General features: G+C 42.7%; 1 long non-coding RNA gene across 3 annotated transcripts; it reads right to left on the bottom strand.

Moving 5' to 3' along the window:
• Window positions 1–31531: 31531 nt before the first annotated feature.
• LOC123579770 lies at window positions 31532–62162 on the bottom strand. Of its 3 annotated transcripts, none has more exons than XR_006702938.1 (3): window positions 62065–62162; window positions 58146–58249; window positions 31532–32013 (listed from the first exon to the last, which is right to left on the bottom strand). It is a non-coding gene; the product is annotated as an uncharacterized LOC123579770 (long non-coding RNA). The 3 variants fall into 3 exon arrangements; XR_006702939.1 differs by lacking the exon at window positions 31532–32013 and adding an exon at window positions 35061–35253; XR_006702940.1 differs by lacking the exon at window positions 31532–32013 and adding an exon at window positions 55959–56045.
• Window positions 62163–72089: the final 9927 nt, after the last annotated feature.

Below are 72089 nucleotides of genomic sequence, written 5' to 3'. Positions count from 1 at the left end.
TGGTTAGAGTTTGTGGGGTATATTATTTTCCATCTTTATACTCTTAGCTATGTCTCTATTTAAAGTGGATTTCTTATAAAGAGTGGATAGATTTATCTTGCTTTTTTATCCAATCATTGGTAATCACTGCTTCGCACCCCCCTCAGATTTATTGAGATATAATTTGCATGTAACATTGTGTAAGTTTAGAGTGTACAGTGTGAGGACTCGCTATACATATATATTTAATTACTGCTTTTCAACTGCAATGTTTAGACCAGTTACGTTTGATCTAATTATTGATATGGTAGGACAGAAATCATCTTGCTAGCTGTTTGCTAATTTGTCTCTTCTCTTCTTGACAGCTTTCTCCCCTCTTTTCATGCCTTCTTTTTGATTATTTTTGTGCTCATTTTATCTGCACTATTGACTCATTAGTTATACCTCTGCTTTAGTGTTACTTTTTAGTGGTTGTTGTATGGTTTATGACATCTCTAACTTGTAAATGTATGTTCTTTTTCTAGCTGCCTTTGAGATATTCTCTTCACCTTTGGGCTGCAGCAATGTGAAGATGATGTGCTTAGGTGTGCTGGAAAGGGTAATTAATCTGCTCAGGGATCCACTGGGCTTTGGGGATCTTCGGTTTATTACAGTTCATTAATTTCGGAAAACCCTTGGCCATGAAATTTTCAAATATTTCATCTGCTTTGTTCATTTCTTCTCCATCTGGGACTCCAATTTCACATCTGTCAGACTTTTGATATTACCCCACGATTCATGGGTGTCCTGTTCTCCTCCTTCTCATGCCCCTGCTCAGTTTTCCTCATTGTCTTTCAGTTTGGTTGATTTCTATTGTCTTAACTTTGAGTTCATTCATTTTTTTTTTCTTCAGCTGTATCCAATCTGCTTATAAACTCTCTTTTTATGTATAGTTTTCAGGACTTCACTCAAAGTCTCAATCTATGCTTACATGTTGTCTACATTCTCCAGTGGCTAATATAATTAATAAATATTAACCACAACTATTTCAAACTGCAAGTTTGATGGTTCCAACATCTGTATCATCTCTATTTTTTATCACTTCATGGTGGTTTTTTTTCCCCCTGCTTTTTCATGTTTTCCTAAATTTTATTGTTCAGAAGAGCAATACAGATGAAGTTTACAAGTCTATACACGCAAGAACATGCATGACTCTTCAGACAGGCCATTAGTGTGGGGAGTTGATTCAGTCTAATGGATCTATCTGGGTTTGGGCTTTTTAAGGCTATAGTGAGCTTCAGCGCACCATGGACTCAAATCCATCCAGGAGTGGGCTGCTGCCACCTTGTCCTCTGTGTGGGTAGGGAAGGCTGAGTGGTTTTCCTCAATGCCCTTGCTCTTGGCTTTCAACTGTCCCTGGAACTCTGCACCACAAGGGCTCTGCCTCCACACTCCTGACCATCTCCAGCCAAAGACAGCTAGTGCATGTTACTCAGGGCTGGACTCATAGTAGGGGTTCTTGGTTCTCCAACCCAGACTTAGTCTTAGGCAGGTCCGGTCTGCCAGGGCCTTGGGGATTGAGGGTTTTTTTGTGTGTTCCTGCCCTTTTCCTCCCCATGCTCACTAGATTCTGCCTTGGTGTCCCTGTGGTGGTGTGGAGAGACAAGGTGTTGGTGGCAGAGAATTTCTCATTGCCCCTCAGTGACAGAAGACATCTGCTTCATATCCGGGCAGAATCCTGGATCCAACCAGGTTTAAGGCCTTTGCTCAGCATCCTAAGGCCTTTCCTTAGGTGTGAGGGGGGATCTCAGGAAGTTAGCTGTGCTTTATTTCCATGTACCAGCAGCAACCCATCGCTACACATCTGTACCACCAGCAGTCTCCTGCCCTGTCCCTAATCTTTCTTTTGAGGACCCACTGGAGACCAGCAGAAAAGAGCTTATGACTGAGTGCACATTCTCTCATGTCTGTAGTTCCCAGCTATTCTAAGCTGTCACATGCGTCCACACTCAGCCTGTAAGAACTCATTACAACGTTGTCTTCCTCTTCCCCTTTTCACGGTCGCCTCTTCTTTATCTCATGTTCTGACAAATGTGAAATTGCTCACACGTTTCATCTCTTCTTGGAGAAACCTGTCACTTCTGGAATTCAGCTTACCTGAATTGTTTTGTGACCTCAACTCTATTATGGATTTAAGAAAGTTATTACAGTCTTTTCTCATTTATAGGGAAAGAACAAACTTATCTTGGGGCTTTCTGCATCCTAAGCAGACCCAGAATCCTACTCTATTCTGTACTATTTCATTCTCTTCAATTTCAATGATGTTGCAATAAGGCTGGAAAAAGTACTATATCCAATCTCTTGCATTTCAATCATAGGTAGTGACCACCAAATTTAAAAATTTCACAACCCACAAATTAGTCCCGACCTGTTCAAGGTCATAAAGAATGGATATAATGGATTGCTAGAATCAAGAATTCAAAGTTTTCCTCTAGCAAAGGATTTATTTCAATAATGTTATCTACGTATCATTCATCTCAATATTAGCAACTCTTCTGCAGTTCTGAGAACAAAGGAGCCATTCAATTATACAAAGGAATAAAATGCATAAGAAAATAGATTTTCGCTCTTTTTAAAAAAAAAAAAGACTCCAATGTCAAAGGACAGATTTACCAAATATATTTTGAGAAATACATGCAATAAATGAGTATTTCTCCAAAGTTTCTGTTTTGATTGGAATGACATTCAATGGAAATTGTTTTATGAAACAACTGTCTCTCTATTTTGCAACCAGGTCTTACAACACAAGATTTTAAGCTAAAGACTAAACCTGAAGGTAAGTGTAAGCGTAAAGGAAAGCGCCTGGACACAAGGCAAAGAGGATAAGAGTTAGCGTAGGGCCTAGAGACCTGGAAATCACCTGAACACACAGGTGGCTTACACAGCGGAGCTCCCTTAGAAAATGGCTGTGGAGGTAGGCAAGCAGAGGATTCAGTGAAAAGCTTAAGGGAAATCCCACACTACTCTGCTTGGATATGGAATTAAAACCAACAAAGAAGCCAGAGGAAAATGGAAAGATAACAGAAAGACCAGAGAGACAAAGAGGAAAGGAAATACATGATATCTGAGGGAAAGGTCCAAATAAACCAGTGCAAGTTCTTGCAAAGTGCTCTGATAATTTTATATATTATCTGTGGCCTTATATTTTAAACATTTTCTGGCTCTACTAAAGTCACAGTCCATGGAGTGAGGCTGACAAATATACCACGTATCAGGGGTTATGGAAACAATCTCTGGTGCGCTCTGTAGCCTAATTTACTGTCATAAACATTGTGGGAAGCAGAAATCTCTATGGCAGCTTGGTGTGGATATTCTCACTGTCAGCAGGGAAGATTCATTGCCTCCTCACAATACAGAGACCCCAACAGCATTTACCAAGACAGATGACTTGGTGACAGACACTTCAGGCTGAAAGTTAATAGTTAGCCCAGGAAGATGAAACACGAGAACATCAGAACTGTGCCCCTGGGCCAGCGCCTCGGTTCCTGCAGCCCAGGAGACGGTCTGAAATGAGGGCTCCACGAGTGAGTGCTCCCGGGCAGGGATGTCACGCTGATAGCACCTCGGAGGCCAGAGAAGCACCCAGCCACCCTGGCCGCCCTGAAGAATCTGTTCTATACCCTGCATCCATGAACGAATTGAACCTCTGCAGTCCACCTGTATCCTGGCCAGTACCACCTCTTTGGCTAATGTTATTATCCTGAGTTCCTGTTATCCTAATATCCCTGTTATTTATCCTGAGTTCACCACTCTTAAGCATCTAGTATTTATGGGTGCTAAACAAGCCTCAGCTTATCCTCTCCACCTCATCGTGACTTGATAAACTGATATTATCCAAACATAGCCTCATCTTTCCAATGAGACATCCTTTTGTCTGAGACTACATTCCTCCAGCTATCTCTTCTCCCACCACTTCCTCAATTTGTTGGGCTCTCGGTCCAGATTAAAAAGGAAAAAACAAGCCAGATCTTAATGATACAAGCTAATATTCTCCTGTCAGCCCCAGCTACCCTATCCTCCTCTATTTTTCTCCAGAACTGAAGTTGCACAACATTTGAACAGAAGGTGTCTCATAACAAGGATGATTTTCTCCCAAACCAAGAGGGAGCGAAACTGTTATTTCCTTATCAAATTTCATTCTCCTTTATCTCTGATAACATTTCAGATTTAACCAATGCCTTCAGTGTGACTTAGTGCTTTAAGAAGGTGGTATTGGGGCGCCTGGGTGGCGCAGTCGGTTAGGCGTCCGACTTCAGCCAGGTCACGATCTCGCGGTCCGGGAGTTCGAGCCGCGCGTCGGGCTCTGGGCTGACGGCTCAGAGCCTGGAGCCTGTTTCCGATTCTGTGTCTCCCTCTCTCTCTGCCCCTCCCCCGTTCATGCTCTGTCTCTCTCTGTCCCAAAAATAAATAAACTTTAAAAAAAAAAAAAAAAAAGAAGGTGGTATTACCTAAGGAAACTTAGGCAACAAAACCAGCAGAATAGTTCCTCTAAAAAAGGTTATATGCACAGGCCATGGACCTCACCACAGCACAGAACATGTCTGTACTCTGGAGATTTCTTTAGAACAATTGGATAAATTTAGCCAGCAGGAAATCTCATTGCTTTATCATTGTACTTCACTTTTGACCAAGACATAAAAAGCACTTAGATTTCAGAACTTACTTTTCAGTCTGGTTTCAAATGAATTGGCCATTAAAAAAAAAAAAAAACACCATTTTCCACGTGGGTCACCATTAAGGACTAGTCCTTCTTAGCAATCTCACCATGACCATGTCTATCAGCAACACAGACTCCATGCTTCAAGGGACCCATAAGATATGGTCTCTTCCCTTAAAGAGCTTGTAGTCCAAGTGGAAGAAAATGCCAGTATAATATGAAAAGCTGCTGGGTGAAGAACAAAATATGTGAGAGGTGAGAAAAGTCTGGACTAAAGCAGTCTGAGAAGCCCCAACAGGGGGACAGGGACTTGTCCTCCTCAGCCCGGAGGGGTGGTGGAGCTCGAAGTATGTGCATTCACAGGCTGAGGGTTCACACCAACTACAAGGACAAGTTTGGACAAAAAAGAAAAAAAAAAGGAGTCAAACACAAGTTTCACTACTGCCTTATGTTGCTTGCAAAAAGTCATTTATCCTCTTGAATTCTCTGTTTTCTCATAATATGTTCTGGTTCAAAATGGCAGCCTGAACACATGTGGGACTTCCTTCTTCCCCCTAGCTCACTGATGAGTATTGACACCTGGGATGGATCAATTTTTTCTTTCTTTCTTTCTTTCTTTCTTTCTTTCTTTCTTTCTTTCTTTCTGTCTTTTTCTTTCTTTTTGGGAGAGAGAGAGAGAGAAAATGAACGGGGAAGGGGCAGAGAGAGAGAGAGGGAGACACAGGATCCGAAGCAGGCTTCAGGCTCTGAGCTGTCAGCACACAGCCCCAGAGCCCCGTGTGGGGCTCGAACCCACAAACTGTGAGATCATGACCTGAGCTGAAGTCAGATGCTCAACCAACTGAGACACCCAGGTGCCCCTGGGATGGATCAATTTTTAACACTGCCTTCTTTAGGACAAAATTACTTTCAGTAACAGTCATGATATCCTCGGTTTGTTCCATAATTTACAATAAAAAATTAATTTATAAATAAGAAATTTCCATGTGCAGATATTGTTATAATTTAATACAAGATTTCATGCATGAGCTACAATTTATACTTACCATAAAAATATTACATCTCACACTTTGCCCTGTATATCTCGGTTTTAAATTTAAACACAAACAAAAAACTCAGAATGATCACATAGAGACAGTTAAAGTAACTCAGCTCTGTTTGTCCTTACAATACTGCACTGTCACTGCTTATTTCTTATCTACCGTGTAAATGCAGGAATATGTAGTACCACAGGGACTGGAGACAGAAATGGCACCAAAAAGCAAGTCTGAATGATTCCAAAACTTTACGAACTTACTCTTGAAACAAACATGCAGAGCCGAGTCCCTTTGTGTTGAGATCAGTGTATAACTGGGAGGTTTTCAAATTAACTTCCCTGTAGAATCCAACGTTTGTTACAGAACAAGTAGTAAAAAATGTGCTTATTTGAAACATACATATACATTATTAAAATTCTACAGTAACCAAAGCAATTGTTTGGAAGTTATATTTTTTGAAAATATATTTTTGGAGGGTAGGGAAAGCATTTTATCATTGACTTTGGTGATAATAAAAACCAGACTTCTTTCAGTTTGTTCTATTATTGCTTATAAATTCCCTCCTGGCAATGCACTCCTGTTGCTTGTGTCCTAAACGGAGTTTCCCAAACTGCCCCATCTCTAGTATGCCACTGCAGTAAAATAAAAAAAGTAAAAACATTACAAAAAGCACTGAGAATGGGAGTATAGTCATTTAAAATAATCCTAGATGGCTCATCCTGCCCGTTAAACCAGGCTATAAGAGGTCACACCTCAGAGCATGTATAGGAGGAAGACTGTCCTGGAAGGAATGCTTTGCAGCAGAGCTTTTTAGAAGGAGCATGGGTGGAAGGGATGGGAGAGGAAGCAGAAGTTGTGGTGGATGAAGAAGTCCCTGTGAAATTCTGCTGGGTCGGCCTGATGGCACCCCCTCCCCAGTCACCCTGTCTCCTGACAGCAGCAATGCCAACCCCCATGGAGACCTGAGAAATGCTCCTGAAGGAATTAAGCAATCTGCTGGGAGGAGTCTGTGCCCCTACCCTGAGAGTCGGTACCCCAAAGTTGACTCTCTTCACTTAGGCCTAGCAGAGGTGGACACAGGAAGCCCAGCAGACAACGCTCCTGGAATCTGAATCACCATCTCCTTCTGGAGGCGGGGGGGGGGGGGGGGGGGGGGGTGTCTGAAGCAACAGAGGAAATCGCAGATCTGCTTGTATTAATCAACCTAGCTATTCCTTCTTAAACACGAATATCAGTCAAGGCTTCTGGGAAAGGCGCGGTGAACCAGCTGTTCAAAAGAAAGAATAAAATGGAAACAGAAACAGAAGATAATCTAGAACAGAGAAACAAACGTCAAAAGAATTCTAATTAATAGCCTCAGAGAGGTTTAATGGGAGTGGGCATCCATAAAATGAGAAGAGGTTACTATTTTTAATGTGATCAAAGAACAAGAAAGAGCTCATGGAAATAGACATATTATTTAATCCAAGGGCTGAAAGAAGGAGCTCAGGAAAACTTTCAGAATATAAATTCAAAATTTTTTTAACATTTATTTTTGAGAGACAGAGTAAGACAGAGCACAAGTGGGGAAGGGGCAAAGAGGGGACACAGAATCTGAAGCAGGCTCCAGGCTCCAAGCTGTCAGCACAGAGCCTGATGCGGGTCTTGAACCCATGGACCGCGAGATCATGACCTGAGCCGAAGTCAGACACTTAACCGACTGAGCCACCCAGGTGCCCTCAGAACACAAGTTTTAAAAAAGACAAAGAAAAAAGTGAAAATCGTACATTTAATGCATAAATGTTTCACTTTTCTCAAAATGTTATTGAATCAGTTAATATTAATATTGATGAATAACTACATTAAAACTTAAGAAATAAAGCAGTACAATCTGATTCTCTAGATGTCTGTACCTTATCACAGAGTCACAGAAGATTCATGCTAAAAAAAAAGTGGAAATCATCTAGGTCAGTAGTTTTCAAACAGTATTCCATTGAGTACGAGGATTTGACAAAATTTTCTCAATAGGTTTAAAGGGAAGCTAACTGAACAAAGTCCCATGTTCTCACATCTCATTTAAACAGGGCTTTTTTTTTTAAATCTGTTTTTTTTTTTTTTTTTGTACTGGGGCTCTACATAAATTTCATTTGTGACTGAGTTATTTGCTACAGAACTAGGCAGAAGCCTGCAGTGCGAATACTTATATGTCCTATTCAGACTATATTTTTAAACTATTTATTCATTTATGTAAAAATACTGAGCACTGACTGCATGAAGGGGGCAGAAAAACAGGACAGCTAGTGTTGAAGTTCAGCCTTTCTTCTTGTCCCAAGCATCTTGGACGGGGCCCAAGCTTGCAGTTTAACAGAACAAAAGCTCCATGGTAAACCAGATTTTCTTTCTTTAGAAGGGTTTATCCTCCATGTGTTGTTTCTTAAGCATGCTCCTTGGGAATCTCACCCAATATCCCAAATGGCTAACTGTAAGATCACATATGGTACTCTTCCCCACAGGAGTTCTGATAAATTCGGTTTTCTCCATCTTACCCTATTTCCAATGCTGTTTTAGCACCTCATATAGATGGATATACTGGGCAGCCAATCAGCTGGCCAGCCCCATTATCTGGCTTAGTGTTTTTAACATAAATGTTTGATAACCACAAGTTGAAATCAAGCCTCTCATTTGCAACTGAGGACATTGGGATCTAGAAGACAAAGTGACTTCGCGAAGGTCACACACTTCCCCATTGTATTCAACAATGCTATCATGTTCTCTGACAGCTTCATTTGGGTATGTTTTTCTTCTCAAATAGATGTCAGTGACCTTGGTTAAGGATCATTGCTTAGATTCTTTTTCCAACTCCTTCAGAGTAATGTTAAAATTAAAACAGGTGACCAATAAGTACTTGTTGGCCTGTCTTTTTAAAATAGTTTTAAAAACAAAAATAGATTTCCATTTTCAAGTTGTATGTAACAGGATGCAATAGCCCAACATTTCTGCTGCAACAATGAGGGGGAAAATAAGAAAATATTTTAAAATACCGGTCTTTTGAAGATTTCAGATAACTATAGAAGCAAAAATGGCTGAATCATCTAAATTCCTGGAGGAGAAAATGTTCTTTTTAGAGGGAGCTGACAAACACTGGCTGCTTTCTGTGCTGGTGACATTTGACAAACACGGCTGCTGGACGAGGTAGAGGTAATTTATTAATGGGAAATACAAACCAGTAGAGTGTGATAGTCACACAGACTAAGCTGAAGGATTGAAATCTAGTCAAACCTGAAATTTACCATAATTTTTTCCAATAGGACATCTGATGAGGTTTGGAAAAGCACACCATGCTGCTAACAGAAATTAAAAAGTGGTGGCTTCTGCTGGCAGGTATTGAGGAGGGGACCGGTTGGAAAGGGATATAAGGGACCTTTTGGTGATGAAGAATATATTCTATAAGTCATCTTGAGGAGTGTGTCTGGGTAGTTCTTTCTTCTTCCTATGAGTGTTTGACCTCTGTGTCTCCTTCACCGCTCACCATGAGCACAGAACACTTCCCTTCTGACACTACAGAGCAACAGGGGGTAGAGCGGCCTGGAGAGGTTACTCTGGGCATGTGGTGTTTGAGTTGAGTTATGAAAGCTAAGAATGGACAATGACATTGACATTTGGTTAAAGAAAGGAGGAAGGAAGAATTTTGTTGTTTCTTAGGAGCAGAATGGAGGCCATTGGAAGCCAAAGGAAGGAGTAGCATGAGGTGGTATGGAGACACCAGCGGGTTTCTGTAGGCCATGATAAAGTTAGGATTTCTTTTCTATTTATAGGAGGAAGTGATTGAAGGTTCATAAGCAGAGAAGTGACATGAAAAATATATGTATATGTTTTTTTATCTTAGAGAGAGAGCACAAGGTGGGAAGAGAAACAGAAGGAGAGAGAGGGACTCTCAGGCAGGCTCCACCATCAGTGCCTCAGAGCCCAATTCAGGACTAGATCCCACAACCCTGGGGTCGCAACCTGAGCCAAAATCAAGAGTTGGATGTTCAACCAGCTGAGCCAATGAGGCACCCTGAAATTAAATGTTTTAAATCAAGGACTCTGGCTAAAATTTATGATTAGAATGGAGGCAAGAGAATACCGAAGAGGCCATAACAGTAGAGCTGATGGCAGCATGGGCCTGGGGGGCAGTGACAACAGTGGAGAACAGTGGGGATCTGAGCTCAGAGGTGTCATCATCAGGGCTGGCTAATGGATAGATGCATGGGATGGAAGGAGGACCTTCATCCTCATTCATCAAGTGCCTCAGGTCCTTAGGCTTCCAGTTCAGGAGCTTCTCCTGCTTTCCTTATGTTTTGCAGATTTCTTCTTCTCTTGCTCTCATTCTTCTGTTATACCCTAAATACCTTCCTTTACCTCTTCCTTCCCTAGAATTCCCTTGTATTCTCCAGAGTGCTTGGTCCTTTTTTCTCTTCCTTCTACATATTCCCCCAAGCACTTCTTCCTCTGCCACAATTCCCAGAGTTGTATTCCCAGTTCAGACCACTGTCCAGATAACAGATCTCATTGCCTATCAGGTATTGGCTCCAAAAACTCAAAATGTCTACTCAACCTTCTCCTAAATTTGATTGTTTAAAAACAAGACTTTTCACCCGGTCATCCAAGCCAGAAGCCTGAGGGCTGTCCTAAATTTTTTTTTTTCTCACCTCCCAATATCTAATCAGTCACAACATAGTATCTATTTTATCCTCTAATACTTGCCAAATCTTTCCCAGCATCCATCCCCACTGTTTCTTCCTTAATTCACATACTTGACTTCTCTTACGTAGATTGTTTCAAATATCCCCAGACTTCCCACTCTCAGTTCTCTTCAAATCCAACCTCTCCCCTGCCTGGGGAATGGTCCATATATTGTACAATGCATTCTTGTGTTTCCTCTGCTTAGAAGTCCCATCAGCTCCATTGCTTCTGGGATAAAATACAAGTGGCTTGCATGGCATACCAGACTGTCTATACCCCACTTGTAGCATGCACCTCACCTCCCGCTACTTCGCAATTCATGGTGTATGCTACAGTTATGCTGAATTATTTACATTCTCCAAATTCTCCATATTGCGTTGTGCCTAAAGAGCTGGCATGAGTATTTCCTCATCTGGGAAGTCTTCTCCCACCCTCACAGATTCCATCAACTTCTTCCTCATTTCAAAATTTTCTTTTGGACATTTCTCCTACCTACCACTAGTTTTAGACTGTGCAACCATGAATCGTTTGATTGTTGTCTTTATTCTCTCTTATTCCTCTTTATTCTTTTTATTTGTCTTTATACAGCTCCTTGGATTTCCCCCCATGGGCAACCAGGTGTTAACTCCGTGTCTTTACAATGCATCCACGCTGCTATGTTACAGGTAGTATATTGCTTCTAACAGATTACTCATAATATTCCAAGGTGAACACACCCACCACATTTTATCCATACATTCTCCAAGTAATGCACAATCAGAATGCTTTCAGCTTGTCACTACCATACTAAGGTGGCAATGATAGATGTTCTCTCTTCTGCAAGTTGACTGTTCTTTGGCCTGCTAAGAATACATACACACTAGTAACTGAACAAAAAAATAAGTCTCATTTTTCAAATCAGACATGCCATTTTTCTCTTCGTTCTCATTAGTAAATCATTTATTTGCTTGATACAGCCATCTTTTTTAGGTTAGATAGCAGGTTGAGTCTCCCAGGCTGATTAATTGGTTAAACTCAGGTTTTTGCACCTGCAAAGCAATGACCCCTGCAAGATATCTGTTCTCTGACATCCCTTTAATTTTATTAGTGGCTTATGGACAAAATCACTTGACTGAAACTTTTTCAAGTTTAAGTTATTTGGATTCACAAGAGCATTTTTCTCCCGGTTATAAATCAATGAACCCAGTCAAGATTAACTGCCTACACATGAGCTTCAAAAGATCCTCTATGGCCAGACAGAGTTGAAAGAAACACATAATTCCATAACACACTAAATACAAGCTGATCAAAGTTATTGGAGCTGGTTACCTAATACTGTACTTCCTCACTGTCATATAATCTGATTTCAAGTAGTTGGAATCTAAACACATATTGCTAGATCCAAAACCTCTTCCTTTGGAAATAAAATCACCATTTCTGTATCCTGACTGGTCAAAATGTGTATTTAGACAGGTCTAAACTAAACCCCAGGTTAAACATTTCTGAACTTAAATTTGTGAAATTCCATATGTTTTAGGAACTAAAGCAAAAAGAAAAGAAACATAGCTAATGAACCATTTCAAATAAGAACAGTTCCCATACAGAATCATCATGGAATCCTGGATGCAAAAGGAATCATAAATCCTTAGGTATTATGTAGCAAAGAGGGGGGTTGTTCGAGCCCTCAGAATTCCGAGGAGGTGCCAAGGGGCAGTCATGTGAGAGTTGAGACCCACAGGGTGGGTCTCCCTAAAGCAGCCTTCTTTAATCTGTTATACATATTTTAAAATTTTGTGCTTTCATGTAAGAGATGATTTGGAAAAAAGTTCCACTCCTTAAAAATAAATTGAAAGTCACTGATCTAGCCCAGACTTTTACACAAATCAGTTCCTCCTATGACATCCTTGACAGGCAGTAATCCAGTATCTGCTTAAACACTGCTGTCATTGTGAGTTCACGATCTCAAAGCAGCTCATTTCCATATTGGATATCTGGAGCTCTCAGAAAGTTTCTCCCTTCTAGAGTGCCAAGTTTACCTCCCCATAAGCTCTAGCCCCATATGTCCTCTGGAATAACATAGAATTTCTATTTGTGACCTCCCTTCTCCATGTCCCTTCAGAACTAGAAATATTCCACTTCTTTTCCACAATACACATTTTATTCACATTTAAGACTAACTTTAATCTCAAATCACATATCCATACATCTACATCCTTTTTGCTGATTTTACTTAAACTTGAACGCCTGCTTTGTTAAACAAAGACTGTAAACAAATACATACCATGTCTGTTACATGTGTCTGTTACACAGGAACAGCTTTTGACCAAATTTATCAATCCTTCCCCACCCCTGACATTTCTTTATCATAAATGCAGGTATCAAAACAATCCTGAATACACTTTGGATACTATTAGTAGTCAGCATCCACACTGTTCAAATAATTAACACAATCTCTGACAACATATATTGTACCTGCTACTTTGAACAATTTGAACTGTAGCTCTTCCACTAAGCAAGATGGATAGAGCATGTCATTTCTGCTTTTCCTTCTTGAGATTGTTACTTTTCAAAGACATGTGCCTCCCCAGCCATCTACATTTCTTGCCACGCTTTCATTACGTAAACCTGAATTGCATTTCAGATACTCCAGGTTTATGCCTAAATGACAGCGCCTTAAGAAGAGGGAAAACATGGGGCACCTGGGTGGCTCAGTTGGTTAAGCATCTGACTCTGGATTTCTGCTCAGATCTCATGATTTCTGCTCATGGCCATGAGATCAAGCCCCACATGGGGCTCTGTGCTGGGTGTGGAGCTTGCTTAGGATTCTCTCCCTCTTGGGTGCCTGGGTGGCTCAGTTGGTCAAGCATCTGATGTTGGCTCAGGTCATGATCTTGTGGTCTATGAGTTCAAGCCCCACCTTGGGCTCTGTGCTGACAGCTCAGAGCCTGGAGCCTGCTTTGATTCTGTGTCCCCCTCTCTCTCTGCCTCTCACCTGCTCATGCTCTGTCTCCCAAAAATAAATAAACATTAAAATTTTTTTTAAAAAAGAAGGAAAAAGTAGTGCGTTTTCCTCCTGTTATCTGAAAACATAATGGGTGTATATAATATATACATATATGCATAATATATATATTCTTTTTTTAAAGCATTTTATTATTTGAGAGAGAAAGAGAGAGAGAGGGACAGAGAGAGAGAGACTGAGCAGGGGAGGGGCAGAGAGAAAAACAGAGAGAGAATCCCAAGTAGGCCCTGCACTGTCATCACAGAGCCTGATGCAGGGCTCTAACTCATGAACTGTGAGATCATGACCTGAGCCAAAATCAAGAGTCAGATGGTTAACCAACTGAGCCACCCAGGTGCCCCTAAAATATATTCTTACAAATACCCAGGTCATGTTCACCAGCTAGAAATCTTTTACTTCGTGCATGGATATATTTCATTGTGATATTTAAACAAGGCATTAACATGAATAGAAGGCTATTAATTTCAGACAAGTTTGAGATCCACTAAAATTAACTGTTGTATGTTTGTCTTTCTGGGGCTTATGGATGCCTCATGTTTTCCATAGACATTGATCATTAGACATCTTAGCCCTTGAAATGTAATTTTAATACTATACAAATGTTTCCATTTTGCTAATACTGGTAGATTCTGTGCATCTACTATTCCACTAGAATTATTTATTCCATTAATATTAATTTTTGCTACAAATCTAATAGGGGAGCTTCTGAGCATTTAGGTCCACATTCTACTTTCAGGCTCTATATTCTGTTTTCATAATTTGTCTGTGGAGACTTCCATCTTATCCTGTGATGTGAAATACTAATATGTCTGTTTTGTGCAGGCTACCCAGGACTGGTTCCTTTAAACACATAGTTTTAAAAATCACCAGTGGAATATTCTCTTCATGTTAGCTGCTCCCTTACCCATGCCATCATGGCAACTTAGAATTGATCATTCTCTCTCCATCTCCTCCAAATACACATCTCAAGGCCTTGGATTTTCTTCCTTATTTGGGTATGCCCAGAGCATGAGCCCAGGAAATTATAATAGGCACTCACACTAGATTAGTTGGTAATTAAATTTAAAGTGAAATATCTGTTTTTGCATACTAGAATGAAAGAACGATAGGCAATAAAAATAGACCCCAAAGCCTTGCCTTGGATAAGCCTAACTATCAGCCACGAGCAGAAAACCTCACTTTCCTAAATCCACATTCCGACCCCTTCAAAACTCTACCTTTTCCTTAAGATGTGTAGAAAAGTCAGGGGCACCTGGGTGGCTCAGTCAGTTGAGCGTCTGACTTTGGCTCCGGTCATGATCTCGCGGTCTGTGGGTTCGAGGCCCACGTCGGGCTTTGTGCTGACAGCTCGGAGCCTGGAGCCTGCTTCGGGTTCTGTGTCTCCCTGTCTCTCTCTGCCCCTCCCCTATTCATGCTCTGTCTCTCTGTCTCAAAAATAAATAAACATTAAAAAAAAAAAAAAAAGATGTGTAGAAAAGTCAGAAAGGCCACCTGAGATTTTCAAGTGTGTTCCCCAAGGAAGTAAAAGTCAATGAAAATCCAGCCATACAATTCCACTGGAAAGATCGAGGCTTCTGATAGCACCCTCTCAAAGGAACAGAATGTTTGGGCACCTGTGGGGACAGAGTGCCAGCAGCACGTAGTGCTGTAACCAGTAGACTCATTTTAGGAATCGGAATCATATGCCAAGGCAGGTGGGAAAATAAAGAATAGGTGTTCAACTCCTAGTAAACCTTGCTGGAAGAAGAAAAAGTACAGCTATCCAGTTGACTGTGGGTGGTGAATTTATGAGAAAATTAGAAACAAAATCAGACTATTTAAAGTCTTAAGCAGTAGGGAACCTTGGAGAAAGAAGGTGTGAGGTTTGTAAAAAGCTAAGAGTAAAGGAAACAAGTTATGCCCCAGGAAAAACCACTCTATTCCCTCCATTTTGAAAACTTTGGCAGACTAGAGCATTAGAAAATGAAATCCAAGCTCAGCCCATGGTGACTTTCCAACCCTGGATCTACAGAACAAACACACATACACCTACACTCACACACGCACACACACGTGCACGCGCGTGCACACACACGCACACACACTCCTGTTTAATTAAAAAAGAAGGCTGCCAAGACTGAATGAAAAACATCCTCAATGGCCTGAGGGGGCAGCCCTCTATGTGACTGAGAACCGAGGGCCTGGTAGCAGATGTCAAGTGAGACTCTCAGCAGGAATATCTATCTCCCTTCACTTCACTGAATTTCACTCATGTCCATGTCTTTAGTTACCACCTATGTGGTAGCAATGACTAGCAAGTTTTTGTGATCAGCCATGACCTCTTTTCTGAGCTGCAGTCTCGTGTATCCATGCACCTACTCCACATCTACACAGAGATGGCAAGAGAACACCTCAATATCAACATGTGAAAAATGAGCTTGTGATCTTTCCTCATGCCTGGTGCTCTTCCAGGTTTCCTTACCTCAGGAAATAGCACCCTCACCTATCCAGCTGTACCATCCAAAATCTAGGAGTCACTGTTGGAGCCATCACATAAGTGTCTAATCTAGGGCCAAGTTGTATCAGTCTTTACCAAGTTCTCCATTCTTCCCATTCATCTTCACTTTTTTCTATCATCACCTTCATTTTTCTTAGCTGCCATCTTGTTTCATCTTGACTACTGTTCTAGCCTCTTAACAGATGTCCAACATTCACTCCCTTCTTCTAACAGTCCCTCATAACAAGCTTTTCTAATTCTTTCATGTTTTCCCATTTTTCTTAGGCTAAAGATCAGAATTCTTATCTTGGTCACAAAGCCTCTAATGGCCTGGTCCCTGCCTACCCTCCCAACATCAACATCAGCAGGTATCACTACTTCTTATTCTAATGTCACACCACACAATTTCTTCCAACTCTCCAGTATACCTTGCTTCCTCCTATATCAGTTTTTCCTGGAGTATCTACTTTTTCTTGGGTCTCTTCTGAGCTGACCCACTGTCATTCTTCTGATCTCACCTGAAATGTCATTTCCTTAGGGAAGACTTTCTGACACTCAAACTGGATTGGATCACACATTCTTATGCCATTATAGCTCTTGGTACCTTTCTTTCCTAGACCTTTTCACAGTAGTGGTTTTATATTTGAATATGTGTCCTTTTGAGTCAAGTCTGTCTCTCCTTATAGACTATAATTGCATGAACCATTGCTGGTCTTGTCAGCACTGTGTGCCCAAGACCCTGCTGCTGCCTGAGCCACAGGCATTCAACCAACATTTTCTACTGTGTTAATGAGTGAATGAGAACTGACACTCAAAGTCTCAGTGTAATAACCCACCTTCCTTCTTACAAGTCCAGCTGGGTCCAATGTGGTGAAGCCCAGACTAAGACAGAGCCCTAGCTGACTTGGCTGTTCATGCCTAAGCTTGGGGAGGCCTTAGCCTGGAGGGAAAAAAGGGGAACCCAGGAATACTCCTCTTAGCGCCAACCTCACACCTGCCTCAACAACGATCCCACTTGAGCCTGGGAGTGTCCAAGCTTGCAAAACAAAAGTGAGGTAGAAATCTGGTCATGTGGTTCAGAAGTCAGGCGTGAGAGGGCACAAGCTCTCGTGGCACCAATAAGGGCAGGACTCATGACCTCTCACTGGGCAGCACACGTGAGGAGCCATCTCCTACATGGGTTCTCCCTGCTACACCATGATAGGAAGTTACCTGAACAACTTTGGCCACCATTTTTCTACTGTAAAGGAGTTTGGGCTGGTACCGTCTGAACAAACTTCTTCATTAAGTGGAATATAAAATAGGTTCACCTAATAACAACATCATCTTGTACATGAGGAATATTTAAAGACTGGAGTGTCTTGGCTGGGCTGAGATAAGAACCCATAAAATACATGAAAGGATCCAAATGACTAGTGTCTGCAAATATATCCCAAAAATATTTTTTACACTCTTTTGGTATGTCTAGTTCTGATCACATCAGGAAAACCAGATGTTAAGAGAAAGAAAGAATGAAAAAAAAAAAGAACGCCACAAAACAATTTCTCTGACAATTTTACAAAAACAAAAATGAAATTAGATCATTCATTTCTCAAAATTCCAGAGTTCCAACTCTGATCTAAGTGGGTCTGCTTATCTGAAATTATACAGCAATAATGGTTAATGCCAAACCCCTGTTCCACAGACGACATGGAGAGCTTTGCTCCATCTTTGTGAAATTATTAACTAAAATGGTGAAGCATTTTAGGGGCGCCTGGGTAGCTCAGTCGGTTAAGCGTCCGACTTCAGCTCAGGTCATGAGCTCACAGTCCGTGAGTTCGAGCCCTGTGTCAGGCTCTGTGCTAACAGCTCAGAGCCCGGAGCCTGCTTCAGATTCTGTGTCTCCCTCTCTCTCTGCCCCTCCCCTGCTCATGCTCTGTCTCTCTCTGTCTCAAAAATAAATAAAAATATTTTAAAATAAAATAAAATGGTGAAGCATTTTAGAATTTATATATCACAATTATATGCATTGTATCACTGGAGTCTGTCAAAACCCTGAGAGGTTATGTGGGCAAATTTTATTACCATACTGATACTGCAATTGAGGAAACTAAGGCTCAGAGACATTCACTGGGGATCGTGTATTTTTTTCATATAAGTATTTTTACTTATCAAGCAATTGATCAAAAAATATTTGCTCTCGGCCTTATGCTGGAAGCTGAGGCTGACCAGGGTGGATAAGACACAGGACACTCACTAGTTACTGAGAATTGCTGGGGGACACTGTGTACACAAGAAGCCAGCAGCAAGCAGCAGGACCCGGGTGCCCACGTTCAAGCATCAGTGCTGAGTACAGGGAAGGGAAAGGAAGAATGCATGGGGATAGTCAGCAAAAGCTACATAAGAGGGGAAGGTGAACCAACGCTATTTGCGAAAGCTAGAATCTCAGCAACCTGCTGACAGACAGCAGAATTGCACAAAACAGCGCAGCATGAACTTGGCATTGGGACTTGGGCCATTAGATCTATTTTATTTTATTGCTGTTACTGCTGTTATTTTACTTTCCTGCCTGGAGGACAACTAAGGCCTATGGAAAATGTCCTTGGACATGATTCTTTTCACATGGCTGATTGTCAAACATCTTATTTCACAACACCTCTACTTCCAAAATAGATATCAGTATTCTCATTCATTCTTCCCCTCATGCCCGAAAAAGTGGGGGAAGGCAGGTCAGTGCCCCCTCTCTTCAGATGGGGCAGCTCTTCCCCTGGGGGTATGCACCTGCACATTGCTCACTGGGGGAACATGCACCCTTATTACTTGCTTTCTACTCTGGGCTTCTGCCTCCTTGTCCAGTGGGGTAGGTATGGGTATGTGTGTGCATGTACACAAGCTCTGTTTGGGCTTATTTTGCTGTAATAGTCTGTCACGTTTCTTATACGCACTTTTAAATGGTGGAAATAGAAGACAGAGACTTGGACAAACGTCATAGAAAATTTACCTTAGAAGCTTGAGATTCAGTACAAAAGTCTGGCAGTTTCTCCCAAGTTCACATGCGAAATTAACAATCTTTGTTCTTAGCCACATGACCACCTTATCAAGAATCTTAATTCCAGAGCAATTTCAACACAGCTGGACTCTTTCAAGGCTGCAAGGAATTCCTAATAGTGCCTGTCATTGCTGGATTTGAATCATCTCTTAGGGGAAGGTGAGTGCAAGTTGATATCCAAAGCAGAGAGCTTCCCTCAGGGTCACCCTGTTTCACAGGTGTTTAGATCCCAATTTAGCTCAAGCCTAAATCCCTGTGATATCTTTTGTTCTTTTCTCCAGCAAACACCTTCCTGGGTCCTGCCCTGGGGAAGAAAAGTGTGAACAGCATTTCCCACTTGGCTCATTAGGGATTCCATCCCAAGAAACAACCCCTCTGAATTCCTAAAGAACCCGTAAAGGGAGAGAAAGCTATTATATTAGAGCTAATAAACAATTTTAGCAAAATCAAAGAATACAAGATCAACATACAAATATCAGTTCTATTTCTATATACCAGCAACAAACAATCCAAAACAGAAATTTAAAAAATTCATTTATAATAGTATCCAAAAGAATAAAATGCTTACAAATAAATTTAACCAAGGAGGTGCAAGACATTTGAAAAGAAAAACAAAACAAAACACTGTTGAAAGAAATTTTTAAAAAAAATTTTTTTTTCAACGTTTATTTATTTTTGGGACAGAGAGAGACAGAGCATGAACGGGGGAGGGGCAGAGAGAGAAGGAGACACAGAATCGGAAACAGGCTCCAGGCTCTGAGCCATCAGCCCAGAGCCTGACGCGGGGCTCGAACTCACCGACCGCGAGATCGTGACCTGGCTGAAGTCGGACGCTTAACCGACTGCGCCACCCAGGCGCCCCAAAAGAAATTTTAAAATACCAAAATAAATGGAAAGACATCCTATGTTTGTGGATTAAAAGTTTTGATACTGTTAAGATGGCAATATTCCCCAATCTAAAAATTCAATGCAATCTCTATCAAAATTCCAATGACCTTGGGGTTCCTGGGTGGCTCAGTCAGTTAAGCGTTTGACTTCAGCTCAGGTCATGATCTTATGGCTTGTGGGTTCACAGGCTCATGTCAGGCTCTGTGCTGACAGCTCAGAGCCTGGAGTCTGCTTTGGATTCTGTGTCTCCGTCTCTATCTGCCCTTTCCCTGCTCATGCTCTTTCTCTCTCTCCCCAAAATAAATAAACATTAAAACATTTAAAGAGAAATTCCAGGGACGCTCAGTCAGTTAAGGGTCCAATTTCAGCTCAGGTCATGGTCTCGCGGTTTGTGGGTTCGAGCCCCACGTTGGGCTCTGTGCTGACAGCTCAGAGCCTAGAGCCTGCTTCGGATTCTGTGTCTCCCTCTCTCTCTGCCCTTCCCCCGCTCACACTTTGTCTTTCTCTCTCACTCTCTCTCTCAAAAATAAATAAACATTAAAAAAACAAAAAGAAATTCCAATGGCCTTTTATGCAGAAATGAACAAGCTGATCCTAAAACTCATATGAAATTGCAAGAGGCCCTGATTAGCCAAAATGATCTAGAAAAAGAAGAACAAAACTGGAGGACTCATATTTTCTAATTTCAAAACTACTATGAATCTACAGTAATTAAATGATATGGTATTGGTATAAAGGAAGACTCATAGATCAATAGAATAAAATTGAAAGTCCAAAACTAAACTCATACATGTATGGTTAATTGAATTTTGACAAGGGTAAAGAAAAAAAACATTTAGTGGGGAAGGCATAATCTTTTTAACAAATGCTGCTAGGACACCTGAACGTACACATGAAAAAGAATCAATTTGGACCACTATCTCACACCATAGACAAAAATTTACTCAGTGTGGATGGCAGGTCTATATATAAGAGCTAAAGCTATTAACCTCTTAGAAGAAAATATAGGGGTAAATCTTCATGACCTTGGATTAGACTACAGTTTCTTAAATATGACACCAAAATCGTAAGGAACAAAAGAAAAAATAAATTGAGATTCATCAAAAATTCAAGTTTTCATGAAAAAAACACTATCAGGAAAGTAAAAAGATATCCCATAGAACAGGAGAAAGTATTTGCAAATCATGTATCTCATAAGGGTCTAGTATCCAGAATATATAAAAAATTCTTACAGCTAAACAACAAAAAGACTAACAACCCAATTTAAAAATGGTCAAATGGCTTGGACAGACATTTCTCTAAAGAAGAGATATGATGGCCAATAAGCACATGAAAAGTTGCTCAACATCATTAGTCAATAGGGAAACGTGAATCAAAGCCACAATGAGACACTACTTTATGCCCACTAAAATGGCTCTAATTTAAAAAAAAGAAAAAAAAAGTAAAGACCAAAAAGTAGCAAGTGTTGGAGAAATTGGAGAAATTGGAACCTTCATACATTGCTGGTGAGAATCTAAAATGCAGCAGCCTTCTGGAAAAGTTTGGTGGTTTCTTAAAAAGTTAAAAATAAAATTACCATATGACCTAGAAATTCTACTCCTAGGTAAACCTAAGAGAATTGAAAACACAAATTCAAACAAAAACTTTTACGCTAGCACTCATAGAAATATCATTCATTAATGGCTGATAATTGGAAACAACCCACATGTCTATCAACTGATGAAAGGAGACATAAAAAGTAGCATATCCATACAACGGATTACTATTTAGCCATAAAAAGGAATGAAGTCATATACATACTACCATATGGATGGCCCTTAAAAACATTATGCTAAATGAAAGTAGCCAGTCACAAAAAAGACCACATAGTATAGGATGTGTTCATGAGAAATGTCTAGAATATGCAAGTCCCTAGGGGTTAAAAGCAGACTAGTGGTTGCCAGGAGCTCAGGGAAGAGGAGAATGAGGAGTGACTGCTTCATAGATACAAGGTTTCTTTTCAGGGTGACACAAACAATAGGGGATTAGAGAGTGGTGATGGTTCCCAACATCATGAATGTACTTAAAAGCCACTCGTACACTTGGAAATGGTTAAACTGGCAAATTTTATCAAATCTCAGTAATTTCTTTTAAGAAAAAACAACCCAAAGACATGCAACAAAAAATCACACAGGACTAAAAGTGCTTTTTGACTCATTTTCTCATTTGTTTTCATAGAAATCACCCTATGTAGGGAGAATTATGCTCTGATGGTAAATTCAGGCTATGTGATGAACTGACAGGGGAAAAAAAGTCCAGAGATTTCAGAGATTTCAAAAATTGAAGTCCCTTCAATTCTCTGGGCTCCAGTTACCTCAGATGACATCCCAGTGTCCACCTGCCCGATGTACGGGCGAGGCCTGGTCTGGATCCAAAGACTACATAGAAAGCCCATGAGTCAGTCCTGTGCCTGACTCATCACGAGATGGGTTAATGGTAAAGTAGGAGGAGAGGGGAAACAATCCAGTTTTTCCTAAGATTTCCTCTGAATTATCCTCATTTGTGGGCAAAATGCTCAAGAACGCTATTTTTAAGGAGTGACGATATTTGGGGAAAATGTCCTCGGAGGAAGGGGAGGTAAGGACTGGGAGAAGTTTGCCCAAACCACAGGGCCTCTGAGCTACAGTCCACATCACCAGCAACAGCCCTAATGAGCTCTGTGTTGGACTCTCCAAATTGAATTACATAATACATTTCCGTTTCATTTCATGAATCACAACTTGGGATACAATGTTCCTGGGTTGCAGTTGATATATTTCAGAGATTACCAAAGATTTCAAAAAGAAAAATCTATTTTATTAAATTCATATGTAAAATGTCTGCATGTCAGCCAACTTATTTATTTTCAAATTTGGGATTTTCTTAAATGCCCTAGTTAGAGCTCAGTGTCAGGAGAGTTCCCGATAAACCCATTAATGAATGGTAAGACTGCAGTTGCCCCTGGATTTTTCATTTCTTTTGACAGCTCAGTTCCTGGTTGATGACGGTGGGTTTTATTCCAGCTGCCCCTGTTGGAGTCCCTTTGCGCATGAGAGTGAAGAAAGAGCTGTAAAGCTCAGAACACGGCTGAGGCAAAGTCAAACTGGGATGCACGGAACTACGACCCTGAGCCCCGTATTCAAACAGTAACCGCTCTGTGGATGGCAGTGTCCTTGGCATCTGTCACTGCTCACCTCCCTTAGCTCAGTACAACCGAGGAGTTAGGGCACAGCTTCTGGAATCCAGAAGACACAGGTCCACATCCTAGCTCAGCCACTGTCAGTTATGTAGCCTTGGGAAGGTTATTTAATCTTTCTAAGCTTCAGGGCATTCGGCTGCAACATGGGACTAATAATAGTACATATGTCACAGAGCGGTTCCAAGGACTAATGGCAGGGGGTATGCAGAGTGATTAGCACAGTGCCTTGCACCTAGTAAGCAGTCAGTAAATATCAGCCATGTGTTATTGTGATTCCATTTCTGAAGCAGCAACTTGGAGTTGGGAATTCAGTTTTGGCTCCTCTAACACTTCCGGAGTCGTCACTCATTTTCAACTTCTGATCAAGCTCAGTTTTGTGAAAAGCACATACTCCTTGCGACGTGACCTGGCTGTGCCTCATTAATTCATGTATTCATTCATATCCTCTGTGTGCCAGGCAGAGAGTTAAACAAGGGGAACAAAGTTGAGAACAAAACACGGTGTCTTTCCTCTAGGTTCTGACCGGAAAGACAGGCAAAGATTGAGATGGGGACAAGCTGGTTTGGTGAGCACCAATGTGATTTAGGTCCCCTGGGGACGAAGAGGGGCATGTGACCTGGAGCAGGAAGCTGAGAGAACAGTGCCCACCCTGCCAGGCTAGGATGAAACAGAACTGAGGGAAATGGGAAAGGGCGATGTGTGGAAGATAGAGTCCAGCTGGGGAGATGCTGAGAACAGGTGCAGGGAACAGTAGTTTCCAATGTCTGTAAGTCATTGGAACAGGCACTTTATAGCTGTTACTCCAGCAAATATAACCCCCCATTTTACAGATGAGGAAATGGAGGCCCAGAGAGATTTTATACCTGGTTCGAGATCCTACAGGCAGTAGTTAATGGCAGAGGCAAGACTCAAAGCCGATGGACTCTTCCCATAGGGCCATACCAGCCCTCTTACTGTATCACACATTCTATAATGAAGATGTAAGGGGCTGGTATCAATTAGAAGTCCAAAGAGGCTTCTTCTGGACTAGCACACGTTTCACCTATTGGCATTTAATAGCCTATGGGCTGTCTGATCACTATTTCTTCCAGAGCAGTAATGAGCAGGTGATAGGTCACTTGAATAGTACCTGCAATTCCTTTTGGCCTACATTCTCACAACCCCGACACAACGCAGGTGTGTTGGGGCACTTTCCACTCTTCCTAGGGAGGACAAAAACAATCCCTAGTTTATAAAAGAATAATGTAGCTCTTTTAGAATGATTGGATATCTCTTTTTTTAAACCCCTAAATATATATCAGTGGAGTAGGACCTCTTAGTTATCCCAACTCATGGTTATTAACAACCCTGTGGATCTGGCTTGCTAAGGACAGCTCACAGCAGTAAGGGGCTGGTGTGTGTGCCTTGCAGGCCCCGTCCCTCAGTATGACACCCCTCACCTTATCTTGCATGGCATTTGTAGTTTATAATGCACTGCGCTTCCTCTTTCTTTTCTGATGCCCATAGCAACTCTGGAAGGGAAATAAGACGGGTACTTTCACCTCCACTGTGCAGAGTGCTTAGGGGACACTCATGATGTCACAAGGGCCAGTCCTGATCCCCCATTGCTCGCATCCCAACCCAGTTCTGTTCCCTACACCATTCTCTCTCCTAATTGCTCTGTTCATTTTGTACCTGTGAGGGTTAACTAGGAACACAGGAGTTCTGTTAAATATCACAGTAGTTAGTACATTTTAATCCTGATCCCCTAGCCTACTGTAGCTGCTGTAAAATATATGGCAATAATTTCCTGAGGCAGGGTAATGTATAAGGAATGTCAGGCCAGCCTCTGGGCATATTTGCCTTAGCTCAGTTTTATTAAAGTGAAACTTTTATTAAGGCATGTGGTGAATTGAGCAATCGGCATGATTCATGCTGTTATAAACCCATTGCTACACTCACAATAAATCAATGAGCCATTGTCGTACATTTGCTGTGGAGTTGGGAGAAACGAGGAAAAAATCAATATGGGGATATTATTCAGACCATATGAAAGTATTAAAGTGTATTCTGTGTGTATTAAACCTGGCCAAACTATATTTCATGTGCACTTTTTTTTCCTATAAATATCTCCGTTAGTATCCTCTACCCTATATTATTTGCTAATCCATATCCTATTGTGAAATAATTATAGGAAATATTTCAAATGCCACATAGGTCTTCATTACTTTAAAAATGCACTTCATAATGATAAATTTGCATAATAAAATTGTCCTGAGGAAAAAGCACTGACAATATTAACAATGAACCTCTTCCTTTACAAATGCACTATAGCTGTAACTCTGTATAATTAAAAAAAAAAAAAAATCAACCAACCAGAAGACATGACTTGAGCCAGAGAAAGGCACTTCTCATTATTCCTCACCTTGATGGGGACAATCATTGAGCCAATAGTAATCTCCACATAGTTGGAAATGATTATTGTATCTCTGTGTACCTGGAACCTCCCCAGAACGTTGAAATACGTATTGGCAAGACACATCTCCCTACAGCTACTGTGCGGGATCACCTGTGTTTCTGCATTAGGAAGTTTCAGGTTCTTCTACAGGCTGATGTGAGTTGGTCACAAAAAAAGGGGTAGCCACATCTGGCTTCAAACGCAAGCTGCAGTACCTCTGAGATCATTCTCTGTTTTAGGAAGTAGGGAGCTGGGCATTCATTGCCACCTTAATGATGTAAAAGCGTTTCTGAGGGTCTCTAGCGCTCTTTGAAACAAAGGTTGCTGTTCACGAAACACCTATGCACTTACAGTGGGGTCTGAGGCCCTCTTCTAGGCCCAAAGGCAAAGGCATCACGTTCAGTCTTTGACAAGTGCCCTAAGCAGAGAAGACCATGGGCAGCGAGGGGAGGCAGAGACAGTTCCAACTGGAGATCTCAGATTTCTGGAGGAGGTTTTGAAGGATGGTTTTAGCTTCAGCAGCCTTAACACATGAACCAAAAATGTTTTCCCTGTCCTGGATTCGTTGGCTGTCTGTAGCTTGTCACCCAAGGGCTATCAGCTGGACAAGAGAATCCATAACTCCACATAGTTGGAAGTCAATTGGGAATCTCCTTATGTGACATCATTTTACATTTTCCAATAAAAAGAAGAGACCCAAATGCATACTCCTGGCACCAGGGACCTCAGGAGGTATTGTGATGACCCTAGTAAGGTCCAAAGCTTGTTGTAATCAAAAGGATTATGCTTATCCCCACGTAGAAACCTTTCTGTCCCACTTTGTTTTGTGTCTCTCGTGTATGACAGGTTTAAAAATATATATTCCTTAACTACTTAAGCTGGTTGAGACTGAGAAATGCTATTTTGCTTGATTTCAAAAGAAGTAGGAGGTGGAGAGCACAAAATAAGGAGGAACACTGAATAAGAGAGCTGACCCTGCAGGAAGTGCAGGGTCAGGGAGGCAGGAACCAGTCTCCCCTTTGTCAGTTCACTCCTGACCCTGCCTGTTCCCAGGATACAGGATGGATGTCCCAGTTTTCTGCTGCCTCCCATGCTTCCATTTGGAGCCCAACTTATTGACAACAGGAGCTTCATTGGAGAGACCAGAGTGCATGTGACATAATCTTTGGCTTTAGTATGGTATGTGTGTCTTTCAGGGCATATGGTCCGAGATGATCCATCATGGCCTATGATGTCAGATTATCCACTGAGACTGAGGTCTCTCTGCAGAAATGCAATTATATTCAGATAATGGCATTTCCAGTTGTTTCGATAGACAAGACTGATGCTGGGAAGGAGTGACTGGTGGAATACTGGATGATATACGCACGGGGCAGGCGCAAGAATGAGGCATCGGGACCCAAGCTGTCGGTGAGTTTAGCAGCTCTTTCCTTCCCTGAACATTTCTCAGCAGTCAGCATTGGTTGCCATCCAAAACCCCATGGTCAACCATTCCATGGGCTCAGCCCAACAGCCCAGTGAGTCCCAGGCCACGCAGTGACTCCCTGACCTCCACTTGTCCTCCAGTGGCGCACTGCCTTCCCGCTTCACAAACCACGAGGAACGTTTAGAGGGCTGGCTGCCTTCAGTGCTTTTCTCTGCCTGTGTAATTACCCCAATCATTTTCCTCTTCCTCTCAATCTTTATTTTGCTTCACTTTTCTACCTTTCATTCATTCTCTTCGTTTTTAAGGTTTGTTTGTGTTTGTTTGTTTTATAGACTTTTCCTCTAAATCTAGATCCTGCTATGGGTCTTCTAGCCTCCAGCACAGGGTTGAGGACAAACAGGAATTGAACACTGTGGCTTATCTGCTCAGTCGTTTACCCAGTATTGACTGAGAATCCACACATCCTGGCTCTGGGTACTGGGTGTCTAAAGAAGCAGTATGGTGTGATAGGAAGGTGTCCGTTGAAACCAAACTGATTTGGGTCCAAATAGCTGCTTTGTTACTTACTAAGCCATGTGGTCTTGGTTTCTCCATCTTGGCATAGTGCCTGATACATAGGCACCCACTGCAAGGGACCCATTATATCTATTATCATTTCTAAGCTGCAATCAGGACCCTTACAGAGTACATGTTTCTTAGACTCATAATCTTTTTGTGGATTCTTGTTCCAGATTGCTGAATTAGCTTAACATTTGTTTAAATAATTGAAAGGAGATTTCTGAAGGGCTTTTTCAAAACCCAAAGACATGGGTACAACAGATGATTCAGTGTTGATTAAAAAAAATCAGTGAATTTTTCTTTTTTGCTCTTGGACCTTCTCCTTCAGAGACCACCCCACCTGGATCTTATTCCCAGACTGACCCCCAGTTCCTTTTCTCTGCCTTGGGCCAGCAATGATCAGCAAGCCTTAGTAAATGTTTGAATTGACTTTCTCTTCCCAATTTCATGCATATTTTAATAGGGGGCATTATAAGACCAAACTGCCCTTCAGACACTAAGGAAGGTTTCTTGGCAGATCTAGGCTGTGTCCTGTCCTAGGCCAAGCCAATCAGAATCTCCAGGGAGAGGCACAGGGACATTAGGCAATTTAGATAACCAGATCTATATCATTCACAAAACAAGGATTGGGTGTCCCTATGTCTGTAAAAAGTACAGTATGAGACAAGAAAAATGTAAAACAGGATATCTGCCTTCAGGGAGTTGATACTGTACTTGGAGATTACATATATGTGTATACATATGTATACATGTGTGTGTCTATATATGCATGTGAATATGTACACGCACACACACACAAAGGCAAGTAATGATGCAAAGATATCACTGCAAATGAGGTCAGTGGGAATAAAACGCACAGGAATAATACGCCCAAGAAGATGGAAATAGTGAGGCATCTCGGAAGAATTTTGTATAGAAATTTTCAATTCTTGTTGTTATAGAAGTGTTCAAATATCCACACAAGCCAAATAAATAGTGCAGTGAACACCCATGGACTTGTCACTGATTTTCAGTGACTTTGCCTAACTTTTCACCTGTCCTCCTCCCCATTTCTCCACACTCCCCATTTCTCCCTGAGTTTTTAGGCAGACACACAAGCCCCACGCTGGGCCCGGAACTGTTTGTTCCCATCTGTGGCAAGACCACACTGATGTCCACTCTTTCTCCACACCCATCTTGTGAGGACAGGTCTACAGACTACATTTGAGGAGCACTACTTAAAAGCACATGCCAGACATTGGGATACCTGGGTGACTCTGTCGGTTAAGCATCTGACCCTTGATTTCTGCTCAGGTTGTGATCCCAGGGTCGTGAGATCAAGCCCCACATCAGGCTCTGAGTTGGGCATGGAAACTGCTTAAGATTTTGCCACTCTCTCTCTACCCCACTCTTCCCCTTGTCCCTCTCTCTCAAAACAAAACAAAACAAAAAATAAACGTTCTTTATTAATTCATGCCAGACCTCAAGGCATGAGTTAGTAAAGAGAAAAGTCAGAGGATCCCAGACAAGGGCAGTGTTAAAGATGGTATAGCTGTGGCGGGGAGCAAGACTTATTAAAGGTACCTATACTGTGCCAGGAACATACATATGTGTCTCACTTAATCCCTGTGGCAGCCGAGAGATAAGTATTATCATTTCTCACTTTACAGATGAGGAAACAGAGGTTTTAAGGGAACAGGTAGTGTGCCCAGTCACCCAGCAATAAATGGGCAAAGGTGGGTCCCTAAGTTCTGTCTATCTCCAAGGTCATCGTTTTCTTCTCTGACCCTGCAGCCTCCTTCTCATCTAGGACACAACGAAGGGCCAGCCTGATGAGAACATAGGAAGCACAAAAACCCAGTGTTCTGGGAGACAGGGATGGAAAGGAAGAACCAGGCAGCATGGTGGAGCTTGTAGGTGCTGAGAGAAGTTGTTTCCCTTTATATTACAGTGGGCAATGAGGAGCCTGTAAAAGTTTTGTAGTGACAACATTTATCATGGTAAAAATTAAAATTTTAGTATTATGAAAATAATGTAAAGCTGTTGCATAAATTTTGGATAATAGAAAAAAATCCTGTACAACAGTTATTTAAACTTCTTTAGTGTCTTTTTCCCCTTACTTTTATTTTTCACATCACATAATCATACTCTGCATACACACACACACACACACACACACACACACACACACACATATGTTTTGGTTTTGAGAGCACACATGTGAGCAGAGGAGGGGCAGAGGGAGAGAGGGAGAGAATCTCAAGCAAGCTCTGCACCCACGCAGAGACACATGCAGAGCTTGATCTCATGACCACGAGATCATGACCTGAACAGAAATCAAGAGTCGGAGGCTTAATTCCTGACTGAGCCACCCAGGCACTCCTCTGCATATATTTTACATCCTGTTTTTATTTAACATTATATCTTATGTAGCATGTTATTTTATAGTTTGTATCTCCATCACTTATCACAACCTCACTAGTTCATCTAGTAAATATATAATTAATCAAAAATCTCTTCAATGGGAAGCACGGGTTCTCCACAGATTTGTGTTACATAAATAACGCTATGATGAACATCTTTATGCATACTGGTTTTTCTGTACTGAGGAACATTTCTTTAGGAAGTGGTCAAGACGTAGGATTACCGGGCCACATAAGCATGTTTACGGTTCTTGATGCGTGTTGCCAACTGCTTTCCAAAAGGATTATGCCAATTTACAGTATCGCCAACTACATAGGAGAATGCCAGCCACTACTGGATTCTGAGTGGGGAAAGGGAATCAGACTGTGAATGATTTCAACACATAAGAGATTTAACCTTGAGGGGCGCCTGGGTGGCTCAGTCTGTTAAGCATCCGACTCTTGATTTCAGCTCAGGTCATGATCTCACTGGTTCACGGGATCCAGCCCCATGTGGGGCTCTGTGCTGACAGTGCAGACCTGGCTTGGGATACTATCTCTCCCTCTTTCTCTGCCCTCTCTTACTCATGTATGCACTCAAGTGCACTCTTTCTCTCTCTCAAAATAAACAAATAAACATTAAAAAAAAGATTTAACCTTGATCTTTGATCACTGGGTTTTTGTAAGTATTGAATCACTAAACTATATACCTGAAACTAAGACTACATTGTATGTTACCTATAAAATTAAAATAACAATAAATATGTAAAAAAATTTTAAGAGATTTGACCTTGATCTTTAAGGTATCAGGAAGCTATTGAAGGTTCTTGGGTAGGAGAGTGAGGTGTGAAAAACTTTATAAGATTCATCTAAGGTTAGCACTTGTGAGAAATAAGAAGACAACAGACTAGTAGGTGCCTGGTTCTTGCCTTTGTTATCACCTTGGGTAAGTCACTTGTCTTGGCATTGGTTTCTTGCTAAGTTAAATGAAAGTATGTAATAAATGATCTTCTATGGTTTTATAGCACTAAGATCGTATGAGTCATTTGAATTCTGAACACTAACGTAGAGATAATTGAAATTCCACAATTAATTGCTCATTCCTCTAAGTTACAACTTCTAGTAAAATCCCAGATCTTTGGGGGATGGATACTACCTGGCACATATGTCACTATTTCCTCTCCTGAATTAATGGCACATAGTGCCCATTGATCATGGCTCTCTTTCTGGCTCAGAGTGACCATCTGCAAAGCACTTGGGCAGTCTTTTGCTAGTGACTGGTGGCGACACACAAGGGGAGCCCCATCAGCCATCCAGGCCCTGAACTAATGTCATCCCTGATTCCACAGTATCTAGAAAAGCAGGGCAACAGATGTAGACAAAGCAAAGCGAGAAGGCATGAAGCACCATGCAACGTGAATCCTTAAACTGCACTCACTATGGCTCATTATGTTCTAGGAACTTTACAGAGACTACCTCGTCTCATCAACTCTGATAGATAGGTTATTATTAGCTATTTCACAATAAGGAAACTGAGGCATGCAGGCTATGGGGCATGCTCACAGTCAGGTGGGAAATGTCAAAACCCGGGTTGCGGCCTTGGCAGTCTGGCTTTGAAGACTGTGGACTCTGTCCTCCACCGTGACATGCATGAAGGTGGGGAGGAGACTGTGGGGACAGCAAGTAGGGGTGGTATGGGGACAGAAAGAGGAGGCCAGGCGCTGAAAGACAAACTGCTGATTCTGTCACTTCGCCACAAGAGGGCCCTGCGCTTACAATTCATTTATTCTCTCAATCATTAATTCCAAGTGACTTAAAAGATAGGGAGTTGGGTGGAGGGGGCCACTCGGTGCTCTGCTATGGGGATAACAAGGGTAAAATGAACATGAGCTTCCCAACTTCCCAAGAATTTACAAGTGGGCAGGGAAATAAGATCTAGGGAGCACCGGCTGACCCACAGCGGGATGAGAGGAGAAGATATGGTGGTCTGAGGCCCAGATGAGGGGTTCCTCCCTGCAGCTGCAGTGGCTGAGGAAAGCTGAGTGGAGCAGGGTCCCTTCCATGCATCTTGAGTCATAGGCAGGATGATGTGGATTCATGCAGGTAAGGATAAAGGCACCCAAGCAGGGAAGGGAAGGTGTGCACGGGCAGGTAACAAGTGTGTATGAAGAACGGAAGATTTGGCCTAAAGATGGGGATATAAATGACAGTGATGGAAATAAAGTTAAGACAACATTAGGCAGAACGAAAATAAATCCAAATTTCCGGCTTAAGACAACACACCGCTATTTCTACATCACAAACCAGACCAACAAAGTCTCCCTTATCAGCAAAATGGTTTACTCCAAGTGGTGTTTCTGGGACCCATGCTTCTTCCATCGTGTGGCTCCTCAGTTCCCACAGGTACAGAATCCGCTGTTTCCAACTGACAGAACCAGAAAAAAAAGGGGATAGGAAAGGTGCACCCTCTTCCTAACTACCTTGACCCTGAAGTGACACATATCACTTTTGCTTACATTTCATTTGCAAAATTAAATGGGTGGGAAATGTAGCCCCAGTCTGGGCAGTTGCTTCCAAGAAATATCTGTATCTGAGGGTGGGGAGGACTGGCACAAACCTCGGTGCCTTGACCACAGAAGGTCTTAATGCCAGGCTAACAAGATATGGCACCATGGCATAAGCAAGCTGGCTTGGAAGGGTTTGGAATTATGTCAGCAAAGGTTCCCACTTTGGAAAGAGAAATCTGGCAACAGCATGTCTCCAAGGGATGGAAACAAGGTAAGACGGGAGAATGGCAGGGGAAGGAGTGAGGGGGAGGGGCACTCATACCAGGAGGTTCCCAGACAGGAAGCAGCAGTGATTCAGAACCCCTACAAGGCCCGGCTGCTCGGACGAGACCCGCTTTCTTCCTGCATCATTACAGAGGTATGAGCCAAAGGCACGGGGACACGGCGCAGATATTCAGCTCCATTAGGTTTGGATGGAGCCAAAAGAAAACCAGCGAACCCACGAGTTCTCGGGCAGATCTTTCCTGGATTTGTCTCAAAGACAGCGTCCATCCAGGCTTCATCTGCATCTGGAGTGGAGAGCGTCTGGGACTCAAGAGTCTGCTGGTGGACCGTGGACATGGGCAGCTGCCAAATGTGGCCGAAGCTGCCACCGGAGATCTGTTTTCACAGGTTTTGTTTGGAAACTCAGTGTGGGGTTTGGGAGCAGCTGGGAGATTCTGAGTAATTGCGTACCCTGGGGGTGGAGGGAGGCCAAGTACAACAGCCTTTCCCAGAGACCCAAGTGAGGGCAGGCAGGAAGTCAGGTGAGGCCACCCGAGGCCCAAGGCTGGAGGTCAGCTTCAGTGCCCTGAGGATGAAGCTCCACCCAGACACAGACACAGTAGCTCTGATGCCAACGTGCTGGGCACCCTAAGCCCTGCTCTCAGCCCCAGGGCTCACTTTCCATATCAGGGAGTTTGGGGTGCTTTATGTACTATAAGGGGCCCTCCTTAAAGCATCAGAACTGGATACCCTGAAACTTAAATAGACCAGAGGATGATCTTTTGTTCTGCAATGTGTTTCCCTTTAGGCTCAGATCAAGTATCAGCTTTGAAGTTTTCCTTGACCTTGTTCTTTTCTACACCCCAGGAAGATTGATCATCCCCTCTTCTCCACACTCAGGGCAATTCTACCACCAACTTAACATGTAACCATCCATATTCAGTCACCAAATGCTGCTTAAATACTTGATGGGTGTTAAGGGCTGTGGATAGAAGGATCAAGAAGCTTCAATCTGTGCTATCCTCCTTGGGCCCTGAGCTCCCTCTAGGCTGGGATGTGCTTCCTTACTTTTGAATATCTGCCTGGCTCAAGAGTGCTTGTTAACGTTGATGGAACTGAACTGGATTCACCAAACTATTCTGCTCTCTCCGGTGGAAATCGCCAAGAGATACCTCAAAATGCAAGCTCTATAAACACATTTGAAATCAACAATTTCATTCTCCTGCCCTTGACTCCAGTTGCCTGCCATTGGACGGCAGCCCTACATGCTTCATTGTGTGCAGTGAGATATCGCTGCCTATCATTTCATTACTCAGCATCATTATTGTCAGGCAGTGTGAGAACAGAGCATTTCAGGACGGCCTTAGGAATATGCCTTTGTTATCCAGGAATGATTTCATCTCAAACGAGATAATAATCATACTGGTGCCAAAAAGCTCTGTGTTCTAGTCTAGCCTCGATGACAGAAGCCTTGTGATCTGGGGCAAGTTACACAACTCTCGAAGATCTTAATTTTGACACTTCCTCTGCAGTAAAACGAACACTTGACTTTCAGCTCCAAAGTGCTCTTATTCCCCAATACTAAGATCTTGTCCCTCGATCTGAGTTTTGGAATTTAATTCAACATTAAGTTCTTCCACAGTTTAGACCCTCTGTGCTGCTTTTTTTTTTTAAGTTCTATTTCTTAATCGAGGAGTAAAAAGACAGCCTTTTTGACCAGACAGCCAAGATCCCCAGGTGGACCCCTCTCTGAGAAAAGCACATATGTCTGTCAAGATTCTGAAAAATGTATCTTCTTCAATTCCTGTGTTTTTCTTTAAAAGAAAATATATAGAAACCACAAACATATTTGTATCATTCCCATATGATGCCTTCATTCTTGAAGGAAGTGTTGGATTTTCTTGTTCTTTGGCTCAAAGAGGAATGGGTGACATCAGTGAGCTAAAACTGCAAGTTCTACTGCCCTTTCCCTATTAAACTTGAATGTTTACTTTCAGGGGATTGGCCAAGAAAAGTCCATTTGGGCTGGAACACAGCATATTTAGTCTCAGAATTAAGGTAATTTCTTTGGAAGAGTTTCAACCAAATCAATTTATTTCAGAGATGTTGGTGTTGGGTCCCTTTTAAAAATTCCAAAGCCCCAGGCTTTTTAACTGTACCTGCTCTGCTAACACAATCCCAAGCTGGCTCTCGCTCTGAAAGCCATATACTCTAGGTGTATGGGATTCTGTGATGCGTGCCTGGGGTGTGCTAGAAAAAGGTTGCCGTTTTACAGGCTGAGTGTAGATTCATAGCTGCATGGGCTCCCTGGATACTGAAGACCCAAGGGCCTGGCGAGTCCAGACAAGATCCACCCCTCATATCTATAAATTCCCTTCAATAATAATATACATTCATACACATTATTTTCCACTTAATTCTTGTAAAAACTTTGTGAAGCAGGCAGATTGGTATCATTACATCTGTTTTTATCAAAACATACAGGGGGTTGGTGGTATTAACTGCCTTGGCCAAGGCCTCTTGGCTGCTGAATGGCAAACCTGGAAGTGGTCTTCTTGTGAATAGCACTCCTGCTACAAGCCTGTCCTGTCTATCAAATCAGGAAGAATTGAGAGTGAAGAGCTGTTACAAAGTGCTTACCTTTGAAGATGCCCCTTTGAGAAAACAGAAGAGAAATGTCTAAGTATGGTTTGAAGACCATCTAGAAAGCTCTTCCCTAAAAGTATTTCCTCTACTGACTTGTCAATAACACCAAAATTTTACCATTAGAGAGTCACTTCTTTTAGTAAAGGACTAGGATTCTTGTAATTCTCTGAGTTTAAAAGGGGCCCATCAAAGAACTAGGGTATTGTCTAGTACTTCTAGACCAACATTTAATTGTGGTAAAATGAGTGAGCATTCCTTCCTTGTTCCCAGTAGGCATGTTTTATCATGTTAAGACAGTAACTATTATCTGTATTTTACTAAAAGTTGTCAACATAAATCATTCCTCTCAGCCAAACTGACCTCTTTCCTGTCCCCGAAACAGCTAATAACCATTACTCCCTTGCTCCAGCCACTACTCCCTCATCAGATCCTTTAACAGGATCTTGTTTTCCCCAGCTCTAGAGCTGGAAAGTCTATGGATTTTCTTAGAGATGACCTATTCTTGTTTCTTATTCAGTAGATGAGCAAGGAGGTTGTTTGAGTTGCCAAGACCACATAATGGACTTCTGCCTAAATGCTGGAACCTAAGACAAATGCATTTTTTTTCTTGAACCTACTTCCATATGTCATTTTGAAGTAGTAGTAACAGCAATTCCGAAGCTATTCCACAGATAGCTTCCTCTCCATTCCTTATTCCCTTTTTTGTGTCAAAATCCCTAGCACCCATCCCTGCCATGTAGAAGACCCATGAGGATGTATGCAACTGAAAACTGTCCAGTTCTGTGTAGATAAATTTCTCAGGGAGAGAAAATGATATTAGGTCCAAATCTTGCTCGTTGATGATCTAGTAATCAAAGTTCAAATCCCAACTATGCCACTAACTTGTTAAGTAACATGGCAAGCTGCTACTCGTTTCTGGGTCTCAGTTTCTTCACCAACAAAGTAAGGAGTATCAGCGGCATTTCTGTTGGCCGTTTCACTTCTAAAATGCCAGTAACTCAACAATCTTTGGCTCTAACTGGGTACTAAGAACAGCAAGTAGCAGACGTGATCTTACAAGCTCCTTGCTGATGACCAGTGTTCCTTTTCCTGTGAACAGAGCTTTTCTTTTCCTAATAAAAGATCATACTTTCCCCACAAACTGACATTCACAGTGAAATGTAAATAACTGGGTGCTGATTCTTTCTTGAGAGTCAGGTATGAACCAAAGCAGCTGCTGACAAGTGGGCATCAGGTGACTGAAAGACGGGGAAGAGCAGAATGAAAGTCCAAGGAGAGAAGAGTGGAGAACTCCAAAGGTGGTCTTTGCTGTGGGGTGGCCTTGGCAGGTTAGAGGGCAAAGGCAAGCCTAAGTTTAACCTTTCAAAGCTTCAAATGAAACACCAGGGCATCTGGCCTGCCTCTCTTTGCCAAAACAGCCACCCCTCTGGAGTGCAGAGCTGCTTGAGATCCGTCAGTCTCCAAGGTCAGAAGGTTAATGTCCCAACCTGACTCAGGTCACCTCTCTATGCTCCCTCTGTAACTTCAGCTCTACATTTTTAAGATGCATATAATAAAACGTGACCTTGAGGTCCACCCCATTAAAGGATAAAACGGTAATCCAGATACATACAACATCTCAGATACACGGAGGCTCCATTTGCCTCTGTTCGGAAATGGAATGCCGACAGATTTATGATAATTTGGATATTGTCTTTCTTCATGTACTAAACGTACTGTGGAGGAGGCTGTGGAAAGTGGAAAAGAATCTCAACTGTCCTAGTAATAATATATGGAAATGCCCATGGAACTTAAGATAAGAGGCTTTTATTTTTACCTATGACACACATTCTTATAGAGACTGGAGAAACAGGTTACGGCCTATTTAAAATGTGGTCATTTAACCTGCTTTGAATGTCACGCTAGGCGTAGGCTATAGGTTACTTGAAAGAAAAGAGATGCTTTCTTACTCATCTGTGAATCCACCAAAGTGCCCAGCACAGCTCCTGGCATGTAGTACATGCCCAGGAATACTTACTGTGGTTGACGAATGAACTTGAAAATAGCCATTGGGGAGCAGTGTGTTGACAGAGTGAACACAGCACTAGATTAGGGGAGTTAGCGTACCTGCATTTTCATCACCATCGGTGCACTGAAGGCAACCTTGTGTAACTTCTGAGATGGGTCTTTGAGAGGCCTTGCAGCCTTCCCCCTCTTAGAACTGCTCTGACATTGCCCTTCAAGGAAGCCAATCAATCTCCTAGAGGGTGTGAGGTCACATGGAGAACAAGGACCCCCAACCAACAGCCGGTACCAACTTTCGAATGTGTGAATGAAACCGTCTTGGACCTTCTGGCCCAGCTGACCCTCCAGCTAAAATCCATCATGAGTGAGCCCAGGAAAAGCAGAAGAGAGACTGCTGGGCCATACAGAATCATGAGAAATAACATTTTTGTTTGTTTGTTTCCACCCACTAAGTTTTTGCATGGTTTGGCACACAGCAAGGGCTAATGTAGCCAGGAAGTTAGACGAGGTAGCTTCTAAGGTGCTGTCAGCCTTTATGATTCTAAAACCTTAGTATAGAGCTAATAGTGAGAATAGAACAGCATTTCTGGAAGCGTCTCTATTCTGTACCATTGGTTTTGCAGAGGAGGAAACAGACACAGGGAGGAGAGGTCATTTTCCCAAGTTTGCCTTATATAATGCTTGATTGTGTCGCATAGACTCTAAAAAGAAGAAAAGCAGAGGCTGGCCCATTGTCCATGCCCCCTGAAGTGTCCCTTCACACACTTGAGAAGATGGTGCTTCTGCTCTGTTTGACAGGACCAAGGAGAACTCCCTTCTGGAAAGCAGCCAGTCCATTAACGGACAAAACCCCAAGAAACAGCCCACACCATGAGACCATCCTTCCCTTCAAAAGACCCTAAATCTTTGTACCTTTATCTTAGGACAAAATTCAAATGTAATTAAAGAGTGCATCTTAAATCTGGAGAGACTGGCTTTCCAGCACGTGCTTCTAATACACATTTCGTGTCCTAACAACGACTCTCTCCTCGCTCCACTGTATCGTTTCTACCTGCCTTAAGTGGTGATGGCTGCAGCCTAAATGTGTGCTGTCTGCTGCTTTCATGTGCATCTCTGAAACTACTGATGAAAATTCTTCCCCCTGAAGTGTGAGCCGTTACTAACATACCATACAGTCTGGCATTGATTTAGGGCCAACCTGGGAATTTCAGGGTTGGGCTTGGATTTATCTGAGAGGAGTTAAATGTTTGGGGCAGGGGTGTAGTGCTGTTCCAACAAAATGGCAAAAGTAAACTTCAAGATGAGTGTCAGTAGAGAGAATTAGAAGAGACAATTAAATAAATACCTGGATGGAAATTCTGGGTCTGGTGCCATCAGCAGAGCACACAACATACATTTTAGACACATTCTAAAGACAATTTCAATAAGTCATCTGAGAAGATGAATCAAATAAATCCCAAATCTTAAGAACAGATTGGTTGCTATGTGGCTTCTTGCAAGTGGACCATTAAATCAACTTTTTTAAAACTAACAGTTTCTCCTGTCATCACCAAGTGAAGAAGTGGAGGGGGAAAAAAATCAGTTAGCCAAAGGAATGACATTCAGATGTTGAAAGGCTGAAACCTGAGGAACACTACCAAACTGTTGCTAAAAAACAACAAGGAGCTGGTGTTGAAAATGAAGACACAAAGGAGCGTGCTCTCCAAGGCTTAGCGCATGGTCTGTGCCCACACGTGCTGACTGGCATCAGTGATCTGCCTAAGAAAACACAGTAGCTGGTTTCCTTCCAGAACCTTCTCACCTATGGTTGTAACTCCGTGTGACGGTGGTGAATCTGGAAGGCGGATGATGACCTGCACCTCCTCACACGGCGCTGCCTTGCATTTCTGCAACCAGCAGTCATCTGAACCTCTGGTTTTGTCTGACCCGTTGATCACTTACCACCTTATACTGTAGGCTGTTGGCACATCACAGACAGATTCACTGGCCCAGGAGCTCCTGCACCCACCAAAGGCAGCACAACTGAGGACAGAAAACGCCAGCATCCCCCATGGGCCCGAGGACATGGAGTTGGCAGCCAGGGGTATTTGGTCCCAGGCTAAACTATGTGACTGAAACCCAAGTCAGAATTCTTGAGAGAGCACTGGAATAAGAATAAGAAGACATGGAGATTAGCCCAGCTGTGGTAATAACTGCCTGAGAAACCGTATCACTCAACTGCTCTGGCCTCAGTTTCCTGATTCAGAAACAAAATGGTTTGAGTAGATGATCTCTCTAAAGGTGGAACAGAGATGCCTTCTCTCCCTCAAAAACCACTCTGCCATGTTAGCCGTGCGATCTCAGCCCACCTGACCTCAGCTCCTCAGTTCCTCATCCGACTCAGTCCTAGAGTCGTAAGGATAAAATAAGTTATAACGTGTTACAAATTTAGGACACTATCTGGCATGTAGAGATTAAGTATTTAATATATGTTAGCATAAATAAATATGTTATAACTCATTTGTTCAAGTAACTTGGAAGCAAGGAGAAAGCAAACTATGGTAGCCCTCTGATAGCATGAACGCTTTTGAGATTATAATAGGGACTGGCCGCACCTCCCCATTTCCCCCATAATGTGTCTGCTCATCTTTCTTCAAGTGCTTTGTCACTTTTATGGAATTATTTTTATTACAGATTAGCTTTTCTCTATTAATCTTTATTGAAGAATACTCATAAAAATCAGCATACTTTTGTGTACTTCAATAAAGAAAAATTGTCTTGCTTGCTTGTTTGTTTAGACTTTGATGTGTCTTCTAACCTTTGACTGAGTTTTACAAACCAGGCACTTAAATGCACGCCCATCAGAGATGTATTAAAACACACGAACAACAACTTCTTCATGTTTATATGTTTAGAAAAAGAGAAAATGAAAGCAAAAGAGATTTAGGAATTTCTCTTACACTGAAGAAACATCTGTAAGGAACCGAGTCATTTCTTCTATTTCTTTTTATCCTGCTAAATACAAATGTAATGGAAATTCTCTATCACGTAAAATTTCAAATAGCCAATCCTTGGGTGGGAGGATTAGAGTAGGGTTTTTTAAATTTCCGTCATTATAATATCTTTAATTTCCAAATTTTCTAACATGACCTTGTATTTTATAATAAGAAAAAATAATGTTATTTTTAAAGGTACTCATTGGTCCAGCAATCAGCCAGACTTGTACTAACTGTTCCATCCACCAAACAGAAGGCATCTCTTTGGGGGCCAGGAAAACTGCCAAGAGAGAAGGTAGTGTCTCCCTCTTGGAACTGTACAGTTTCCGGAAGAGACAAGACACACAGATAAAGTGAACTGAGATACATTTAACACCAAAGGGGATGTTCAGAGTAAATAAACCTAAAGCAAGAGAAGGAGTTGGAGTTTTGGGGCTTCTTTGTAGTAGGATCATCTCTATCCTACATTCACTAATTTCACAACCATGAGCTTGAGAGTGTCCTGCTCACCAGGCCCTGCTGTAGGCTTCAGGGGTATAATGATGAAAAAGATGCCCTTCCTGCCCATATCAAAGCCATTGGATAATAAGGAGATACAGAGACCTAAAAAGATCATTTAAAATGGGCTGATGAATGGATAAAGAAATTGTGGTTTATATACAAAGTGGAATACTACTTGGCAATGAGAAAGAATGAAATATGGCCTTTTGTAGCAACGTGGATGGAACTGAAGAGTGTTATGCTAAGTTAAATAAGTCAGAGAAAGACAGATACCATATGTTTCACTCTGATGTGGATCCTGAGAAACTTTACAGAAGACCATGGGGGAGGGGAAGGGAAAAAAAAGTTAGAGAGCGAGAGAGCCAAACCATAAGAGACCCTTAAAAACTGAAAACAGGGCGCCTGGGTGGCGCAGTCGGTTAAGCGTCCGACTTCAGCCAGGTCACGATCTCGCGGTCCGTGAGTTCGAGCCCCGCGTCAGGCTCTGGGCTGATGGCTCAGAGCCTGGAGCCTGTTTCCAATTCTGTGTCTCCCTCTGTCTCTGACCCTCCCCCATTCATGCTCTGTCTCTCTGTGTCCCCAAAATAAATAAACGTTGAAAAAAAAAAACTGAAAACAAACTGAGGGTTGATGGGGGGTGGGAGGGAGGGAGGGTGGGTGGTGGGCATTGAGAAGGGCACCTGTTGGGATGAGCACTGGGTGTGGTATAGAAACCAGTTTGACAATAAATTTCATATCAAAATAAAATAAAGTAAAATAAAATAAAATAAAATAAAATACAATACAATAAAATAAAATAAAATAAAATAAAATAAAATAAAATAAAATAAAATAAAACAAAATGGGTTACTGAGGGTGTGTAGTGCTCTTTCATATACCTATTCATTCAACAAAAATGCACTAAACAGTTTTCCTGTGTCAAACACACAGAGAGAGGCATGAGTAAGAATCGAACTGCGTCCTCAGTGAAGCTTCCATGTGAATGGTCAAGGATACATTGCAGCCTCCAGTGAGATTGCAGAGTGTATATTGTTACCTGCCTTCCATAAAAAACTGAAGCTTGAGCTAATGTGCCCAAAGCCACACAGCGACTAGGGGCAAATCAGGGCTGGAAACCAGAACCTTTGGGACCCAGTGTTTGTGGAGCCTTCACTTCTCCATTGTTGGCTTCCATGGAGGCAGAAGTCTTTCTGAACTACTCTCATCATGAGAGAGCAGCTGTGAGACATCCCTTATTCCTGAGTGGGAATAAAAAAACCACGCATTTTAAGGAAAGCACGAAAGGTTTGAGTGCAGCCATCCATCCACCCAGACATTCACCTAACAGACATTTCCTGATGCCACTTGGCCACCATAGCCTTCCATGGGCCAGGCCATTCAGAGCTGTTCACATTTCCAGGGCACCTGGGTGGTTTAGTTGGTTAAGCGTCTGACCTCGGCTCTGGTCATGCTCTCATGGTTCATGAGTCCAAGCCCTGCATCAGGCTCTGTGCTGACAGCTCAGAGCCTGGAGCTTGGTTCATATTCTGTGTCTCCCTCTCTTTGCCCCTCCCCCACTTGCTCGATGCTCTCTCTCTCTTTCTCAAAAATAAATAAGCATTTTTTTAAAAATTCAAAAATGTTCACATTTCCACATCAGTGCATTTCCAGCCTCCCTGGGCTGGGAAGATTGTCAGCTACCAAGTGGGAAAAAGAATGTGATTCAGTCACATGAAGGAAGGGTGCTCAAAGCTCTGAGCTGAGACCCACAGAATTAATTCCACTACATTCTCCAAGCCTGAACTGTGGTTTTGGTGACGAAAGGTTCAAACCATCGTTGCTGGAAGAGCAAACCTACGGCGCCATCCACCTCGTGGAGGGCGAGCACGCAGATGTGGTTTTGTATTCCATGTCTAGACCCGCTGCTTCCTTCTAGAGGTTAGGTGTGAGCAGAGAAGGCCAGGATGGAGGGGTTTGTGGGGCATTCTCTTCCATCTGTTCTGAAGCTGCCCCTACTGAGGTGGAAGGTGCTAGAAGATTCTTCCCCAAGTCACTGTGAGAGTCAGAGCTGTGGTCAAGAAGCATATGTGCTCACCCTCTGGGTGGGTGGGCAGTTCAGCCTACGCTGAACATCAAGCCTATTTCTGTTGTTTGGTTCCTTCTCATTTTCGGCTCTTCTGAGCCCAGGTTTAAGTGGCAGGTGGGGCAGTGCTAACTGCACTGGGCTGGCTCCCAAAGCCAGAGTTCCTATGCACTGACTCAGGGGCCTGGGTCAAGTCCACAGTCTCTCTGAGAAAATTCCTCATCTGCACATGACCGAGAATTTTCGGAAGCTGATTTTGGCAAGTGCTGACTAGTGGGCCACGCTCTCTGCCCAGCACGTGGTAGGCATCACCTCACTTAATCCTCGCATCCAGTGAGGGTGCTGTCATTATCCCTGTGATAGAGGTATGAGAACTGAGGGCCGGAGAAGTAATGTGCCAGTGATGGAGGCACTGGTGAGAGGAGGAACGAGGTCTCTGCCTTTGCACTCCAGGACCTGAGCTTGTGGCTCGGCGGTCAGACTTGCATCGTGCAGGCCATCCCTCATTATGATGGTTTGGCTTATGAGTTTTTGACTTTACAAATGTGCCAAAGTGGTATGCATTCAGTAGAAATCATACTTTGGATTTGGAATTTGGATCTTTTCCTAGCCTGGCGAGATGCAGTCCAATCCCTTCATGACACTAGGCGGTGAAAACACTCCCCGTCAGCCACATGACCATGAGAGCGAACAACCAATACGCAGACACCTCTTCTGCACCCATACGACCATTCTGTTTCTCACTTTTTGTACCAGTATTTAATAAATTACATGAAATATACAACACCTTATTATCAAATAGGCTTTGTGTTCGATGATTTTGCCCAGCTGTAGGCTTAATGCAAGTGTTCCGAGCACATGTGAGGTAGGTGAGGCTAAGCTATGATGTCTGGCATGATCAAGACATAACCCCATTGTAAGTTGAGGAAGACCTGTGATAACTTTGTCTTATTCCTGATTTCATTGGTAATGATTTTTCTGTTTCTCTGTAAGAAGGCTGTTAGATGTTGGTGACATATGAATCCTTTAAAGCATTTTTTAAGGGACCCTTCTCATTAATTTTAATGTTCTTGTTTGCTTTGACTTGGGACGAGCCTATGATTCCATGTTCTAAATGTTTTAACAAACACATCAGATAAAACAAATAAAGCCAAAACAATAAGGTCTCAACATCCCAGTGCTAGATGTGTAGTGTTTCTCAATTTTCCTTAATAATAACATCGCCTTGGATGTTTGTTTTCAAAAAAAAATCACCAGACTTCTCTCCTGGAAATTCTGGCTGAGTAGTATGGAGTGAGGCCCAGGAATCTGGAATTTTAATACGGTTGCTAGGTGTTTCTAAGGAGGAAGATGTGCACAAGTTACCATAAGGCAAACTATGTGTTATGGTGGTTTTATAAAACAAACTTCGAAGGATATTTGAAAATTTTAATAAATGAAATAGACTAAATAATACAAGGACCACCTGCATAGTTTAACTCTGACAACCTAGCTAGAATAGCCCAGGCCCTGGAATCCAGAGGCCCTGAGCAGTGACCCCAGTTTTTGCATGAACTAGCTTTTTAAATTAGACATGTATCTTTCTTGTCCTAAGTTTTAAAAGAGCTTTATCAGGAATGAGTGCTTAGTAGATATTTTTCTGAGCCTCTATTGGTATGGTAAGTAAAAATAAAAGTACTGAATATGTGCCAGATACTGTGTTAAGAACATTATAGTTATTATCTCACTTAATCCTCATAAAACCTCTGAGAGAAAGCACAACAGATTATTGGAAGAAGATCACGTGATATGAGTAAACATAAACAGGCTAAACTTTCTTAATAAAAAGCGGAAGACCTTCTCAGGTCAAGTTAGAAAGTGTAACAATGATAATATGTCACCTGTAAGTGCAACGAAGTAAATGACACAGAAAGGTTAAAGGCAAAAGGATTTTACCCAGATGTATCAGGAAAATGCAAATAAAATTAGAGCAGGATTAGAAGTAACAACATTTAAAGGGGGCAAAAAATATTAAATGAGTAAAGCAATACTTTTCATATTGAAAACTAGTAACAATCGTATAAGTCCTAAATACTTATGTGCTGAATAATTTAATATTTAGGTAATAGTTTTTAAAAACTATTTTAATCACAAAAAGAATGCCAGCAATGAAACTCACCAATGCAAATTTGGGGGAACCAACCCTAAATTTTCACAGAAGAACAAGTTGAATAATGTGCATTGAAAGCCTCTGTGGCCTGATTTCACCAGCAGCTTCACCTCTCCAGGTCAGTGTCGTCACTGAGATCCTACCTGTGTCACCACAACAGGATTCCCTAGACTCTGCTCCCTCTGACACATGATTCTCCATGGAGCCTTGTTTTCAGCCCAAACCCTATCATGTCTATTTCAGAAATTCTTCAGTGTTACAGCATGGATCCCCGGTTTCTAGTGTGCGTGTATACAGGTATTTTTCTAAATGTGTGTATTTCATTAATCAGTTCAGTGGACGATGGGAACCCCCAAACCCTAACCTCTTGTCCAGAAGATTCTTCTTGAAGTACTTTATAAATGTGTTGAGAGAAATATTTTAAAATAAAATAAAAATAAAACAGCTTCTTCGGTGCCTGCTTGCTGCAGACAGAGCAAAAACTCAAGGCTGACCTTGGGATAGTCCGCAGGAAGGTGGGTACCTCTCAGCAGTGCACTTGCCCCAAACCCAGGAGGGACCACAGGAGATTTCAAAGAATGGCAAACTCCCTGATGTCTCCTAGGCCTCAGTTCTGTATCCCAGATGACGGTGGAGTAGACAGTTTAAGGAGGTGTTACAAAGTAGTGATCGAGAACACACACTGGACAATTGTATCACATATTTGAAAGTTGCTAAGAGAGTAGATCTTAAAAGTTCTCATCGTGAGAAGAAAAATATTTTTGTAACTGTGTGTGGTGATGGATGTTAACTAGATTTGCTGTGGTGATCACTTCACAGTATACACAAATGATGAACTGTTGTATATCTGAAACTAATATAATGGTACACGTCAATTACATACCAATAAAAATTTAGAAAAAAAAAAAAAAAGAATACACACTCTGAAATCAGGCAGGTCTTGGGCAGATTATTTTGAACCTTAACATCCTTGTGTGTGAAATAGGGAAAACATCTCACAGGGTCTGTTGCAAAGCAAAACAGGAGAATATACACAAAGCACCAAGCAGGGGAGTGCACACTTGATTTTCAATAAATATTACTACTGATACTATTATTGCTGGTGTTATTAATGAGACTAAGGCTTACCCGAAAAAAGCTGCTTCCAGTTATTGGAAATACTCCAAATCCAAATATTATTTCATGTCAGAGAAAACACGGTTAATTCAGATGGCTGTGGGTGAGACAAATTCAGAGAGCACTCAACAGCTTTACATCGTTGCAGCTCCTCAAATGTTAAATTGAGCTGGTGACATGGCCCCCTCGGCCAGCCACACACGTGGGACAGCGGCCCATTCACACAGCACTCGCTCACTTGGAACTAGGAGCAGCCGGGTCCTGTCCTCCTCTCCTGTATTCCCCCAGAATTGGGGTCTTAGCGCTGACTGCGCACCTCTCTTGCTGACCCTGTGAAAGTCTCTTCTCTTCCAAGGTCAAGTTCAGGAGGCTGGTGAGGATAATCTCCAACACTAACCCCCTGTGACCATTATTCTTTCCTACTGTGACAGTCACTCTACTGCGAAGCTGAATTCCCAAAGGCAGGGGAAGAACCACCTCAGTAAGGAGCCACCTCTCTGGGGCTCACTGGGCCTCTAGTCCAAAGTCCTGTGCTTTTCTGTTTCCTTCCATGAGGGTATCACCTCCTTCTTGTCCATCTCCAACGTGTCCCCAAATGTTGTTTGATTCCATGAATTACAAAGAAGTGCGTTTGGAGACGCTCAAAACAACCCCTTGGGAATATGAAACCAAACTGGGACATTCAAAGGCAAGAGTGTCATTTGCAGTCAAAAAATCATGATAAAAGCATTACAATACTGGAGATTCCCAAGGGTCTGAGGACTACTGAGGCTGGAGAAGCAGGCTCTGAGGTCTGTGCTGGCCAGGGCCAGGAAGCACACACCTGGCACAGTGGGCAGTGAGACAACAGAAAGAATAAGACGTTCTCAAATTAGGAGAGGTAAATTTGGAATAGCAGACCAAGTGCCAGCAACTACCGAGCTCTCCAAAACAAATTAGCTCAATTCAATTCTCCTTCATCAGAAGTTGGTTAGTTAGATAGAGTTAATATCATCCCTCTCCCTTTCCATTTCTCCCTCATTGGGAGAGCTGAAAGAATCCCAGGAAAACATCCTGGTCCAGCAACTGTGCTAGAAATTAATTTTGGAGACTGAAAGGTTGCCATGACTTGTGTGGGGACACCAATCTAAAATGCTGGGGGTGAGAGGGTGGCTGAGAAGCATGGGCTATCTTCTAGGTCACACGTTCATTCATTCATTTATCCATCCCACCCAGCAACATTTGCAGATGGCCGCATGGCAGGCACGGGGGTGAGGGGCAGCATGAGGGAGGTAGCAAAGATGGCCTGTAGGAGCACCAGGAGAAAAACCACAGGGCCTCACAGGGGCACAAAGCACAGTGCCAGGAAAGAAGCAGCAAGGGGGAGAGCATTTCTGGCTGCTGGCGTCCCAGGAACCGGGCTTGGAAAAACGAACAAGGCTTTGATGAGCAGAGAGGAGGAAAGGCCAGTGCTGCTGGAGAACCCAGGCTGAGCAGGCCCAGAAGGTGGGAAACCCCACAGGAGCCAGTGCACTGGCTCCTTCCTGGCTCCGCCGGGGCCAGCACCCAGGTTTCCTACAGCTTCACTTCACCACGCCAGGCACTGACAGGTAATAGTTGTCCCTTGACTGCACCCTGGAATCAGTCAGCCCTCCTCAGTAGTGCAAACACTACTGTGCTGAGTCCTACCTCCAGAAAGTCTACTTAAGGCACTGAACTGGGGGTGTGGCCAGGGCATCAGGACGTGTCACAAGCCGCCCAGGAGCTTCTCGTTTTGACTGGGGATGAGAACACCCGCTCCAGGTGATCCTCACTGCTCCAGGCCCTGGCAGAAACCACGTGGCCTTCACCCAGCCTCCTCTGCACCCCTGAGCTGTCCAAGAGACGACAAGCGGCTCCAGGAAACGTGAAGACCTGTACCCCACACTGGAGGGGCGGGATGGCATGGTGGCTCCTGTCTTGGGGTGCCTCCTGCACACGCTACTTAGTGACTCTGGCAAGTACACACCTCTCTCAAGCTCTGGTCCCCTCCTTGTAACAGCGACCACACGGAAAGAGCAGTGATGGTAGAACACTGGGGTCCCACATCTGTTTGAGAATCTAAAAGCTTCGGATTCTGTCCTGAAAAGAACGTACCTGCCCATACCCAAATGTGAATCCCTTTTCAGAAGTCAGCAGACTCCACAAAGATCCTCCACAGACCGAGGTTAGGCACGCCTCCTGCAAAGGGTTTGAGGCTTGCCTCTCGCTGGCTCCAGAAATTTTGCTCTGGTTAGGGTTTCATTCACGCTCAAGCTCTTCTGAACCTGTTCAGCTCTCTTCAGATCACGAGGTGGGGTGGGGGGAGAGGGGGGGGGCGGTTGGCAAGACTGGTTAGGAGCACTGAGTCTCAACCAGGCTGTGCAACAGATACGTAAACAGAGCAAGGTGAACGCGGAGGCCGCTGCATGGTGAAGAGAATGAGAACCAGATGCCCCAGTTCAGGGAAGAGTGGAGAGAAAGACAGCTGCCCGAGGGGGCTGCTCTGTGGCTTACCCCTAATCAAGGCTCCCAAGGAACAAAACCAGAGGAAGGCAAGACGGGAAATCACCGCCTCGGAAGGACTGGGAGCGGGAAGGTGGAGGTGAGGGAGCGCCGAGGTCAGAGAGAGAAGAAAGGCGGTCTTTTCAGAAGCCTTAAAAGAAGACCTGGGGGAACCGGACAAAACATGTCAGTCAATAGGTATTACTGATTTCCTAGCAGAACAGCAGGCGCTGTGGATCAGCTAAGCAGGAAAGCACCCTCCCTGAGGAGTCATTATATAAATTCCTGTTGTGTCCATAGATGCGGGAGGCACTCATTCAAAAAGAAAATATGTTTTATGAGTTTACCAGTGGTGATGTTTCTCCTCCAAGCCCTGCTGATAGCCCGGTACCCAGAGCTCTCCTCTCCGGCTGGGCTCATGTCCTCCGGGCCCTCAACCACATCCTATTTTTGCTGTCCACACATCCCCTTCCCGAGCTCTTGCTCATATTGAGCAAGACCCTTGCTCTGCCCTAGAGCTGCCCGACGCTTCCCCTCCTTCCAGATGGATTCTGTGTGTTCCTCAGAGTTCGGTTTTGCCACCTTTCAGGAAGCTGTCTCAGATTCTTTTCATGCACTCTGGGAACACACAGTTTTTCCATCCTCTGCACTCCTATGATGCTGACTTGTCTGTAACGTCCCTCTGGTATTATTTACACACTTCTTTGTCTTATAAATGTAACAAAATAAAAAGGAGAGAGGAGGTCACTAACCACAGCTGAGGTTTATAGAAGGAAAGTTGTATTTAATGGTGGTCTCCTCAGCTCCACTGAACATCTTTGGATATACACATTTGGGAGCAAGGCACGAGGCAAATTCAGCCACTTTATGTCAGTGTTTGCAAAGGTACGGTCCACAGACACCAGTATATGAATCACTTTAATGGCTTATCGAAAAATGCAGAACAAAGTTTTCATACAAGGAAGCAGAATTCTGGAAAGAGAAAAGTCTATGAGTTTAAAAAAAAAAAAAAAAAAAAAAGGCCCTGGGACTTCACAGAAAAGTTGGAAAGGTATTTGGACTTTCATAAGCTAGAATTCCCAAAATGGGAGTTGGGAGCTATGTCAAGCCTAGATCTCAAGGAGCACAAACATCCCAGCTGAGCCTGAGGTGTGCCTTGCATTTCCTGCACTGGAAGGTAAACCTGTAGCAGTTAAAACTTTCATAGTACAACCCTAGCTCCATGCCGTACACTTAGAAGGTGTTGGGGTGTGTGTGTGTATAATATACATATATATGTATCTGAGTTATGGGAATTGACAGTTTGAGAAGAGTGTAAAATAATAGAGAATTGGTCCAAATACAAGCCACACAAAACACCGACATCTTGAAAAAGAAAAAAATAAGAAAAATATTCTAAGGTGATTGACCCAATTTTGGAAATTAGTATCTCAGTTTTAAAAAGTTATGCATGGAATATCAACACATATTATATATATAGTTATATATATAATATATATCAGCTTTTATATCTTGATCTATATCTGTATCTATATCTATATATCTATTCCCAGAGAACAGAATAAATTAAAGTGGTCTACTAGAGCATCTCAAATTGTTTTCCATCAATTTACAGGCTCCGTATGAGGACTGTGACGTCTTGTTTTGCAAGCAGCATAATTTGGAAATGCTTGCTCATCCTTAAATTTGGAGGTCGATAATTTCCTATTGGATACGTTGACTTTACCAAGTGTCTCAAACTGCCATCAATATATAGATAAGGTCTCAGAGTGAACTCCAGTCTGATGTTGTAAGGTCTGGGCTACATTCCAGATGTGGCAGAAGATCACCCCCAGTCGATTTCAGAATTTGCATCTGGGTCAAGTGCCTGTGAGTGTTGACACATTGGAGGAGTTGAGCGTTCCATTGGTCAGCAGTGGGTAGTGGTGCCACAGAACTCCATTACATGCTCCAGCTGTTCAGTACACGGTACTGAACCAGATTCAAAGTAAAGAGCCCCACTGAAGTTCCACCATACCCTCATCCCCATCGCCTATCACCCAAAGGGATAATGTCAGTCCACTGGTTTTGGCCTCTGACACTGTTTGTGTATTAGCCCTACCTCCATATCTACATCACAGATTTCTCTGTCTGTCACATCAGCCAGAGATGTCACATCCCCAAATCTTTTAATTCAGGACAAAAAGTATAGGAATAGAATTGAATATTGTAATTAAAATTCTTAAAACCACCTAAATAGACACAAACGACATGTAGTCACAGTTCCCTAAACCTTGCTTCAAGGTCATATCAATATCAATATCAAGGTGACATCAACATGTTTATACACAATTCAACTTTCTCAGTTTATATTTACTGCTGACCAACCACCTGTAATGAAAAGAGCTTCTGAGCTGTCAAGAAGACAGGATTCAGTACATGAAAAGTTCACTCTAGAGCTCTCAAGAGGGTGGGGAGAACTTCTGATCCCCCAGAACTTCTCTTTGAGGCAGCACCTGAGTCTCCACTGAAGAGCTGGGAGTTGCCACTCCAGTTTCCCTGTGATCAGCTCCTGTAAGCTCTTAGAGTGACACAATTCATGGCACCTGGTCTTTGTGACCATAGTGTTCATGAGTATTCAGCCATCTATCACTGGGGTGCTGCTCAATTGTTTGACTGCTGATCCCTTGCCCTAAGATAGTCCAAACATGGTAGTGCAGATTGGAGTGGCAGAGGAGAACCAATATCACAGGGTGTCATGTGCTATAACACACAAATGGACACAATGCTATAGCTTTCATTTTGCCTAAACAAAGGAGGTAAAGTCAGACTGGGTGCTCGGGGACAGGTGATGGAGAGCTAGCAAAAGCTGGGGGCACAGCATATGCAAAGGACCAGGGGCCCACAGTGTCACTATAAAGCACCAAAAGAGGAAGAGGAAGAGGAAGTAGAATGAGGGATATGACATCAGAGAGCTTAAGACCCAAATGCTAAGGACCTTAAATGCTAGGCTAAGCAATTTGGGCTTCACTTGAAAGCGATGGGGATACACTGAAGGCTTTTGAGTTAAGGAGTATCACAGTCCAATGTGACTTTTAAAAAGATAATACTGATCTCACTGAGGGGTATGGGTAAATTGGAGAGGTGTGGAATCAGAGATAAGAAAATCTGTTACAGGATTTTATTTAAACAGACCAGGAGAGAGGCTGTAAGAATGCATTTGGTTTTGAAAAATACATACAAAATAAATTCAGTTGACTATTGACTAACTGAAATTTGGTGTGTGTGTGTGTGTGTGTGTGTGTGTGTGTGTGTGACGCAGACAGAGAGAGAGAGAGACAAAGAAGACAAAGATCCTAAAGATTCAATATTTGTTGTATTATTAAGCTAAAAAAATATGTGGCCCAAGGCAGCAATGATGAGTAGAAATGGAGTGGATATTGGGTGTGGAGCCTTGGTAGTCCTACGATGCCACCAGAGAGAAGGAGATTGGGCTCTGGAAATGGAGGTGAGAATCATGGGCAGCCCCACTCTTGATTTTGGCTCAAGTCATGATTTCATGGTTCATGAGTTCAAGCCCTGTGTTGGGCTCCACGCTGGGGATGTGGCGCCTGCCTGGGATTCTGTGTCTCCCTCTCTCTCACTGCCCCTCCCCCACTCACGTGTGTGTGTGCTCTCTCTCTCTCTCTCTCTTAGTAATAAATAAATAAAAACTCTTAAAAAATAAAAATAAAAGAGGGCTATAAGGAACACAGCCTTAGGAGGAGACTGATGAGTCAGAAAAGTAGAAAGTGACCCAGGAGAGCAGAGGGGCAGAGACCCAAGGAAAATAAAGGAACAGCAATGGGAAATGCCTCAAGGGTCACCATCATAGGCCACTTCTTCCATTATAGTGACAGTGACATTTGGAGCATGCACCCACCCCCCTCTAAAATAAGACTCAACTTTTGATCTGACTGCAGTGTGACAGGTCTTCCAGGTGTCACCCAGAAGTCAGCTCTAAACAGGCTGTCAGCTGTGGTAGCCGTGGGAGAGAAAGGGACGGTCCCTATCACCTTTCTAACGTAGATGGACATAAAGTTAGGGATGTGCTTCATCTAGGATAACCAACTGTTCTGGTTTGCCAGGACACAGGAACCAGGACAGTACAGAAGGATCGCTTCTTTCCGAGCCAATGGTAACTATGGGAACCAGATTCCGAGGGCTGATCGGAGGTCAGGTCCCACACATTGTCTGGACTCCACACAGGGTGAGGCAAGGTCCTTTTGGGGGCAATGGGTCCTCTTCATTTGAAGGGGTCTTGATTCTGGACTTTTCCAAGGCTAAGCAAGAACCCTTCAGGAATTTCCTGGGGCAAATACCTGGAGCTAACACCTATCCCAGCAGTAAAGATCACAGAACAAGATGGCCTTTGCCAGTTTCATACCAGCCTCCTGATGATTCCCTGCCCTGTGTAGGTAACCACAGGCTTGGGGTGACAGGGTATTTCTGCACCCTACAGGTCTTATGCACCCTACCTCCCACTGGTTCCCACCTCTCTGCTGTCTCAGCCAGTGTAGACACATCCTTAACCACTCTCATGCCATTGTCTCCACGACCCATCTTGGCTTAGGCTTTTCCTTGCCAGTATGCTCTCTCTACTCTCCCAACGGAACTAGTAATAAGAAACAAGATTGGCACAATGTAATGTATAACAAATATTTTAGTTCAAAGGAGGTTCTCATCATGTCTGGTTGGTTTGTTAAGGAGGTGGATCCCCGTTCATCTGTCTCCCCATATGATGAAAGTAATTCACAGCTGTAAAACACTGTGGCTCCCTGAATCACAACATTTATATTCTGGCCCATGACCATATCTTTCCTTCTCCACCTCCTCCCTGTTGTCATCTCTGCCCTGGTCTTGAGAAGGAGACCTGCCATCAGGCAGGACTTACAAGGAGCTGGTTCTAAGAACATGCCAGTCTTTTGGCTGAATTTATATAGGCCATTAATTTCCCTGGGCCCATATCCAGAAGGAGGAGAAAGGGGGGACAGGGAGAAGAGAAAGTTCGAGAGCAGTACATGGATCTCATGCTTTCCTACATCTCCCCACAGTTGAGCAGCATTTAGCACTTTGAAAGGAGAACATCCTGTTTCCTGGCCACTCACTTCTGCCCCTCACTCTGCCCAGCACCCTGCAGCTGGGACGGGTGGCAAACAGGGGCATTCTCCTCTGTGCAGAGTATAATCTGGGAAAGGGAAGGAGGGCAGCTCTCTCCCAGTACAGGAGATTCATCCAGACCTTACTCCCCCAAGTGTTTATTCTTCTTTCTGACCCCACAGAGAAAAAAAATCAATTTTAAAATACCAATTAAAAATCCCTTCTCCCAGTGCGTATTTGGTTACAGTAGTCTATATCATGCTCCCCTCCTTACAGATGTGTAATTGCCCTGAAAGCAGAGTTGTCCAGAAGTGAAATATTAAATAATTCAAACCTAAAATGTTCCAGAGGTAGAGCAAAGAAGGCCGGGTGTGTGTAAGTAACATACGATGTAGAACCAGGAAAAACACACACACGCACACAAAGCATGCGCAGTGCACTTTTGTGACTGCTAAAACTATAACATCTGGAATGCCATTCTGGAAACCTTCCAGATGTTTTCCATGAGGAACACTTTGTAAAAATTGTTAGCCTTCTAGGCATTTGTGAATTTTGTAAGGAGAGTACACTCCCAGGCCCACATAGGAGCAAATATGGGATTATAAAGTGCTAAATGCTTTTCACAACTGTATAAGCAATAATGCGCTTTGGGTAAATATTCAGGGAAAATTATTTTTACAGACTAAGTGAATGGATATGTTCCAATCTGCAATTAGATTTGTATTTCAGAGAAATCAAGGAATGCAGGACAGCTCGTCTTAAGGCAGCCTGCCTGGGAGCCAAAGCTCCTAACCTGGGCAACATCACACATCCTGGTCATTAATTTCTTCGTTTGTAGTCATTCCAACACTGGAAGAGGCTAACGTAGTTTCATAGCTTGTTATATTTATCTTCCTTCCCGAGGATTTTTATACTGCATTTTATAAATCCGGCTTCAATTTATGTGTAAGCCCCATAATCATTAGCTTAATGTTGAAAGAAAGAAAGAGAAAGAAAGAAAAAGGGAAAGAAAGAAAGAAAGAAAGAAAGAAAGAAAGAAAGAAAGAGAAAGAGAGTGAGCTTGCGAAGAAAAAAACCCACTCCAACAACAATGCTTGGGAAGCCCTTGGAAGAATTGTTAGTTTTTAAAATGCATAATATATAAACATCTTAAAGGAATACCCAGCGTCTCTTTTGAAATCAGAAATTATGTGAAGCAAGGAAAGAATCATAAAAGCTTATTGATTTCCTGAACCCACTGAGTAAAAGTATTTTTAAACCATGATTCACATAAGGGATACATTTGACACATCAAGAGAAACTGGAAACCAGGCTCCATGCAGCCACATCAGATACTGCTCTGAGCCGAGTTTGTTTACCATTACAAAGTGAAAAGAAATTTGCTTTTCCTCCCCTGCTCCCTTTCCCTTGAGGATGGCGATTTTTATTGATTTTGTCCTTCTTTATAAAAAAAAAGTCGAAGTTAAACGTCCATGATAAACTAATCAGAAGCCCTGACATTTCTGCATATTGCTGCTGTCCATCCTATGTGGGCCTTGACCCCAAACCCAGAGACAGAGTTCCCGAGGTCTTTTTGTTTTGAGATGCTAACGGTTTCCACTTCCTCAAAAAAAAAAAAAAAATCCATCAACTGGGATCTGCAAGATACTCCCAGAAAAGATCTGGAAAGGCAGAGCCTTTCAGTAAATAGGTGAGACGTCTGACCTGGAGGCCATGAGAAGGGCCCAGAGAAGACAGGCCCAGCAGATGTCCAGAGGGCTGTGGGAACTTTAGCACAGGATGATGGTCTTCCCCCTGCCTGCCACTTCTTTGTCTCTTTCATTTGAACTCCTCCTCATCACCTGCATGGCATCTCCACCAGGAGAGCTTTTTTGGGGCAATAGTAAGTCAATAGTAAAATGGAGACGCACAGCCCAGCAAGGCAGAAGAAAGTAGGAGCATCTTCCATTTGTTTATTCCATAGAGTCCTGGTGAGCCAGCACTGGGGTCTCGGTGTCTCAATGGGACTCCCTCATTCCTATGTCTATTGAAACTCAAAGGAGAAAGAGACACACTGCCACATTTTGCTGTGACACTCCCAGTGACACAGACCACTTTCTCAGGTGGTTGGTTTCGAAACACCATGCTTCGCACAGGTTACCCTCAGCTCTCGGTTGCTGGTACGTGAAAAGAACAGAAAGCTAAGGATATCCCAACTCTACTTCAAGACTGCTTCAAAGACAAAGGAAAAGAAATGAGAAATGGGAAAATGCCCAACGAATCAGAAAATATCGCAAGGTCAACCCACCTGGTATAAATCAGCGTGCACAGTTCCAGAGGGTCGCATAGAAACCTCACGCTCAGGTGTAATTTGCCCATCCCGAAGTATTTTTCCTAGTAGTGCCAAATGCCATAATGCTCTCTGTCAGTGATTTGAAATTATTCTATAAGCTACATATCGGGTACACTATTGTTAATGAAATGCACACAAGATGATGAACAACTTCCTTTTCCTGCTGGAGCCCCAGCTGCAAGCAGTGCCTGGATCCTTCGTGCTGTAAATCAGCCCTTTGTACTCCAGGAGGATTCAATGAGCTGCAGGTGTGGGCTTGTGGAAGGCCGCCTGGGATTAGGTAGCAGCATTTGATATGAGATCCCAAGCAGCACTGGCAATCTACACGCCACATGCGGCCACAGGCTTTGGAGAAAGCAAAGGGAAAACGCTGATGAAATGTGGCACGGGACCATGGAATGCAATGTCAAACTTTCACATCTGCAGGACAAGAAAGAGAGTTCCTAATTTTACAGTGATGATGTCATTGAGAATTCATGACAGTGGAAATGATGGGCCAAGGTTTGCAAACTTAACCACTTAGGAGGTTGCTAACCAAAGGTTGAGCTTTTCAAGGGACAGTGCGGGTTTAAATGTAGTGCTGCTTTGCCTTCCTGGCCTGAGGCATCACTGGTGTGTGTGTGTGTGTGTGTGTGTGTGTGTGTGTGTGTGTGTGTGTACACACATGTGTGTGTGAACATGTGTGCACACATCTGCACACAGGCGCTAGAGAGATGGGACAGGAAAAGAAGTTTTATTTGAGAGGTGATGCTTTGCACAGGCGTATAAAGCTAATGCTTTGCATGCCAAACGTGTCCTTAGAAATATACTGTCTCTGTGTAATTCAGCATAAAACATTGCTAGCTGTCCTTAATAACAATATATTTTTTAAAGATTGATTTCAGACACTCTAGAAAGTCACCAGCCAAAAAAAACCATCATAATTGCACACTTTCTCCTCAATGTTAACTACTAAGAGGCTCTTCTTTTTAAATATTTTCTTCTTACTTGGGGCTGAAGAGACGTGCAAATAAGTCTGGTTTTGTTATTAGCATGCTGATAAAATATATATTGAAGAAAACATATCTTTAATTTTTTAAGAGTCTGTTTTTCATTAGCTTATCTTGATAGTTTAAGTTAATCATTATTTTCAACCATATATGATTTAGATATTATGTCATTAATTCATGTATAGTCCATCTGAGTAATGATTGTGGTTTTCTACTTTACAAATTCATCTACTTCACCAAGAAACCAAGAGAGTCAAATTCCATGCAACATCTGGTTTCCATTGAATGTAATTGCCATTTGCAGAGTTATAATCATGTGTTATTGTAAGGACCACGGTGTCAATCACTTCCCTAATGGGGAAAATTCAATGCCTAAATACCTGGGAGAACAAGAAGCTGACTTAAACAGGTGCATTCAGACACTGGGTTTTAAGTAGAATTCTAGCCTACCCATTTAAATAAATCATTTTAAGGAGAAACAATATTCTTTCCATCCCCTGTAGCAAGGGAAAGCATAATACCCAGGGCCTCAATCTCCCATGCTCAGTTCCAGTACTATATCACATTTAATCTTTTTTAAAATGTACAAATATGTCCGTATCGTACTGACTCCTCATGTGGCGTGCACTTGGTGGGAACCCCTCAAGGCCAGGCAGGAGTTTTGAAGACTTTCTGGGGACGAGGACATCTTCTGTTCTTCCTGCCTTACATGAACTCAGTCATCTCTTTTATAACGCAAACAGGCTAAGCTCGATGTAAAGAAAATATTAAGGGCTCAAAACTACCAAGGTTATTATAGCCCTTTCTAGCCCAAGGGGTTTTTGCTGGGATAATCACGTAAGAGGTTAAAAAATCATGAGGTGCTGTGTTCTCATGTGCAATATGTAAGCACTTTATGGCAAAAAGTGAATCACATCTCCGTGACCTCAATCCCCATTGTGTTCCTAAGCCAAGCCTTCTTTGAACTGGTAAACGTTTGGCCACTTCACTGAGAGAACATTTCCGAAGGCAAAAATAACATGCCAGGAATTGTGCTGGACATTAAGGATGCAAAGATGAATAAGACAGAATCTAGAGCACAGGTAACATGGTAACATGCAGTAGAAATGGGCCCATGTGTCATGGCAGCAGAGCAGGGTCATTTTATCCCACCTGATTGAGGAGGATCAGGGAGTCCAAGAAGACGTCCTGGAGGACGTAAGAGCTGAGCCAGGTCTTAAAGGATAAGCAGGAGTGGAAGGCTTCCTGTATGTGAGCTGTAATAAAGACATGTGATTTTAGCTGCTGCTAATGAAATGCTTATGGGAATAAACTTCATGATTCAATACAAACACTGTATAAAGGTAATTTACAATCCCCTTCAGTTCATTCATTCACATACTTATACAGAGGCTAGTTACTAACCTCCTCACTGAGCCTACTCTTTTCATGCATAAGGACTTAGGATGCAGAACAGAAGCAGTTTCTATTATCTTTGGCATTATCGTTACCATAAAACCATCTTAGGTCTGAGGAACACTCTGCAATCCACAAAAGACTTTCGAAGACGTTTTATTTTCTTATTATAATAGGGAAGGAAGCACAAACAACAGATGAACTCCATTGCAATTCACAGATCTTAAAAGGTCACGGGTGAAGAAAGGCCTAGAACCCGGGTCTTTAACTTCCATTCTAAGACTAATTGGCTTAAAACGTGCAGCCTCACCTCGATGAGGAGGTAGGAAGGGAAACCTTAGCACCTGGCCCATCGTTGATGTTCGCCGCAACTGAACAGATGAACACATTCCCAGCTCTTAATTAGACATGCATATGGAGAAGGCTCGTACACAGAAACTCCAAACCAGAGCTGACATTCTGCACCATTTCTACTGGGGTCTATCATGTGCTTCGAGACCATATTGACGGCACTGTTACTCTCACGCTTTTCCTTCTTTTCAAGCAACTAGTCGAAGGGTTCCACATCCCCTGAGGCACTTCCAGACTCTCAGCTGGTGAGATAACCCAGAAATGCTTGCAAGGATGGCCTGATGAGGCAAGCTGCAATGAATGAGTGCTTGTAAACAAACATGAGGATAATTAATAAGTGGCAATGTCAATAAAATAAAATAACTTCCAAAACAGGAAGGTAAGGATTAGAGAGCCAGTGTAAGTGAGTGGCACTGGATCAAGACCAGGGATCCTGGCCCATGGGTTGTTTGTTTAGCCCCTATGAGCCCCGGGTGTTATCATCTGCTCAGCCCCTCCCCCAAAACCCCAAAAGCTTGTTGCAAGAATCGACAGAAATATATAAAGCTGTGCAAATTATAAATAGTGAGCAAATTCAAGGAAGTTGTCATTATCCCTGACAAATTGAGAGGTGCTTCCCTTTGCACCCAAGGCTGCCAGATACTGGTTTATAGTAATAACATCTGTCCGGCGGAGGCCCCACTGAAGATCATAAGACCCACGGAGGCAGGAATCCGGTTTCTAGGTTCTCTGAAGTGCAGATGAGGACTCTTTCTCCGAAAACTCCTGTTGCTTTTTTGGTTTTAGTTTTTAGTTTCTTTTTTTTGTTTGCTTCTTTCTTTGTTTAGGAGAGAGATAATGACTGAATTCCAAGGGACTTTAAGGCTCCTTGAGTCTACAGCTTCCAGAATGCCCAGGTGCTGGCTATAACTCGCAGAGTCCCATACTGCGACATGGCAGAGCACGTGACATTCAGAAGATTCCCCCGACATTGTATCCCAAAGCTTCTCAGAAGGCAGCCAGTGGGAGGCTTTTCAGCCTCAGGATTAACGACTGGCCCTCTTTGTTGGAATTGCTGGGAGAATCCGTGCTCAAACACGCGTGTGCATATGACGGCAGTTCACAACAGGTAATGACACAGATAACAAAAGGCCTCTTGAAGGCACTCGGTCCCCAGAAATTCCTCAGAGTATAAAAGAAGGCAAAGTGACAGACAGTTATATCAGCGTCACCTGCGGAAAAGAATCTCCTCCAGGATTAGTTGTCAGGACAGCTGACGATCAGCTCCAAGGCACACCAATCATCAGTTGTGGGGGACGTAGGTTAAGTTCCTGGCCTTTTCTTGGCCTCAACTTGCAGACCAATACAATGGGGGCAATATTTCTTGCTGTTGTACTTTATGGGATAATTATAATAATTAAATATGAAAATTAATCATAAACTCCAAAGTGTTATATTCATTATAGTCAGTAGATCAACAAATGTGTATATACAACATGCCCTATCACCAAGCATTCACAGATGGCTCTACATCGTATAATAAGAGCTGATGTTCACTGCACACTTGCCACATGCTTGCACTGTGCCCGGCTGGTCACAGGTTTTCACCCGTCTAATTCTCACAACGGACGGATGTGGGCACCACTACTGTCTCATATTATCCAGGCCCAGATTGCTTACGTAAAAAGTAGCACAGCTCACAAATAGTACAGCCGGGTTTGGACCCAGGAAATTAGCTCCAGCGCCTGTGTCCTCAACCACTATGCTATATGGCCTCTCCTGTATACAGGACTAGACACACAACCACATGCATTTTTAAACTCTCTGTCTTGAAACAACTTTAGACCTATGGAAAAGTTGCAAGAATAGTACAAAGATTTTCCTAAATATTTGTCACCAAGATTCGCCAAATATTAACACGTTAGCATATTTGCTTTATCATTCTCCCCCCCATACATTCACGTATTTACATTTTTCTAAACCCTTGGAGAGTTAAGTTGTAGACATGAGGCCTCTTTATGTCTAAATACCTCTGTACATTTCCTACAAACAAGGACATTCCCTTATACAACTCCAATATATTTACTACAATCAGAAGTTAACATTGGTACCGTATTATGGCCTGCATTACAGATCGTATTCACGTTTGGCTAATTATCTCAGTAGTATCCTTTATAACAACAGCTTTGTGGGTGTTTTTTTTTTTTTCTTAATTTTTTTGCCCCAGATCCCATTGAGGATCACATGTTGCCTGACCTTCACATTTTTTAAGGCAACTGAATTCAGTCTTTTCTTGTGTTTTCCCCTGATTAGATTCAGGTTATGCATTTTTGGCCAGCATACCACAGAAGTGATGATGTGTCCTTCTCGGTGCATCATATCAGGAAGCATATGATATCTATTTGTCCCATTACTGGTGATGTAAAAACACATATATTTTTAAACCATAGCCCTTACCCTGTAACACATCTCCCCAGCTGCCCAGGGAGCTCCCTAAGGGTGGGGCAGGGCCTGATTCGTGTGCGCATTCTCCACCACACCCTGCATGGGCTATATACTCAGTCTGTGCTCAGTTTTCTCATTTCTGACTCAGTCTTTCCTGGTGATTCTTTCATGGTCACTCCCTATAACGACAGAGTCAAGGACCAGCCTACCTGTTTCCTCCTTCAGGTGAACTCAATTTAAGGAGCACCTTTTCCAAGTCAGGCCCTGACCCAGATGCTGGGGAATACGGGGATACACGAAATACAGCCCTGTGGCCCTCGGGAGATGGCACTTGCCCACACAATCACCAGAAGGAAGACAATGACACATTCACCCCTCCTCCACCGGCGAGCTCTCTCCCTCCTCTCATCCCTGTCCTTCACCTCCGCAGTCACACCTTCTTTCCCAAAAATCAGGGTCCTGCTATTGTGTCATGAATCACTCAGTATCAAGTGTCAGAAGCTTCTAATAAGTTAACGTGTTTCCTTCCTGATTGCATGTTTGGTATTATCAGCAATTTCTCAGAAACGAGATCTTACCCAAAGAAGAGATTTCTTGTGGTGAGAACCCCAGGAGAGAAGAAGGTTTCTGGCCAGCAGTGCCATTCACGACACCCCATGCCTCATACCATAGTGGGTGTCCCCTGCCTTATTGTTCTGTGAGCATGACCCCTATAAAGAACTCAGCCCCCAGTCACCCTGTGGGATGGAGAGGTCCCAATATAGACATCATGCCTGTGCTCTCCAAGGAACAGCTGAATAAGGCAGAAAAGGAAGAAATGGGACCGACACCATCTTTATGCCACCAAAAATGTCTTTGGTTTGTCCCTTGGACTTAATTAGAAAATGCAGAATCAAATCACCTATTCATTTGTTGAAAAGCTGGTCCTGTAAAGTGCCACGCTCAAGGTGATCCAGGGAGGATGCAAGAAAATCATGCTTCTGCCCTTTTGGAGTTAGCCAGCACATGCAGTAGACGTCCAGCAAACCTATCAACATGTCACTGCCCACCGATATGTCATAATAGCCTTTGACAAGTGCACATGTTACCGTCCACTCAAGAGCTGGTGATTAAAGAGAAAAAGCAACACAAAGTGCTGCTTTCAAAGAAAGTGGTCTTACTCTCTGGGGGCGGGGCACATGCTGAGCCCCCAGCAGCTGTGCAGACAGACAGGAGGCCGGACCAGCAGGGTTAAGAGCACGGGCTCTGGAGTTCAAGGGCCTGGACTGTGGTGCCAGCTCTAACGCTTGCAAGCTGGGGACTGCAGATAAATTATTTAGCTGAGCTAGCTAAATTGCCCTCCCTGTAAAACTCCAGTCTTAACAAAACCTTTCTCATAATGTTCTGAGGACTGAGCTAGATAATTCTCTAAGTTGTCTAGCTGTGCTACCAGACAGATAATAAATCCTCAAGAACTGATAGCTATACTTGGATGCCTTAGGCTTTCTGGGGCTGGGGGCCTCAGTATAATGTGTATCTACTCCACCTCTACGTGGGCCCCGCATTTCTAAACAACAGGGCAGCAAGGGGAAATCTTCTATAAAACTCTACTGATATGTTTTTATAGAAGCCTATGAAAATCTGTATAAATTCTGTATATCTATAGAATATTCTAGATATCTATAGACATTTGAAATTTCTATATCAAAGATGGGGGAGGGGGCAATGCTCCCTGATGTCAAAGGTCCCAAAGGAATCCTTCTGAAGAGCTCCCTTTACAAGGTGCTACAAACTTCCAGAAGATAAGTACCCAGGACTCTGCTGGAATCTCTGTGCCCTTCACTGCTAAAAAGGAATCTCTCTGATTGCCTCCGTATTCGAACTTTAGTAATGGAGGCAACTTTGTCGCTTTTTTCCTCCACCTTATGCATTTGGTACTTTCTAAAAAGTTTGTATCTTGCCTCTTTTACACTTGTTTCTAGGTAGCTTTCTTTTCTTTTTTTCTTTTTTGTTAATTTTTTTTTTTTTTAACATTTGTTTCTGACAGACAGAGAGTGACCAGGGGAGGCGCAGAGAGAGAGGGAGACACAGAATCCGAAGCAGGCTCCAGGCTCTGAGCTGTCAGCACTGAGCCCACCACGGGGCTTGAACCCATGAAGCGTGAGATTGTGACCTGAGTCAAAGTCGGACACTTAACTGACTGAGCCACCCAGGCGCCCCTTAGGTAGCTTTATTTTCAATTGTTAGTGTATCTTTTGACTTCTGACATTTCTTCACGTTTTAACTTCTATCTAAACTTAAATGTACTGAGGTCACTTTTACTTTTGGCCTCTCAGCTTTTCAGGTTTACTTTTTATACTGTTGTTTCTCCAAATCTCTTCATATTTGTTTACTTATATTTTTGTTTTCCCAAAATTTCTTAACTTTTATTACCTTTATTTGAACCATGTTTGGATCTTCTCTTTTTATAATAATGCTATTTTTAAGTATTCCAACATTACATTTCTTATCGTTCTAAATGTAAAATCTGTCTTCCCTCTCTTACTTGATTCCTTAAGTCTTTCATTTCTACAGTTTCTGGATTTTACCATTTGCCCTGTGGCTTTTATCTCCTTTAAACAGTTTGATGTTCTCATTGACCGAGAACATCAGGCAGAAATCTTCACCTTGTTGGAGGGGTCACAGTCATATTCCAGAGTGATTCAATATCTTTGTCCCATCTGCTTCCCCCACAGCTGTCCCTCTGGAGCCCCTTAATTGGATTTCTGGCAATTTTTAAGTCAGTAATAAAAATTTTAAGTCATAATCTAAGTAGTGTGTGAAAACCTCAAGTTTAAATCCCTTCTTCAGAACAACAGTGAATGTAGTCTGGCGTTCATCACACACAGCTTACTCCTCCCACATTAGAGGGGGTCACAGCCCAGCCTGGAATCACCCCTAGCCAACTCTGGGAAATCCAGCGAGCCAGGTGATCGGTGAGCTACCCACCAGGCAGGAGTGCTGAGAGAATAGCGGGTTCCTGAATCTTTCTTGTCCTTGCCGCCAGACCAAGTGCCCCAGTCAGAGGGCTCTGACTGCTCTGGAAAGTTTTGGCACAGCCTGAAACCCCAGAGGAGAATACACTCGCCTGGAGGAAGGCCATTCTGGCTCAGGGACTAGATATTATAACTTTGTCTCCATCTCAAAATAGAAACACCAGTTCCAATATGGACTGAAATTGGGCAGGACGGGATATGCCTTGTCTAAGTCACCACTCGCTGCATGCAAATGATCGATTGGAGTAGCAAATGCAATCAATTGAAAGAATTATTTTAATCTGAACGATGTTTTTTTAAGGCTTTCAATACCCTTTCACATTCCCTATTTCATATAATCCTCATAGGGGAAGAGTGAACTCAAACGATCAATTAATAGATCCAAGGACTCATGGTTAGTGGCAGGTTCAGAACTGGAAGCCATGTGTCCTGCCCCTTTCCCAGACTTCTTCCCCCATCAGCATACCTGTTACCGTTACTCAGCAAGAACCTCCACCCCAAAAGAGGAATGTGTCTGTCTGCACAGTATTATCTGGGGGGGCCAGGGCCCCCCTGGTGACTGGCTGCTGAAATCATTTTCTTGCTTAAGGAGAGATCAGGGGGCACAGTGACTTTGCATTCTCAAGGGCAACTGACTAACAGTAGATTCCTCCTGGAGAGTAAAGCTGACAAAGGCAAGGGCAACAAGGGAGAATATGGGGACTGAACCCCAGTGTGATATGGAGATATCAAGCAAGCCTGGGAATATAGAAGCCAAATAGCTCCCTTCCACCCACCAAAGGTCTCCCCACCAAGCTCTTCTGCCCATCAGAACCTGACTCCTATTGCTTATAACGCTCCATGATGAGCCACAGCTTTTATATTTCAGTGGACTTAATTTTCCAAACCTGGCCTTTAAACAATATACCTGTGTCCTGTATCAGAGGCAAAACTTTGCCTCGGGGCTCCAGGTCACTGAACACGTATAACATTGAAACATTTTGTGGAACAAACAAATTAACTTCCTGACTGAAAAATACAACCTTGCTTATTACCAACGAATAAATCCCAAATGTGAGATTTATCTCTAATAGTCTATCAGGAAAAAAAAAATCTGAACTCAATACCCTTTTGCCTATTGAATATCACTAATCCTGTGCAATCCCTCTTCGGTAACCCCGCTTGTCTGCAGGCTGACTCAAGCTTGTTAAAACTAACCCATTTTTCTTCTATGAAAGATGTAATCAGTAGTAAGGAAACTAGAACTTCGAGGATCCTGCTAATCAATCTACGTTCCACAAATGAAAACACTCCCCAATTGGTAATTAGTTTTCAATGATGAAGTAATTAAATATTTCACTCCAAATTCCCTCTGCTCCACATCTGCGGCTTTGTGAATGTTGCATTTTCCAAGCCCCTGTGTGCAATCTTGCTTTATTTATGGCGGGGCCTTTATAAGTTTTCTGAAATTCTATTGAAACCACACAAAGGCACGGGGAGACCTGACAAGTTAAGTGTTGAACTTGATTACACAGTCAGTCAAGCCAGGTAAAGCAGAGACACCTGATCCGCACTTGGCCTAGCGTTATCAAGAAAACATGATTATATAGTTCAGGATAGTTTTAAGAGTTCAAGACAGAAAAGTGGAAGCCAAATGTTCTCTTATTTAACCTTGACGAGGAGCTTTGGGGAATGAGAGATGAGCCTGAGTTTTCCAAACATATGTCTGTCTCCATTTGCTCCCACCCTACTGGCTCTTCTGGTCTTCTACTACGGAGATGCAGCATTTAGAGCTAATGCAGGAGTGAAAAATGCCAACGCCGCATCAATTCAAAAGTGCACTTTTAGTTACCTGACCAAGGTGGAGTAAGGTATGTCACTAAAGTCCATTTTTTAAAACTTAACATTTCGTCAAATAATCGGCTATTGTAAATATGCATGTCAGAAGTTGAAACCGAAAGTTTTTGTGAAGAAATGTTTAGTCTTTCTCTTCATATGCTCGGTCAGCTGTCAGCTGGTTACTAGAAGGCGGCAGGAGAGGATCTGGAATGAGCAGTGTCCCCTCTCCATCCTCAAGCCTCCAGGGCCAGACGCACTGGTTGGATGAAATTCCCGGTCCCGTCTCAAATTCACACTCCACCCACTTACCTCTGGAAAATTGCCATTAGCAACAGGTAATCATGCGCGTTTTCAAGGTTTCCCGTCATGATTTAAACACCTCAAGTTTTATCATTTTCAACAGCAGCCACAATTTCCTGTCCCTAAGGAATTCTCAGCTCAGCAGGTTTGGGGGAAGGAAGAGCAGCCTCAAATGAAGACGTGCTCTTTCAGAACGTCAGGGAGAATCTAAGTAATGTGCTTTGTCCCAGGGGAAATTCTAACTAACCAGGTAGAGAACAAATGAGAACGGGTGAGATGAGCAGTCCATCTCCATAAAGAAAAAAAAAAAAAAAAAAAAACAGTTTAAGAGCCAGTAGCAGCACAGAGTTAGTGGAAAAAATCTCACACTGGGTACCAGAAAGCCTGGATTTTAATCCTGGATCTAGCACTCAACAGCCACATAACCTGATAGCAAAAAGGGGACTGGTTTTAGGTTCTTCCAGGTCCTTCTCACACTGACATGCTGTATTTCCAGGAAGTTCAGCGATTCCTGATCATTGGCAAGGAATCCCTGACAGCATTCTCCCCCAAGTCCCATGACAGCCTATTTTAAGGTACAGCGTAAAGAGTCCAGGGGCGCTTGGGTGGCTCAGTTGGCTAAGCATCCGACTTTTGGTTTCAGCTCAGGTCATGATCTCATGGTCTGTGAATTCAAGCACCACTTTGGTCTCTGCACTGACAGTGCAGAGCCTGCTTGGGATTCTCTCTCTTCCCGGCTCTCTGCCCTTCCCCCACCCATACTGTCTCTCTAAATAAATAAATAAATAAATACATACATACATACATACATACATAAATGTAAAGAGTCGGCACTGAAGCTCTTCTCCTTAACAGAAGGATGACCTAATACAGGTCCCTTGACCCAGGGATTTCCCAGCAAGTAAGATGTGAAAGTTTCATGAGAAACTTAGGATCAGTGAGATAAAGTATGTGCAGACACTTTATAAACAGTAAAGACCCATACAAATACTTGTCTTTTTTTTTCTGTCTTATCAAATGTAAATGTCATAAAATCCATTGTCCACTAGGCTACCTGCCTATCTAGCCAGCAAGCCTGGTGTTAATAGTAGGAGACAAGGTGAACCCCAAGGCCTGATTTCGGGTGATCTTGTCTGTCATTTGACATATGATTTATAAATGATGTGAGAAAAGAAGCCTAGAGACAGGTCTTGTCTTTCATTTGTAGGAATATGCATTTAACTTCTGAAAAATGAGTCCAGCACCTCTTGAATCAAGGACAGGAAAGAAAAAAAAAAAACCCACATTCTATGAATATATTGGAGGGGAAGGTTCAGAAAATGGAATTTTTTTTTTAATTTTTTTTTTCAACATTTATTTATTTTTTGGGACAGAGAGAGACAGAGCATGAACGGGGGAGGGGCAGAGAGAGAGGGAGACACAGAATCGGAAACAGGCTCCAGGCTCTGAGCCATCAGCCCAGAGCCTGACGCGGGGCTCGAACTCACGGACCGCGAGATCGTGACCTGGCTGAAGTCGGACGCTTAACCGACTGCGCCACCCAGGCGCCCCCAGAAAATGGAATTTAACATACGCTTCTATCTGCAGTGGAAAGTGGAGATTTGCAGGACTTAAAAATGTTTTGAACAATTCATGATGAAATGTTATTACATAATTTTGAAATTCTCTGAGGGGCACCTGGGTGGCTCAGTCAGTTAAGCAGCCGACTCGATTTGGGCTCAAGTCATGATCTTGAGGTTTGTGAGATTTTGCCCCAAATTGGCTCTGGGCTGATAGCATGGAAGCTGCCTGGCATTCTCTCTCTCCCTCTCTCTCTCTGCCCCTCTCCAGCTTGTGCACATGCTTGCTCTCTCTCTCCCTCAAAAATAAATAAAGTTAAAAAAAGTCAAAATTCTTTCATGAGTGGGTCATATAGCAGCATCAGCTCAGCTTAAGAATTTAGTTATGTTCGGTTAATAGGTGCAGGCACAATGCCTCACAAAATTGCAGAATTTGCCATTTTACTAGTCTGAAAGATTACCAGCAGTCTGGGGCCAAAAGGGCAAAGAAATAGGAAAGGTTCTGCTTTTGAACAGCACTACTAAAGTACATGGTCAACAACAAGTCAGGTGACGCAGATACTAATCTAAGAGATCATTAAATTTTAAAATGTTTTCACTCTAGCTTCATGAATCTATAAATATTAGTAACTATGCTCGATTAATAACACTTGTCAGTATCGCTGAGAAAGAAATAGTTAGAAAAATGCCATTTGTTCTGCAAAAGAAAAAGTACCAAAATAAACTATCAGAGGCACAATAAATATTTATAAAGTGATAAAAGTCAACACGTGGTACATTTGTAACAGGTATGATATTAAAGGAACACAATGTCGCCTTGTGACCTGAGGGGTGTTGCTGCAATGAGAGAAAACTAGGAAAACAAGACTTCTGTCTTCCTCATCATCGTGGGGTTCTGATAATGCTCTGCTCACAGAGAATTCTCTCCTGTAAACATGTGAATTTCACATTAAACCATGCTATCAGATGGCAATCCTAATTAAACCCATGCACCACAGTTATTACGAAGAAACCGAATCAGAATACAACTCTGTGTTGTTTTACAAAAAAATTATTTCAGATACCTAAAGGAAGAATTTTAAAGAGGTCATGAGCTAATAAAGGAAGACCTGAAAGACTTCCTGGGGTGGGGTGGTGAAGGAGAGGAATAAGTTCCACTTTGCAGATTTGTGTAAGGGTAACTACCAGCTTCAGGAAAGTGCTTAATTAACTGACACTTGAATACGCTTAATCTACAATTGCAAAGTCCCCACAAAAATTCACCAAGAGGCACTTAGAAGGTTTATGGATTCAAAGCAAAACATCCAACTTTGGAAAAGCAAAGTTAAAAATGGTTTACTGACAATGTATAATTAATATTTCAGTTCGCATACAAAAGACTAAGGATCACTAAGACCAGTAGAGCAACATTTGTGAAAATCATCATTTTGCAATAATTTATATGAAGAATTCATAGGGATTTGAAATCCCATTACATTATCATAAGAAATTTCAACATTGCGTCTACCACTGAAAAAAGGAAAGAGAAACAGGTTAGATGGAAAGAATGGATCATCCCCTCGACGTGCTAATTCCATCTTTAAAGAGGCTGAATCACCTATATTTCAGTTAACGGAAAGAAAGTGTTTCTATCCACTGGAGGACAATAAACTAACGTGCAAGCTCTTCTGCTATTTGCTAGAACACTGAGCAAGCATTATTTCTTTGAGAATTTGTGTGACTATCACTTATCTTAAATGGTGACCATCAGGACTTTTAAAAGATAATTAAAAAGTATTGATGAGGGTTTGTGCGTCGCCATTTCAAGCATAAAACATATTTTTTAAAAGTTATGTTCAAAGAAGTTAAAAATAATAAAATGCATTTGTTATGTTTTCCCTAACAATTCATGTGTTAATATTCTTTCCATACTTACATAATACAAAGATAATACAGTAAATGTTCTCTCCAAACCCCACTAGATGCCTCCAATTCCTGTCCGAGCTATTCCATACACATATTTTCATTTCCTGGGTGTTCCATATTATGATGGTCAATTTTATATGTCAATTTCATTGTGCCACAGGGTATTCAGATTTAAACCGTATTTCTGAGTGTGTCTGTGACAGTGTTTCTGGATGAGATTAGCACTGAAATCAGTGGATGCCGTAAAGTAGGTTGGCTTTTCCAACGGGGGCGGGTCCTGTCCAATCCCTCGAGCACCTGAGCAGAATAAAAACGGGACAGCTGCTCTCTGTGTTAAACACTAGTAAAGCCCAAACGTGAAGGGACAGCTGAATGCTCAGTATAGTTAGAGAGATGGAAAGTGTGGGCTCAAATCCTGGCCTCACCACATATAAGCTATGTGATCTTGAACAAGTTACTTTGCCTGTCTGTGGCTGAGTTTCCTTTTTGTAAAACATGGATAAAAACTATCCCTACCTTGTATGGTTGTTGGGAGAGTTAAATAATGCTCATTATACACCAGTACTTGGTAATGCTTTAAAAATATTGTTCTTCCCTCTTTCTCCTTGGCTAATAAGTTTAACTTTCAGTTATTGTGTCATGAATTAACAAAAGGCAAAGACCCCAACCACCTATTGTAGCAACTGGTCTTCTGATAACCATACCCTGAGCCCACAGAGTATGTCTTCCACACAACACACAACGCTGGAAGGATTTAGGACTCAGGCCAAAAACGCTGTAAGGCTAGAGGCACTGAGGAACATAATGGTCTCGTGGCTGTTTATGACTGTAATGTCACCCTAGGACTTGAGATCCTAGGAAAAGGGTGATCTGGGATTTAGGGGTGCACCCCAAAGTGCCCTCACAGGATTGACATAGCAGAGAAGAAAGCAGTGTCACACAGGATCAGGCCTGGAGAGAATAACTCCCTTTATTCTCCAACACAATGAGTTTCTAATATGATGGACAGATTAATATTATTAATTTTGGCAAATCCACAGCCCACCAACCCCTTGAGGGTAGAGAATGGGACTTGTTGATTTGGAGAGTCTCCAAAAATAATTTCATGTGAGAAATATCTCTCTTGGAAGGTCCCTCCAGAGGAAGCATGCTAAATTAGAAACCGTAACCTGAAGGGATCATGTAACGGTACAGATGCTCTTGTTGGTTGAAAGGTCAGCGTGCCACGTCCGAAACGTGGACTCATTTGGGGGACTAGAGTGTGGGGTAATGAAGTCTTGCCGTGAAGAGGCCATGTCTTGAGTAGGAAGATAGAAAGGCAGCTACAGACCACACCAACCTGGATAAGAAGCTGGGCTTCAGCTGCAAAGAAGTTCACCCACACGACCTGTGAGGAGGGGTGTGTATGAGGACCTTGCACATGTCTTAAAAAGGAGAAGCTTCCAGGGAAACAAGCAGGCATTGTGAGTTCTGTGGGATAAGATTTCAGAGTTTCTTCTAACCCACACATGGAGACCAGAGGACAGACCCTCGCCTGCTCCCTGAGAAAACGCAGACCTTCAGCACAGCCAACCAAGGCCGGAATGAGCTGTCTGTCCTACACGGAAGCAGCTGCTCATCCTTAACAAACTCCGAAGGGCCAGAGAGGTCAGGAAATCTTAGAAGTAAGAGATGGAAAGCATCCAAGAGGTCACCTTATTTATCCTCCTGACAGTTGGAGTGTTCTGTCCAATGCTCCTTGCCACGTTTGATCTATCTCCCGGTTGAGAGTCCCCCTTAAGAGCCACATTCCCTCTGGAGACTCATGCTGTCAGGAAGCATTTCATGATTTCTGGCCTATTTTCTTCTCCTCTGACTTTCAACACTACAGGTCTAGTCTGGCGAGACCAGATGTTTGGTTGGAGGTTTGGGACTGAACCAAGGAAAAGAAGGTTGGGACCAGCCACGGAGCTCCGCGCGTTTCAACGGCTCCCAACAACAGTGTGCACTTGGAGAGAGGCAAAATCTCTGGCAGAGAGGATCGCTGGGGGCAGGGCTTGTGTCACCTGGTGGAGGAGGTGGCTGCCAGGAGCTCAGGGAAATTTTACAGGTCTCTGCAGGACCCCTCTGCCTGTCACCAACCCCAGCCTCTCTCTTAATCCCTCTCTTCCTGCTGTAATCCTACCTCCAGGAACTAATGTCCTTTATCTCACAGTGAAAGCTAAAGCTTAAAAAAGGAGACATGGGGGCTGATATTGGCACCCAAGGAAACACTATCAGCTCCTTTCCAAAACCAGTTCTTGCTAGAACTGCATGCTGTAAACTCTGGGATGAAGAGATTATGTCTGTCT

This window comes from Leopardus geoffroyi, chromosome A3 (genome assembly GCF_018350155.1).
Source record: "Leopardus geoffroyi isolate Oge1 chromosome A3, O.geoffroyi_Oge1_pat1.0, whole genome shotgun sequence".
In the NCBI taxonomy this organism is placed as follows: Eukaryota; Metazoa; Chordata; class Mammalia; order Carnivora; family Felidae; genus Leopardus; species Leopardus geoffroyi.
This window is presented reverse-complemented; position numbering and strand designations above follow the sequence as displayed.